Source organism: Phalacrocorax aristotelis, chromosome 3 (assembly GCF_949628215.1).
Source record: "Phalacrocorax aristotelis chromosome 3, bGulAri2.1, whole genome shotgun sequence".
NCBI lineage: Eukaryota > Metazoa > Chordata > Aves > Suliformes > Phalacrocoracidae > Phalacrocorax > Phalacrocorax aristotelis.
In genome coordinates, this window is record NC_134278.1 from 103,120,163 (window position 1) to 103,192,251 (window position 72,089).

General features: G+C 38.9%; 1 protein-coding gene across 1 annotated transcript in view; it reads left to right on the forward strand.

The window, feature by feature from the left end:
• Positions 1-120, forward strand: part of LOC142055677 (T-cell activation Rho GTPase-activating protein-like) — a 2,701-nt gene extending 2,581 nt beyond the window's left edge. Inside the window, exon 7 of the mRNA XM_075089797.1 lies at positions 25-120. Within this exon, the coding sequence (XP_074945898.1) occupies positions 25-120 (96 nt within the window). The remainder of the gene's footprint in view (positions 1-24) is intronic.
• The last annotated feature ends 71,969 nt before the right edge of the window (positions 121-72,089 follow it).

A 72,089-nucleotide genomic window follows, 5' to 3' on the forward strand; every position in this document is an offset into this window, starting at 1 on the left:
CCAACTCCAACGTTTCCGTTCTAGGCACCTCCAGCTTTGCCTCCCTCCAGCCTCGAGAGCATGGCGGGCTCCCTGGGGCACCCAGGAGAACGGGCGAGCCTTTTGGAAGAGAGAAGATAAAATGGGCGTGCTTTGGTAAAAAGGAGAAGCGAGTGCAGTGGGTCATGGCTTTCCCTTACAAATTGCACTCTGGGACGGAAAGGTTTGCAGGCTCTCCCCGGGACGAGGGAAACAGAAGAAAGCGAAAGAGAAAAGAGGCCTGGGGAGAGGAGAGGGAAAGCTGCACGGCAAAGAAGAGGAGCAAGAGAGGAAAAGTTCCGGGGGAGGGAGCAGTGAAAAGACGCCGGAGGGTGCAGCAGGTCCGGAAGCCCAGGTGTGTAGCAGGCCCTGCTGCCCATCTTTGCCAACTCTCCACACCGCTCTAAGTCAGCGCAACTTGCTGGCAAGGGACGGCGAGGGACGGTGCTGCGCAGGGTTTGGAGAGGCCTCCATGGCAGCTCCCCAGGGGCTCCCGATGGAGCCCTGCTGCGTGGCCCAGGGGCAGCGTGCGTCTCTGCACACGCAGGGGTCTCTGAGGGCATCACCCCTAAGGGTAAGGAGAAGGCGGCAGAGCCACCGCGTAGGCGATGCCAGCGCTAGCTCTCTCTTCTGGGCTAGGAAGAATTCCTGGCAAACGGTGTACCCCAAAGAGAGGGGAACACAACTCTACCTCTTGCTGCCGTGGTGGGTTTCTCAGAGCTTTCTGACTTTGTCATTGCAGGTGCCGATTTGTTTTCCGTGGCTGACCCGCTGTGCCTCGTGGGCCCCCGCACCTGGTGTCCCCAATAAAATAAAATGATCTTTCCTCTCTTCTGACTGTGTCTGCCATGGGATCTTGTGGAGTGGGGAGAGGCTGTTTTCTGATGGATCCTCGGGGAGGAGTTTGGGATCGTCCCTTGTGCCAGCATGCTTTCCGCTGGGCATGAGGGCTGAGCTGAGGTGCTTTAGGAGTGAAAGCAGAGTGTTGCACAGGAGGCTGGGTGGTCACATCTCTGTAGTGGGATGAAGGGAGAGAATCACAAGAATTTATCTGTGAATCTATAATAAAAGTGTGTTGAAGACAGCATTGCAAACATCATCAGTGATGAATTCCATGCCTGTCTAAATCTAAGTGAAACAGGCACTGCTCTTTTCCCTTAGGTGCCACATCTTTTTTTTTTTCTGTTGTTACATTGAGGGTTTACCCAGCTTCAGCAGGGGTTTGCAAGCACATATTTGTGAAACATCCCTAATGTCACAAAAAGTAAGGGATAAAGATGGTGAAGATTTTTGTAATAGCACATTTATCTTTCTTTTACATTTTTACTGCAATAAAAATAAACTGGAGAATGGAACTACAGTTTCAAGCCCAAAGCAGCAGAACCAAGAACCCCATCTCACCTTCAATCTAAGGGCATATTTAGCTTTGCAGAGCCCATGTGCAGTGGCTCAAAAGGTAAATTTAGCTGCTTAAATCAAGGGATAAGATGTAATCTCTCTCCAACATTAATAAGGCCACACTGATCTCAGTTACAACACACTTGTATACAATAACTATGCTGATGTCCATGGAGTTGCTCTAGATTTACAAGCAATGTAAGGAGCATCTGAACACAGGGCACAAAGTCCATTGTCCTTTTTAAAAAAAAGTTAACATATCTAATAATCTGTGCATAAAATGCATTAAAAGTGAATAAAATCTGCAGTGCTCTATTGTTACAGAAAACTCTACCTTGCTTGTAAGGGAGCTGGCAATACTGCCCGTGGCTGTCTGTATGGAGGGACTCTATACTTCCTTATGTAATGATTTTGTAGTTGTTTATGCTAACTTAAAAATTTGGCAAATACATCTTTATGTAGGCCTGGGAAATGCTGATTTGCCAGTTCTTAAAATCTTCACTGGTCACAGCAGTTACCTTAGTGGAATTTTGTGCTTTAGAGAGACTGTTTAAAATACTTCTGGAAAGGAAGGGTCACTCCAGGAAAAGCAGTATGTTAGCAGACTTTTCTGCCATGGCAAGACTGAAAATTTCAAACCAAGACATTCTTTGTCCTGTGTACAGGTACCATGACATGGACAGAAATAGCATCTGAAAGACAATGCTTTTTGTGAGTATATGTGTAACACGTAAAAACAGTAAGTCTCTTGTATTTCGTAACTGATTAAATTCTAGAAAGACCAAAAGTTGTGTTCATGTTATGATAAACACAAGTTATGAAAAAATGGCTAAAAGCAGTGTTTGTCATTTTTTCATCTGTCTTGTTGATGCTTGTCAATGCACTTTAACTATGTGTCACAGTCAAGTCTACTGAATGGCATACTTTGTGAGTTTCAAAATGAGGAAAAATGCACCATAAAATTTTTACATATGCCAACTGACTCTAAATGCGATTCAATATGTGGGACTTCCTCCAGCTTTGTTCTTTCGTGGATTGCTATTAGCTTACATTTGAAATCTCTGTTGGCCACACATTTCACATTGTTCTTCCAAATGTAATCATTTCTTTCTTTTATCTGATCTCCGACAGTCTCTCTGTTTTCATCAATACTTGACAGCAATTCCCAAAGATACAATATAGTCCACTCCAATATCCTTGTGCATACTCTCTTCTCCCTTTGAAATCCAATACCTAAGCAGTGAAATAATTTATTGTGCCTTATTTAGAATTTTATTTTTTGCATGTATTTTGATACTGTCCCTTTGAAACAAAAGTTATTTGGAAATTTAAACCAACTGTTCTCAAAAAATAGCTATGAAATATTGTTCAGTCTCTCCCCTTTTCAAAGATGCAGCATTTATCTTGTTTATTTTTCATACATTGCTTAAATATTCTTCATATATTTCATCCCAAACCATAATTTTATCAGAACACACAAAACCTAATATACAACAGCCACCTGAAAACAAAGTATAAAAAAAATCAGTCCTGCACAGACTGCTGCCATCCAGAAATCAATGGACCTTTTGGAGTGAAGGACCAAATACAGTACTGAATTTGGTTTATGTGGCATTTTCTGACAACAAGAGAACACACGGTATGTAAAAAGGAGAAATGAGTCTTCTGAATAAGCATGAATAACATAATTATCCCTGAATGCACAAATTTAACAGTGATGATAACTTTTCAAACAACTTACAGAGAAGCGGTGGATTTTCCATGCCAGTCTGGAAGAGAGACATTAGTTAAATGCAAGTTAACAGGTCTGTACAAGGATAAAATGGTGAAAATACCTGATTAAAAAGTAGAATAAGTAATTTAGAAATGTATGGATACTTCTTGATCTCAGAATTAAAATACGGGATTCTGGATCATATTCTGTTGTAATGAATGTGAAGAGGCACTTATATTTATGATAATGCAAGTTGTAAATGCATTGTGTTTTAACTCCTAACAACAGGCTTATAAATTTACAGAAGTGCAGATTGTGTCTCTAATTACACCATAGTAAGAAAATGAGCAAAATGATTGAGTAGATGCTATAACTGATAATGATTAAAAAAATACAATTTTCAATTGTGAGGGAAGTCCAAGAATGAAATACTGCTAATATGCTAGTCAGCTCCATCTAAATTAAAATAGCATTACTTAATTAATATCTGGCACATAAAACAAGCCAAAGTACTTTATTGTAGTCCAGAATTACAGAAACTAATCCCAGCAGGGCTGAATGCATCAACTTTTTGCTCAAGGAAAAACAGGCACAACTCTTGGAAATTAACATCAATAGGATTTTTTAACAAAATAAGTTTTCAAAGAGGAATGCAGTTTTCATTTAAAGTTAAATACGTTAAGACATGTGTTCTAACAAATGTCTATTTTGAAAAAAGAGTCAAAACAAAGCCTTTCAATAATGTCCAAGACATCTCTTGGTGAAAAAGTTGACCATTTTTTGTATTAAAACCCAAAAAGTTGAAAGTTAACAACTTTTAACTGAAATACATCCCTTTTATCTAGAAAAGATGTCACCGCTGACTTGTAACATTTTTAAAAATTTATATTTCATGGGAGTTTTGAAGCCTTGTTCTTTTCAAAATAGCAGCATTTCCTCTCAAATGACAAGCTAGTTCCTGCCTACTTAATTATGTTGTTATATTTTCCCTAGGCTTAATATTAGACCTTCTGTTCAGAAAAGAGCTTCACCCTTAGACAACAAATGAAAATTGCCTTTAATTTTTGTGAAAACGTTGAGGTAAGGGTGAAAAATATCTTGCTGCTTCGAAAAAGTGTTTAATTGTCCTTTTTTTTTTGCCAGTTCTGTGAAGTTTTTCACAGAGCTCCAACCCTGGGTGATTCCTTTGGTCACGGGCACCTGAATGCACAACTGCTCTGCAGTTGTGGGTGTGCTGGCTGCTTGGGATAGGATGGATGACTTTGATTTTCTACAAAGAAACTTATATTTCCCGGGTAATGCATTCAAGCTCCATCCTGACTGTAAGTACAGTTCTTCCCCATGTGCCCCCTCGCCAAACTTGACTAACTGTAAGTGTTGTACTTTGAAGCAGGTTAACCTGTTTCATCTCTCCACATGTGGTATAACTTCTGTGTTGTCCCTTTGGGGCCCACTGATCAACAGAGCTGGAACTGGAAGAAGAGAGTTCTTCCAGGAAGGGAAAAAACTACTGCCTCTGCGGTTCTGCACATTTAAGAAGAAATGAGATGGTGTCCATGGAGTTACCCATCACCTATTGGAGCTGCAAGGGGTACCAGAAGCCTGAGGTGTGGCATTCTCCATGCATTCTCTTTCCATGAATGCTGAATATTCCATGGCATTCCTTAGGCTGCTTGACCACTACCTCAATGTTTGTCTGGGTTTGCTACTGAATTGTTTCCTTCACTGTCACTCTTTGCAAGCAGAGAAGATTAAATATCCTTGGACCAGTTTTTCCCATTCAGGTTCTGAAGCAGCTCCCTCAAAGCAGAGGGAAGGTTTTGGTTCTAGGTATTCAAAAGATTTCACAAAGTTTTGACTTCTGTAATAATTCCTGTTATGGAGTTTACTGGTTCAAGCAAGAGCTGTGAAAAAAAAAACTACTTAAGAATTGAGCGATCAATTCATGTGTCTAAGTGCTGTTTAATTTGACTAAAATTCCTAGTATCAGGGCAAAGGGAAGCAAGAGTTTGTCTGCAAAATTTAAAACTGGATATAGTCCAGGAGACACCTGTCTTCCCTCTACTCAAACTGCAGCTCCTGGGATGAAGGGAAGGGGTGAGAGGGGTTGGTTTATTTGTTTCCTATATTCTTTCCACTCTTTGCTTCCCTTTTTCTTGTGTCCTTTTACCTAGCATACATTTTACTGGTCCTCTTAAACATTTCAGAGTTTGGGGCAGTCCTTGTTTGCTCATTTGTATCAACATTTATTAAAGTTACTATTTGGGATTTGTGCTTAGGGTTGTGCAGAAGTGTTCAGAATTTTGCAATGAAGCAAAGGAATATGTGTAATTCCTAAATCGATGAGTCTCAAGATGATGTAAATTAACACAGTTTGGGGACTGAATGTGTGAAATAGGAGATAATTGAAAAGCAAGTGCTGAATGGGAGAAGAAATGAATGCTGGACTGAGACTGGCACTGCTGGCGGGAACAATGGTGTTGGTCACAAAAACAGACAAGTAGAAAGAGTCATTTAAGAAAGCATGTGTTACAATATTTATTTATGTGTACTTGTTAGCCTGTTCACAATGAAGAAATACAAAAGTGATTGAAAATGAAAGAATAAACATTCCAAATCTGAAAGCACGTTTTGAGCACCTTGGAGTAAATTCTCATTTGAGGTTCAAGTTTGTTCATCCTGTCTGTATCTGAATGGGTTTGCCCACCCTTAATTTGCATCACATGTTACTGGTTGTGTACAGTGGAAATTCTGATCTGAATTATGCATTGCATAACCTGATTGCCATAAACAAAGTCTGGAAGAAATGTAGAATCTCTAAAAAAAAATTGTTTTCATTGAATCAGGATTTCAATGTTAACCGTTCAATATTCAAGAAATTACCATTAGCACTGCATAGTTCAGTTTGGTGTTTGATATACACATTCAGTTGGTGATGCATTTCTTCCTGGAATGGAAGGCTTCTATAGCACTAAATAAATTTGAGACCTTGAGTGTATATTTTGGCATCTTTTTAATGAATTCACTACCCAGCAAGTTTCAAAGGTCATGATAAGATCAAAAACTTCAAAAACATATTCTTTTGTTATTTTTTTAAGCTCTGCTCTGACACTAAACTATTTACGACATCTTTTTGGAACTGAAATGTTGCATGTCTCTATAAAAGTATTGAATTTTTTTTCATTCAGTTCCAGAAGATAGAAGAGGACCGTATGTGAGGAGATACAAACACACAAAGAAAAGTTGTTCCAAAGATACTAAAACGATTTTTGAGCATGGTGATGGTGTCAATCAGTAAAGCACTGGGTATGCCCTTTCTATTTTGTTTACATAAAAGTGAATTAAAGAAATGCAAAGTATTCTGTAATTTCAGCAAGCTTAGCTTTGCGTGTGCTTGGCTACGTATACATGAATTTATAGGATTATAATCCTTCACTTGCCTGGTTTATGGTACTGAACATGGAGTAGATTCAGTTTCACACTACACTGTGAATGAATTATTTGTTGCATGGGCTTTTGTTGTGCTATAGAGGAAGCTCCCTCATTTTCTTGTGGAGGCTGAAATAACGCCAAGACAAAGCCATGCTGTGGAATCCTTCTAGACCTCTCATTTTTGCTCTACATTGGAATATAAAGTCATGCTAGATATCTGTTCCTAAGGACTATCACAAATCTTTAGTGCATAAGAAAAATTTTCACTCACTTAGTAAAAGCAAGATTTTGGTTCTTCTGTATTTTCCCCCCCTCTATTCTATGGTAAACAAAACCATAACTGTTTCAAGTTCTATGCAGACCTGACAAATGCTTAAAATACATAAGTAGGGAAACAAAATTTTATTAATAGTTGAGAATTTAAAAAAAAATCAGAGGAACTTATAGGACTGCTCTATGTATATCATGGCAAGTAAAGACATAAAAAAGATAATACGGGCATCTGCAGAAAACTTCCATGCAAGAAGAACGTGTCTTACAGACAAGACTTTCATTCAGCTTTAGTTAGTTACGAAGGACTGGTTCTCTGCCAAAGCAGTTTACATATGTTTCCCAGACCTTACAAAAGGCACACTTTTATGCTATATCAGTTTCTCAGGAAATAAAGCATTCAAGGTCTGCTTCTAGAAATTATCAGTGCTCTCTAACTGAGGTGGTGAAGATAAATGTGTTCAAGCCAACTGCAAACACCTCGAAAGACTTCACATAGTCCAGCACAAACCCTGAGCCCAGATAGCTGGTGTAAACTGGCACAGCTCCCCTGACTTTGTGGACTTCAGTGGGGTACTGTTGATTTACACCAGATGGGCATTTGACCTCTTGCTGTTCACTGAACAGACTTGTTAGACAAAACCTTTGACAAAAACTAACAATGGACACCATGATCTGAGTACTTAGGGAATTGATGGAATAAAAGCATCCAAACGTGTTAAATGTCTCAATGTATTGAACCTACTCATTGTGAAGGCAAGTCAAATACTGTGCAAACCTTTCCCCCAGACTCAGCAAAATGTGAAAGAGCGAATCAAAACAAAATCAAATCCACAGCCAGGTCTGCTCCAGCACAGTCTTTACTTACAGGATCTCACGAATAAAAGGACAAAAGCATACAGTCACCATTTCTTGAAACATGATGTGTTTCATTTAAATGGATTGAGAAATTAAACTTTTAATATTTCTGTCTAACATATGAAGTGGAGCTTCCTGACCTGTCCATTGCAAAGTACCTGTCTTGCACACATCATCCATCTTTACACAGACAAACTGACTCTGGTTTCTGAGCAGTTTGGATAACATTTTGTGGAGTGAAATCTTGGCTTTTTATCCACAACAGGAACAAACATTACTATAAAACATCATAGCGACAAAATTTTGGTCATATAACTGTATGGGTCACCAGCCCTGGAAACATGGTGTGCGAGCACTGCTGTCCCAACCTGAGGACCTGAGCAAGTATCTCTACCTGGACACACACTGCATGACAGCTCAATCCAAGGTAGCTTGGTGATTCTGCATCACTTTGTCCTCTGCAGTGTGGACAATCATTTTGGGTGCGTAGAGTTGTGCCCATGACTGCCAGCTTAATGAGTGTGCTAAAGATACACCTCAGCTCCATATCTCAATGAAAAACTTAAAAATCATAAGGGAGGGAATGACAGCTGTCTGCCCAGCTCTCCAAAATCCTGCCAGAAGCAGCTCAGCAAAAGCCTGGTCCTACTTATTGCAGGCTGTGGTGATCCAGGAGCATATTGGTATGAAGCAGGCTTTGATCCTGGGAAAGGAAAGCAGAAAGGAAAGTGGAAAAGTAAATGTCTGAACTGCAGGGCTCCTCAACATCTTGCTCAGCTTTTGCCCTGAATGATCAGGACTATAACATTGCCTCAGGAAACCAAGAATTGGACTGACTTTTTTTAAAGGAAATAGCAAGGGACAACTTAGTGATATATAACCTTTCCTAGCTGCTCACAGAGGAAATGATTCCTAAGGATCCCTTATCTTAAAATTAAATAGGTGACAATGGGGGAGAAACAGAACAGCTGTTTAGAAGCTGTCTTGAAAGAAAACAGAAAAGATTGTGTTCTTCGATGTGGTCCTGCTGCTTTAAAAAACTTTTATAGGCAATTAAAAAGTGAAGTAATGATAATAGTCTGACAAAATCCTTCCTTATCTTTGCTCCCTGACTTTACCTATCACTGCAGGAAGACCAGTTCACAGCTTGACTATATCTTTGGTTACAGCATATGAATCACTATCCTCCAAAGAGGTATTATTTACTTAAAAGTGATTAACAGGGATAAGAAGGGTCAGGGTGTTCCACTTTGTGCTGTTAGATGAACTAACTTGATGATAGGCATAATGCAATGGGTCTGGGAGAGCTGTACTATGTGCCAAAATGATCCCATGCATTATCAGATCTTACCTACCCTTGTTTAAACTAAACAAAATTGTCAGCTACTCAGTTACATTTTCCATATGGTGCAGTATCTTCTGAGCAGCAACTTGAATCAATCTTTGTGAACTAATATTTTGAGTTATTTGCCTTTTATACACATTGCTCTCAACAGTGAATGTTGAAAGCAGTAATAAAAAAACTTAAGGAGACCGTGTGCTTTAATTAGTCTGTTCCTGTAGCTATTGTTATTATTAATGGAAGATCCATGTGATATCCAGTGGAAAAAAAAGAATTGAAAGACCATTTCATTTTAAGAAGGCAAACAAATTACATCATTTCATTTGGAAAGAAGAAAATGGATGGACCTGATTCTCCACTCACCCATGTCATTTTTCTACCAGTGTAACATAGCTGATGTTAGTAGAACTTTCCCTAATTCACACCAGGATGAAGAACAGAACAGGAGAACTGACACAGGGTGTGTATTTATGCAAGTCTTTCAACATCAGCTCTGAGCTGGGAGGGTGATCAGAGTTTGGAAGCCAACTCTGGAAGCCTTTCTAAGGACACTCAGTGTGAATGCATTTACTCAGCCTGTGTAGTGTGGCTAGTTGCTGGAAGAAAGACAGGGTAGAAAGAAATAGAAGAAGGGTGAAAAAAAAGTTTAGAACTGGAAGGGATGGGATGTGAAACACATGTCACAGGATGACACAGTGGGATGATAGACTGGATGAACAATGAAGGAAGGAACATAGGAAATAATGAGTTGGGGGCCCACATTTTTGGTTGGCGGGAGCTTACCCTGTATTCTCTTCCTTCCAGCCTCCTTCCCAAACTCTGCAGGACAATATCCTGATTTTAGTACAACTCCTCAAAAACCTGGAAACATCACTGGAAAACCAGATCATTTTATCCACTCACATGGGAACTGGCTGAAATAAAATGTACAGCAAGCCATTCTCCAATGACTTGTGATGTGAGAACAGGGAGTATGGGGAATGGGCAATAGTGATGGATTCATTCCTTGGCAGATCTTCTTGGCCATTTCCTTTCACACTCTACAACCCTCGGGAACTTGACAGCTCAGCTACTCCAGGCCTCTGGAAGTTTTGTTGGAGCAGAAAAACTTACTCCAGTTTCTGTCTTTGCTACACCAACAACTCTGTGTGTTTTCATCTAGAGCTAATTTTGACCCTGAGAGTCTTCTTCCTTTAAATGATCCCCTCAAAATGCTTTTATTCTTCCTGGGGATTTTAAAGATGTTGCATGCTAATTCCATGATGATTCCCATTCACAATCTTGTTTTAATATATTTTTCCTCTCTATCCCTATTTTAATGTCAGAACCCATTCATTATTTCTGCAGGTTCCTCCCAGTCTCTGCCAGGTCACCAAGGAAATCCTGCTCATTAGGCTTGGTTGACCATAGTGTGAGAACTCCACCTCAGAACTATCTCTACAGCCCATTTCCCTGTCCCTTGGAGGCACAGGGACTTCATTTCCTGATCCCACTCAGTCATTTTATCAATTAGGCCAGAAATGTTAATGCTCTTTGAATAGATCATTTCCTTTGACTGGAAAGAGTTTCTCTTGTGCAATTAGCTGTACAGGAAACAGTTTTGCGTTGATATGGTTATTTATTATTTCCTATTAGTGAGCAGCATATCCTGCGATAACTTTTGTAATTAGTAGGTCAAGTGTAAATTTCATCAGAATGCACGTCATAGCCTTCAGTTTTGGATTGAAATGCTAAGTACAAAAATAGTTTGAAGCTGTATGTCCTTGCTTCCAAAGCACCTTTGGCACTGTGTTTGTCTGTGCCTTAACAGTCTTTATGTAAGTATAAAATAATAGCAAAAATGCATTTATCTTGTGTTTCTGTTAGAGTTCTCCTAAGCTGAGCTATACACTAATAGAAATAGCCCTGTGCCACTCTTCATTGCCAGAGGGGCAGACACAAGGAAAGAGCCCAGGGCATATAATCCTTCATTCAAACACGAGACTAATTACCACCCATATTATGCTAATACTGGATTATATTTAAATATCTACACCAATTAAACCTTTAGGTCAAGTGAGGACAGGATGCATGACAAAGTAGAGTTGGGAATTTTGGACTTCATGCAGCAGAGCACTATGTTCCTGTGAATTACCCATTTCTTTGAGAGAAAGAAATGTCTACAACAGGCGCAGGAAAAAAGGTGCAGTGACGTGATATTGTGGTGGCAAACACAGAAAGAAATTGAGGTATGGGTTATGTTTAAAAGTGATAAAAGAGAAAAGAATAGATTATTTTCCTGGAATTTGCAGGCACTCCTTTTTATTTTGGAAAGTTGTAATTAAAGTTGCACACATCAAATGTTTGTGGTCAATGAATTCAGCACTCTATCTTCAGAGCAAATCTCTGGATTCCTGTACTATATAAGGAGGCTGGAATACAGTTTCTTGGAAACACTTTAAAAAATAGCTCTATTTTCTCAATATTTTCTGCTGAAAAGCCTCCATTTTACAACCAACTCTACTCCTGCTCAGTTTTGTAGAGGGGGAGTCCCCACATTTGGATTCATTTCACTTTGGGATTGGAAATGCATCCATTTTGGTGGGCCCAGTTCACATAAGCTTAAAGCAGCCTGGGTTATGCTGCACCCTCTCTGGGCTCTGCTCTGGGGCCGGTGCATGAATTAACTGGGTCCTTCTCCAGCACGTACACAGTCACTTAAGACTTTTTATAGACCTCTTCTTCCAGCCTTTGTTCATTTCTGTTAATTTCCTCTGAACTCTTTGAACACAATAATGTCAAGAGCTGACTGTAGCATTCTAGGTATTATGCCATTGTTGGTACTTTGCCATTAAAAAAAGAAAGTTTCCCTTTTTTTTTGGCCTGTGACATGAATTGTCTGTAAATGCATCCCATATTTACATGAGGCTTTTTGCCATTTTAGCAGATGGAAATTTCATATCTAATTTAATGTCCATTAGGTCTCTTTCAGTACCACTGCTTTCCAAGTATGTCCCTCTTATGAAATTAGTATTAACCCGCCCCTGCACACACACCCCACTATATAATTATCCAGCCCTTCCTCCACTTAAAGACCCTCAGACAAAACCTGGAATTAAATGTGTGAAACCCAAATGTGCACACTTAGTGCTACGCACTCCTGATGCTTGTATTGGATCCACTGACTGCTTGTGAGAGCAGGCTCTGCTGGGATCAACAGCAGATAAACAAGAGGTCTGCTGCAATCAGTGATTTCCTACTGGCAAAAACCGGAGGAAGGTTCATGCCAGGACTGACACTAACATTTTTCAGGGTGAAGAGCAGCAGGGATGCAATTTTGCTTCTTTCAGGGGCTAACAGCAATGAAAAAACATGTAAAGCTGCTCTGGGCTTTACTGCTCTGGCCAAGGTGGAAGTGAATTTTTTCCACTTCCTTGCATAGCACAACCATTCCATTAAATTAATAATCCAACCCTTAATGCTGCAGATGACAGAAGAGGCCTTTGAAACTTGACTGAACAAATTATTTCAGCACACAGTGAACTCTCGGCACACACAGACTCCTCTTTCCATCGGTGAAATCATTAGTTAGCCTCCGCTTAAATATCCTGCTGAATTGGAGGCCAGTGTACAGTCTGCCAGCAGGAGCTTGCCGGGGACTGGTTTGTTTTGTGCAGATGCATTTTTAATTCCCTCCTGCCTGCTCCTTCATTAAGCTGTTCTTTCTCAGACAGGGGTTCAGACCTTCCCAGGAGTGGCCGAGGCTGACTCACCTCACTGCCCCCCAGGGTGTAGCAGGAGGCAGGAAACATGTTCACCCTGGGCTGAGGTTTTGAACATGGAATAGGAGAGGAAATTTGTTTTGTACAAATGATGGTGAACAAGGAAGGGAAGAAATTCACATTAGTCAGGCACAGGAGGTGTGAACAATCCTATTAAATAAATGACTGCAAGCCACGCTCAAACAAGAGAGATATTTACACAGCAGGAGGACTGTGTGGAGGATGAATAATAAAAAATTATTTATTTTTTGTATATTTAGAAATCCAGGTAGGGACACATTAAATACTGAGAGGTTGTTTAAATTTCCACTTTCCAAGTAAATCATACATTCTGATACCACAGTATTACCAAAACATATATTTTTTCTAGGATCCAATCCTGAAAGATCTGAACCATCACCCCAAGGTAGCATCCCACCTTAGAGGGGCCTAATGACAAACCTGGGTGAAAAGAGGTCCTAAGGGCCCCAGAGTGCCTGTCTCTGGAGGAGAAAGCTGCAGCACAGGTACCGTGTGGGATGGCCGTGGGGCTGCACCCCGAACACCCCCAGCACATGGTCCTGGTGCTGGAGCTCTGCAGCCTGCACAGGGCACCAGTAATGACTAACTAACCACAGGGGGTCTCCTGGGTTTTACAGGATAAGTGAAAAAAAGAGGTTAATTTAAAGATGCCTAAATGCATTGCTGGGGTACAAGCAGTACATGACAGAATTTCAAGCCTGGAGTTTAAGCATATAATTCTTATTGAACTTATCCCCCTAATTTATCATTAGGGAAGGTCTTGATTCGTCATTACCAGGGCATACATGCTTTAAGAAGACACAGTTTAACAGAAGGACAGGGAATCTGACAAACAAAGCTTACTTGCACATTTCTAATCCAGCCTGGATGTAAACTTCTCCAGCATCCAGGGACTGTTTGGATCCAGAGTTTTTCTCCAGGCCCATCTCTCCTTTTTTCAAATGACTGTTATTTTTTGAAACATAACACTGTGCAAATAAAAGTGAAGCCATACTTGAATGTCAAGAAATACATGGAGAACATCAGCAATATAGAGAATATATACTCAGGGAATAAGCTTCAGCAGGAATGCTAATTTAGTTATAGTTTTTAAAGCTGACTGCAAACAGCTGGGTAGCATTAACTGTATTAGGGAAACAAGAAAGGTGGAGCAAAATCTAGGGGACTAAGGTATGACAGTGCCAAATGTATGGAAAAGATTTGGAACATGTGAAATGTACTGCTGTTGGACCCACACTATATAATAATGGTGATGTGGTGTGCAGCTATCTCTGGGACTACCCAGCACACTAAAAGATTTGTAGAGAAAGGTCTGTGGCTTGTGGCAGGCCACTCCTTTGATAACAGGGCAGGGAGACAGAAGCACAAGTTAAAATAGCATGTGCTGTGTTCTTTTATACAGGCTTTGGTCTTACAAGAGAGGAGATCCTGACAGTCCTTTATTCTCTTTTCACACACACGCTGCTCTACTCTGCAGCTACTCAAAAAGTCTGCAAAGTCAAAGCTGGGAGATTAGGTTTAAACCACATCTGCTCCAGCTGCATAACCCTTACTTTGCACTTCGCATTTTCCAAGAGCTGTGCAAACGTTAACTAATTAGACTGAATCCCAGCAACACCATTCTCATGGCAGTAAGAGCTTTTATCTGGTTTTTATGGATAGATGGAGGCAAAGAGAGCTCCAGGAACAGATTGCAAAACTTGTCCTCACATAAGTAGACCCATGTTCAGGCTGTTTCCATAGTTCAAGTGCCGGTTTCATGGACTGCAATGTTAAGCAAAACTGCTTTGTAAGGAGCTGGTTACTAGTGTGAGTAAGATGTTCAAAATATGGCCCTTTGTGGCTTGCCCAAGACCACACAGTGAGTTAGAAGCAGAGCTGGGATTTATCTTCCTTTAACTCTGATTTTTCTCACAGTTGTGGTTTCATTGCAACCCTCTTGTGTTGTTTTAGTATTTTTTGTATTGCTTGATGTCTCTATACCTTATGGTATATTAATTTTTAACCTTATTAGAGTTGGGCCTGAAGTGGAGCAGAAGATATGTTGCTTCTTGACCCTCTGGGGACAGTAAGGTGTGTGTAGATTTTCACTGGTTGGCCATTTATCTACTTTTGGAAGTGGAGAACAGTTGATGCAGCAACCCATGAGAGGTGATTGAACCAACTTTTCTTTAGATCTAGACAACTAATTGATAGCAATTTTTCTGCTGGCATTGATGCTTGAAGTTCATGTTTACTCTTGTCATATTTTATATTCTTCATGTGTTTCTTTGCAAAAACAACTTTCTGGGTTGCACTTTTTGGGTGCATTTGGAAAGCAGCCCGTTAGGGAAAACTAATTTTGGACAGTACTGCACGGTTTGTTTGATGATTTTAGCTGTGCTGCCCAATGAAACGGCTTACACAACTTTGTATTTCTAAGCATGCAATCAGACAAAGTGCTGCTGACCTGTGCTAAGTATTACCACTCCCAGGCCATTCCTGACTGCTTGTCCCTTCCCTTCTGCCAGAAGTTACTGTCCTGTCAGATCTGCTAGGTTAAATAATTAATTAGGAATTTCTTTAGTCTCTGGCCTGGTCCTCTGCATTTGAGTTTTAAAAAAATGGCAAACTATAATAAGTTTCACATTATTCTTTAAAGCATGATCGTTTCACAGAACTGAGCTAGAGAGCAAAGGGAGGCAGAGCTGCACCTCCAGGACTTGGAGCTCAGGAGAGTTTCCTTTAGTGGTGGCAGTGGCAAGGAGTAGGGATGGGGAGGAGGCTGGGGATGGCACTTGCTGTAGCTGGGTCAACAGAATGGTCTTAGGTGGGCCAAGTGTGTCCGAATTGTATCGCCAAGTGTAAAATCCATATTAAAGTTTGGTTTGGAATTTGATTTTGGAAAACAGTTGAAAACTTAGTTTCTAAAATTAGCTTTTAGCAAGTAGTCCTGTTTATAAAGTTCATTCACTAACATGTTTATGGAAAACGAGCCCAGAAGGAAAGGAATGCAGTAAAAGTACATTCATTTGAAAATTCAAATAAAAATATTTGCTTTGAATCAGAGACTTTTTTTTAATCCTTCTGTGCTCTTTGCCCAGTTTGTTAGTGCTTTTGTTGTCCAGCAAACAGTGTCACTGTCCTGAACTTTTCTTTTCTCATTACCATGCAGTATGTGTGAGTGAAGACTCATGCCTGTTGTGTGGGGCAGCTGTTGGTCTTGTTTGTGAGCATGGGAAATCATTGTTAGTTAAAAAAAAGCAACAACAAAATTCACTCTCTCCCAAAGTCACCTTCCATTTTGGGAAGCTGCGTGGCAAGAACAGCTGGGAGCTGTTACTCTTGCGTTGACAGCATTGGTAATACCAAATGTGAAAAATTAATCAAGCCTTCACAAGACTGGCTTAAAATAATTAGGTTTATAAACTGACACATTTCATTCATCTTCTGGATACTGAAATACCTTTTTATTTTCCTTTAAAGTTTCTGTCCTCTGCTGCTGGCCGCTTGTTCCCGCATCCTGCACCTCGGACAGAGCTCAGCCACATAGCCATTCCCCATTTGGTGCCAGAAGAAGGGTGTGGAAAGGAAAGGCTTGGGAAAGGGGGGGACGGAAATTACCTGAAACAATAAGAAAGCAGTTCAGGAGGCAGATGAGCAGAGTAGCGGAAGTGAAAATTGCTGTTGTTACTGTCTCAGTCCCTTACCCATCTGCTAATGCTAATCAGATACCAAATCCTGTGAACACTCACTTCACATGTTTATACACATAGGGCTTGATGATAATGAACTTGGATAATGAGGAAGGTTGATGAGACACAACACCACCATGATGTGGGATCCTCTCACTCTTATCTCCTTGTCAAGTGATCCCAGGTTCACTAGGAGGGCATGGTGTGATAAAGGAACCCAAAACTGCACATAGGTTACCTCCCTCAGAGAAAATGCTATTCTGCTGCCCTAATATTCACATTTTTTTGATTGAAAAATGCTTTGATCACACCATACTTGAAGAGCTGCAAAACTGCAAATGCAAAGTCGTTCCTCTGACTTCAGTGTATCAACTCAGCATGAAGCCAGACACCATGCAGTAAGAGTTAACTTGTTATATCTATTAATTACTTCTATTTGGCTACTTCCATTTAAATATATTGTCTATCTTACTTCTTATCTCTATTAGTTATAGAGGGAAACCGATGAAATCCCTTCACAATGATATTAGAAACAAATGTTTTCCACAGCTTTGATCATTTTACATTGGCAAGCTCTTTGTTTTCATCCTTTTAAGCAAGTAAGATCACTGTGTAAAGAGGTGAACATGAACCAGAGCTGCTGATCTGAACACGTAGATTTTTGAAGAACTTTGGATCCAGAAATTAACATCTAAGAAAAAAGAAACGCACCAGGAGGCAAGGACACCCTTTGATTTGAGCCCGTTTCAAACCCTGCAGAGACTGAGATACGAAGGTGAACATGAGTTGCCTGATTCCTTTCTAAATGTTTTTATGAAATGAATTTGGCTTACTTCTGCTAGCTAGATGGACCTGCAAACTACCCAGGAGACAACATGGGAAAATTGGCCTGGCAGGGTCCTTGCCATCTCCAGAGATTTCTTAATCCAGTACCTTTTACAAACACTAGAGTCATGTCATTAAAAATTTTAAAAAGTCAATCAAATTCTTTCCCACATTCATGTGTCTTTAGCTGTGTGTGGTAGGAAAAGGATCCAAAGTTTTCCCTCATGTGTTTGCTTTCATGGCAATGAACTGAACTGTTCCCCAGAGCCTTCGCTTTAGGGTTTCATGGTACTGAAAATTTAGTGGGCTTTAATTTGGCCTTGCCTTCTCTTGTGTTATAAAATGTGCAACAGTTACTGTTCAAAGACTTATTTAAAGTTCTCCTTGTTTAATGTAGGAGCTGGTGAAAAACATAATTCCTGGTGGAAATAGTTTTAAACTCCAATTCTTCTTCATTCGGCTCCTTGTTCATCTACTAGTTTGCCTTCAGAAATTAAGCTACTTCAGATGTTTGATTTGTGGATTGTTCATTGTTCACATACTTTTTTAAAAAACCTAAACCACTGTTCTCACATGACTATCAAGTAGGACAAAAAACATTTGCCTGTAAGTTTCTCTTCCTTCTCTTATCCAAAAAAAGAAGACCATCTAAGTATTTACCTTAGCAAGTGTGAACTGTGTATTTCAGGGTTTTACTGTTTTATATTATATGTTATCTTTGTACTCTGCTTTGCATCATGCAACCGATTTTGTAGAATGAGAAAGTGAGACCAAAGGGAGTTAATTTCTAGCAGAGTCAAGACTTCTGGACTACCAGTTTAGAGGCCTCCAACTGGACAAAACCAACCCCTTGTTTATGTACCTTCAGTAATTCTGTGCAAGCCCACAATCATATCGTTACAGATTTATGGCCACCAGTGACTCCTACTTTTAGGACACTGAGTGCTCAGCACCTCACAGGGCCAGCAAAAAACTTTATTCCTTCTGTTTCTCTACCACAATTGACAGCTTATAGTTCTCTCTCATGATGGTAGTACGTACTTCTGGACGTTCAGACCCTTGTCTGTCTTATATCCAGCAGATAACAGAAGGACATATGTCCTTGACTGATACACATGGAGTTTCTTCATGCATAAGACGTGTCAGCTATTTATGTTCCTCTGCTGTGTCTTCCTTCAGCACACTCTCCAAAAACATGTGTGCAGTCATACCATATGATTCACAGTCTAAGGGCATAAATGCCTTGATTGCTTCGCTTAAAAAAAAGAAAATTCTGTGATTTCTCCTTGGTCATATCAGAAAGATTTTTTTCAGCTGGATGACTTTTGGGTTCTATCCTTTGATTTCAGTTTCAAGTTTCAAGTCCAAATGAACCCCAAATAACAAAAAACTCTGACTCCCACCTGGTTTCAATACAAAATCATGTTTTGTGTTCGTTTCAAAATAGGCCCAGGTTGGTTCAAAAGATTCATGAACCTTGGCAAACTTTTCAATGAGCATGATTTAAGTTTCTGTGTTTGGACTGTGTGGTTTTATTGTGAATGTTTCTCATGGTCTTAGTTAGGAACATAATATGGATTCACTACAACATCAGCTACATGATATCTTGCCTGCGTTTGATGGTTGATGCTCATGTTTTGATACATATCTACAAATATTCTTATATGCACAGTTGAGAACTTTGTTAACCTAAAAGATTGCCTTTCCCTAGATCAGTTAAGATTTTTGTTTCACTTGTAAAATAAACACATTCAGAATTACAGATGGAGAAAAAGAAGTCTCAGGGAAAGGAGCTTAGGAAGTTGGCAGATCTTCAGAGGAGTTATATTAAAGAAACAAGCATAAACTCTCTAAATATGGAAGGAAGGCTAGTAATTTTAGTTAGAGACAAATTTGGTTAGATTATAAGGTTTTCTGAGCCTCTGAAACAAGGAGGAATGGCACAGGAACACCTCTTTCACCCCTTTTCCTTGTCTCCTTAATTTCTAGGGATGAGATGGTATGGTGGGGGAGTACACAAGATAAATAATATTTTTCTGTTTTTAATATTGGCAGGATAAAGTTTATCCAGTTTCCTAGTGCATGATCTTGAATGGCAGGAGTTTGACACATTTTTATTCATCCCACAGAATGCATTTCTATTGTATATTAATGCATCACTGGAGGGACCTATGTCCTGAAATTTAGACTCTGATTCAAATTTCCTCCAGATTTGGGGAGGCTTTATATTTTGCTTCATAATTAAGATTATTAGGACAGATGTACTGCTAATTATTAGCATTGCAATAGTCCAGGTCGTTTCTAAATTGAACCAGAACTCAACATAAAGAAGCACAAGATTGCTTTTTGATTTCTATACTTCTGTTCTTTGATATCACATTTCCTCGTAATCAAAGTTTTGCCATTAAGGTACTACTTCAGTAAGAAAACATGAGAAATAGAATCACAGTGAAATAAATCTATCTTCATCTAATTTCTGTCTGCCATTCACAGATGCCAGCTTAATACAATAGCTCTTTGAGATGATGGACCCATGTGGGGCAGCAGTTCCAGTGACCCGAATGCTATGGTGTACAATTCAGCAGAGACTGCATAGCAACTGCACTAAGGTACACTTTCAAAAGGACCCCTTTATTTATACAAGCGTGTGTGTACATTCCTTGAGATAGCTCGAAAGCAGGAGATTTTGAGATTTTACTGAACAGCATGCCGGTCATTACAACGTGGTGATGCCTTTGCCGCATTGCCTGTAACAAAAATGTGCACATGGAAGGACAGGGTGTCACAGGCCTCATCTAAATGGTGCAGCTAAAACCACCTCCTCCCGGCTCAGCTGGAAGCAGTGTTCCTCTCTGCCTGGCTCAGATTGCTGCTTATGGTTTCAGTTAGAGCCAGTTGAAAAAGATCTATTTTGTACTTTTTGCATCGTGAAAATAGGGCTTCATCAGCAATTACATTTGTCAGAAGGAAATCTGGAAGTAGAGCTCCTCAGAAGAGGAACCTTCATCTTAAGCAATTTGCACACAAAAGCTTTGAGCTCTGTTTTGGAAATTTCATAGGAGTTTCTGGGTCTTATACTATATGGTTGTTAATATAAAAAGGCATTTCAACCCTAAGGATGTAAAGGACATGACCATAGAGCTCTGATGAAAAATGAAAGGGAAAGGTCTCTGAATCAAAACCTGCATGATCTGGAGGACTTCTGGTGGCTGATGAAACCGGCAAGAAATTGCATGGTATCAACAGTTCAGCTCCTTTTCCCAAAGACGAACTCAGGGCCACCTTGCTGTTTGGAAACAGAAAAGTCTGGATGCGCGCTTTGCTGGATGATCTTTGAAAATCCCAAATGTATAATCTTAAAAAACTTTTTCCAGTGGAAGCCATGGTCGCTCCAAAGAGTGTCACACCCTTTGGCAGAGGGGCTCAGAGGCTCAGCAACGAGCAGACCACCCCATTTCCTGGAAACCCATTTACTGGTGTAAGTCACAAAAGACATAAAATATTTCTAGAGTGCCTGGAAAAATGTAGACCTAACCTTTGTTTGTCACCCTTTGGTTGGTTTTGGTGGGAATTTACTTGGCTGAACCAGCAAAATTGCAGCACTTTTTTCTTCCAAGAATAAAACACCCAGGGGAAAAAGAGATGGTAGGTTCACATAAAAGTGGATAAGAAGTGCAAATCTGTATTTTCACCAGTGTAAGTAAAAGCAAAATGTAGCCTGATATTTTATTACTTTTCCATTTTATTTCAAGCTGCTTAATATTTTCTGTTCAAAGGTAGTTTCAAGTCAGTAAAGATTCATTAAAATATTTTAGTGGTGGTTTAAGAATACTTTATGAATTAAATTATTATTTATTATTAACTGTGTTGGTGAACTGGGAATTTAAGAGGTCAAATACAGTTGGTATTTTATAGCTGTTTCTCACTAAAAAAAATCTTCTTCTAAGCAGAATCAGTTTGTAATGAAAATTAATTATCTGGGTGAGCCATTATCAGTTTGGGAACATTTGACTCCAACATTTTTCAAAGCTGAGGAGGGAACGTGGAGGGAACACTGAAAACCAGCCGAAATTCTTTATTGCCTTACTATGTAACGTACATTTGCTCTCCCTAGGATAACTAGTGTCACGCTTGTCAGCAGTACATAAAACAGACAAACCCTTTTTTCACTTCCTCTACGTGACCAGAGCCCCACCAGTTCCTACCATCTCAGGATCCAACCCAGAGCTAGTAGCCTTTGTCACGGCTGTGTTTTGCACTTCTATTGTCCATGTCCTCTGGGGATCTCAAAGCGTTTTATGCTCATGATTAATTGCACTTTATAGTATTCCCAGGAAGTAAAATAAAAAGTCTTTTCTACTGATTTAGAGAAGTATGTGTCAGAGGAGTCTGTTGGTTGTCCTTGTTAAAACAATCAAAACAAACTCAGAGATTCCAGAGCGAGCGACGTGCAGTTCTTTCTCTCCATCTCCCGTGAGAGCTTTTAGTCTTCACAAATGCCTACGTGGCCACCATGCCCGTCCTCTGCACTAAATTACCTTCTTTATTGGCTATAGGATACCAGAGTGGATTTCCTCATGTAATTGTGGGTTTACATCTTTCAGCAGAGGTTGCTTTTCTTCATGTCTTGGCTTTCTCTCCTTATCTGCTTCTTAGAGCAGTTTCTGAGCTAACACTTTAATAAATTCACATTTTGGTACACCAGAGTCCTTCTAAAAGCAAAGATGTATGTAGAGATAAAATGCAAAAGGTGAACATCTCAAAGACAACAGAGAAACATAAGAAAAAAGATGACGTCTGTTTTAGTGACATCTCCTAAAGGCTTTAAAAAAAGTTTCTGGAACCATTACTTCTTACTAAATTGATTCTGTCTGCGTGTTTGCAAACATTTTTTTTTTTTTCAGAGTAACATCTAAAGTCACAGGTGCTTCAGGTTGTTAACAAGGTCATTTTTATAAGTGCAGATGGACCTGGATCTAACCCTGTATTTCAGGTTAGCCAAGCTCTCAAATCTCCAGGTGCAGAGCAGAAAGAAAGATAGCTCTGTGCTGGACTGAGAGCAGACTGTGTTGTGTACAAGGGGCACCCGTGCATTCGGCTTCCGGTCACCAGCGTGAACAATTTTTAAGTGATGCCTTTGAGATGCATTCAGTTATTGGGCTGTATGCCATTTGATAAAGCGGATTTAGTGGTGAAGGTAAGGGTCCTAAGGTGAAGGTACGGCCTCATTATTGCAGTGGTATTGTGCAGCAGTGCTCCTACATGCCAGACTGCATTAGACTCATGCGGGGTGTTTGCTAGCACAGCACGTTAAGCTGCAGGTGTTCTGCAGCGTACAAAGCCTTCAAAGATCAGTCTCAAATGTTTCTGTTACTATAAAGAGGATTAAAAGGATTTTAAAACATAGTGGGTCGGCCCGGCTGCTGGTGAAATTGCCAACATTTAGCAAAGAAGGGGGGAGGCTAGAGCAGCAGGGTGGAGTGGGGGCTTGGGGGAAGCCATACGGTACCTTTCAGGGGGGTTTTATGATCCAAATGTGGATCTGTAGCACTTTCAACTGGAACTCATTAAGAATTCATGGAGCAGAAAATGCGAGAGGTTCTGGAAATGAGGACTTTGAAAGGCCAAATGTGAGCTGTAAATAAAATAAAGTGCATATTCAATTTTGGCTATTAAACATCTCAGAACATTTTCTCAGATCAGCAGATCAGGCTTTCAACTAAAAACCTGCCACTAAAAGAAAAGGACAAATAGAAGGAGTTTTACAGACTCTTAAGGCAAACAGCAGATAAAGACCATAATCAGATATTACATGTCTCAAAAACATGAGAGATTATTGATTAGAAATGCTGAACCGCACCATTCATTCTGGCTCTGACTGAGCAATGTACCAAAGCATGTGTTTATCTTTAAGCATATTTTGAAATCCCATTGACTTCAATCATCATTGACCCCTGTTACTGAAATTGGACCCTTGGGAAGAGACAGCTTTCCTAAATATTATGTGTATAAACAAGAGAATCAGGAACACCCACACTTGCGAAAGCCAGCAGCTTAAGCGGCCCGTACCAGGATCACTAAGAAACTGTCTTCTAAATTCATCTAGCATAGGTGGTGCTGGAGTTGGCAGTTCTTCATCACTGTATTTTCTAAAGGCCAAGATCTTTGCAAGAGAATATTTGTCTGCTGCTATATTCATTTAAGGTCTTCTTTAGAGAAAAGTTTCCTTCATTCCTCATTGGTGTCTTAGGATGTGGGCACCAAGTCATCTCAGGAGTTTGGGGATAAGTGTATTTATGTAAGTAAAACACTGTTTTGGACTAGCTTTATAGTGAAGCTGCTCCAGGAACACCCTCATCGTGTCAGCAGCTGAATGCCAGCTGAAGTAACATCACCCAGTTTGCAGCCTCATTCTCTCTTTTTGCAGCCACAACATTTACACTAGCTACAGTAATTTTCTTTTGAAAACCTTGACTTCCCTACCAGAGGCGATTCGTGTATAGTGGGCTTTTCTTCTTTGCCTGCTCTTTTGAATTTGATGACTATTGGTGTTACTTGCATTTTTAAGTTACTTAGAACTCTTCAAGGATAACTTTCCAATGCATTATTTCTACAGTGTAACAATAAAAAATAAATAATTCATAGCAAGCTATTGATCAAAGGTGGAGATCAACTAATAAGGAACAATTGCACCAGATCTAGAGGAAGCAAGACCTTTTTGTGCACTAGGTCTGTCAGTGCACAACACAATTTAGTCTGAAGAAATGCAGAGTATTAAATCTGGGAATAATAAATCAAAACAGGGAATAAAGTCTCTCCTGCTTATGGGAACACCTGTTAAAAGTAAACTCAAGTTAAACAAACAGCTCTCAGAGGAGTTGATTACTGCCTGTAATTTTCGATGGTGGTTTTTCCACTTTAAAAGAACACTTACCAGCTTGCTAGAACATGTTAAAAATTTCAGTTGCAGTTTTAATACAAATGTTATCCTCTCTGGCCAGTCTCTTCAGTTCCTGCAAGAGATGCAGGTTATTAAATATATGAGAAAACCTGCCAAACCCTGAGGACTGGCCAGATACAATGGAAACTGGCTGGAGTTTTACTGAGATCACATGAGCACTTGGGTGGCTCTTACTCAACACTGTCTGAAATGAATAATCTTTTCTGAAGAATGGAGGCAGCTAATGCCTCAGTGAGCTAATGATTCCTTGAAACATTATAAAATTTGATTAATATGTGCAAAATACTCTGAAGTTATTAGAAGGAGGTGAAAAACATAAGAAGGATTCAAATGTTACAAGCAGTATTATGAATAGCAGCAACTTTACAGCACACACCAAACATGAAAATTGTTTTCAAGTTCAGGCAATTTAGCATAGCATCTATTGACACATTTAGGATGTGCTTTATTTTTAGCTTGTCTAGAAGAAATTTTGTCTTAAGCCTAAGGAGTTTCAAATTTAGGTAGCCACAACTACCAAAAGTTCACAATCACTACAATTGTCAGAAGTGCCAGAAGTTCACTTACATCGCATACATCAATTTTGCAGTGATTACCTTGCTATGCTATAGCTAAATGTTAACATTTTACATTGTTGGGAGATTATGACTGCACTGAGTGAGAAAAGACTATAGCTCAAGGTTTTAAGCCTGTGTAAGGTCACTGAAAAGCATGTGTCAGAGGTAGAGTTTGTAAAAATAACTGGAAATCCCTTTCCAATTCACAGAAATCCAATAGGGTAATGTTATACTCCAAAAAACCCATACTAAAAGAATTCTTTTCTGGATACTGGGATACTCTTGTAACTACAATCATCTTTGATAAGTACCCGTAATGGGCATTCTGTAAATCTGTCTTAAATATTATAAGACACTGTTTTACCCTTCATTTTAGCAGAAGCTTCCTTTTTATCCCAACACAGAACCTGATTGCATCCTGGAATATGTGAACAGATAAGTTTCTGGATTAATAGTAACGCGCTTTAAACATTTCAACTTTGTATTTTATCTTGCTCTTTTAATAGAATTGCCCTTCTCAGGTGAGCTCCTTCATTGGCTTAACATTACATCACAACAGTCAGACACCCTACTTTTATCTTCTTGAGGCTGTGTTTGTTATCTCACACCTGCCTATATCTTTTATTTCCTTCTCACATATTCTGCTCTGCATTCTTACAGATAGGGTAATTTCATCCTTTATACTCTTTTCTGCATCTTGAATTTGCTCTTTTTTGTTCTGTCCCTTACTCTTACAACAGATGCTTGTGGTAACTCTTCCTAGCTCTTAAGCTCTGTCATTTAAAATGAAATGCAGATATACTTCTCACCTTGGGTTGCTTGCTGGTAATACCATCAAAACTGCAGTAGCTCAGCTGAAATCTTATCTCTCTTAACCAACTCTTTGGGACATGAGACGTGTCGCATCAAACAGCTCACAAAGCACATAGACTAGGTTTCCTTTACCTCTCAATTCCTAGCAGAAGAAAAAATGCAATTAAAAGATTTCTAATTAAAACATAAATGTGTTTATATTTCTACTTTGGATAATTATTTAAAGTGGTGAATTTTAGCATTCTGCCTGTCTAACATAAGGTCTTATTTTGCCACACTTGCTGAATCTGAACGTTGTAAGAAAAGCTAACGGGCTTCTCAGAATAAAATGTTTGATTTCCAGATGATCAGCTGCTGGGTTCCTGCTGCGTATTTTCCTGAGCCAAAAACATTTTTAGCTCAGAATAAATAACCTTATTGTCCATTTACCAAAACCATTTACTCATTTTAAAATTTATCTTTAGAAGTCCTCACAGTTTTCCTGTGTTTATTCCTGAAACAGATTGTACATGCCACCAGAAAATGCTTCTCTCTCTTTTGGATTCCCGTACCTGGAATGGCACTACATATGCTGAACTAATTGATCATGATATTGATCCTTTAAGCATTTTACTATCATCCTTTCTTCATACTTATATTTTCACAAACTTGCTCTTAGCTTTCTGCTAGAAGTCAAGGGTGGTATTTTTTCAGTCAAAAAGGACATAATAGAAGAATACTGCTTGAAATTCTGCTCACTTAGAGAATTTGTTTTCTGATATTTTTTCATACACAATAGAAAAAGAGAAAAGGTTACTTTTTCAAAATTTCTTCCTTTTAAGCCACAAAAATATGAAACCGGAGAGAAAGAAGTTGAGATCATTGTCTCTGTGGTTGGCCAAAAGGTTTTTCACTGTCTTCAACTTTTGAAGAGAAACATGGAAAAGCCCTAGGAATCTTTCATTTTTACTTTTAGCAACCTCATTCACCCCAATGCCCTCTCCCCCTTCCGATACAGTCTCAAAAGCTGTTCAGAAGCCACAATAGTTTAAAGAACTGATTGCTGCTGAAATTCCGCCTTGCATCCTCAGGTTGCTTACATTGTTAAAAGCAGGCTGCATGTGCATAAGCCACAGCCTTGATATTCACCATAGCACCATTGCAGGGAATAGCTATTGGTGCTGAATGTGGATTACTCTCCCGTTTTAATATGCATTAATTGCATTCATCACAGCCACTGTAACTTACATCTGTACTCAATGGTAAGGACAGGCTTATGCAATTTTCTTAGTGAGGTCCTGAATTTCTTCTGCTTTCTCACTTAAACACAACTTTACCTCCTTATGTCTTTTTCTGCATTCTGTGGTGATAAATAATTACTTTTTTTGTGCCCTGAATGCTTCAGCTGTTGGTCAACAAGTTTTAGCCTCACTAAAACTGTGCACAGCACCTTGGATCAACCCAGACGGGAGCAACTGTGCTAATTTCACATGGCCACACCACAGCTGGCAGAGTCCACAGCGCACTCAGCAAATTCACCTCTGAGGCTGGACGGGCGGCTGAGCAAACACGGCAGAATTATGTCCCTTCTGAAAAGTGAGTCAGAAGCATAACCATGGTGACAGCAGTAAGGTGTCTGTATATTCTTCCTTCTGCTCGGTTTTGAAAGAAAATTAAGATGAAGTGAAAGCATAAATACGGTCTTATGTTTTCCAAATAGACCAGAAACTTAGCTGGTGCAATGTTGTTGGAAAGGCTGCTAAAGTTGTAATAAGGTTTTGTATGACCAGGGTGCTGTGCATCGTGTTCTTCATCATTCAGAGCCGAAGATAAATTTCTTATTTCCATGTGGAGCATCTGTAGAAATACAGATCTCCATCTACTGACAGTAAATTATGTCTTAGAAGTGTCCCATCACTTGCAGCTTAAGTTGTGTTCAGTTTGCATTGCATGAGTCGTAAGATTTTTGAAAATTTTTATATTATATTATTGATAATGAAATGGCTGTTTACTTTGAGACGGGTCTTGGCTTATCACAGTGTGACTGGGACAAATTAGTTACTGTTATTTCACTGTACAGACTTATTGGACCATGGGCTTGATTTGAGGGTCTTCATAGAAAGACCTTCATGCAAAAGCAGGTGAGCAAGGGAAGATGAAGACATGGATGGGTCTGACCTGACTCTCAGGATTTTGGCCTTGGAAAATAGTGGTGCCCAATTAGGAAAAAAGGACACAAAAGAGGTGGAATTATGAGATAACACTTCCGTATTTCTGAGCCTTTATTTTTGTGGTAGCTTCTTATTAAAATGTAGAACATCCTAAACATAATATAATTTTACCTGCATTATCTGTTTTCTCTTTAAAACTGTATTACAACACCTGTGAAGAAATAGCATGCTACAATACTTCAGTACATTGAAAGTAAAGACTTAGTAGGGGTGAACCAAGATGAGTAAAAGCAAAGGTAGAGGATTGAAAGACGTATTTTATAATAAAGATGACTTATGTATCTTTAAATATTTCAGTTTCATCAGGAAACTACATACAGGTATGATTGACGCAACATTCAGGTAAATATGAGTAGATATATGTCCACTTCTTCTGAGATCTTTAAGAACAGTTTCTGAGAAGGGAATAGCTACTTACTTTCACCAGCTCCTGCCTTAATGTAATGCGAAAAGTAAGGAAAATATTGGTGAGTTAGTACCTTTAATTTTTTTTTAAATAAAATTAACAGCATCTTAATGGCAACTGCATCCCATGAAATATATATTGATGTGAGTTAGGCACATGATTTTTTTTTTAATCTGGCCATGCAGCCTGCACGAAACATGAAGAATTTCTGAATACTAGGGCTGATGTATCTCTTATTTTCCAGGAAGGATATCAGGGCAATTAGCATATTTTTGGGGACTGTATTTAGACCAAAGAGAGAAAGAATGAGAAAGGGAATTCTACCTGTCTGACTATGGAAAGGTACAACACATACAGAGCCTTCTGTTCCCAATTGCACCAGCAAACACATGTGCTGTGCTGGAGGTACACTTATTTCCATGCGGACCTGAGGCTAACTGCATAAACAGTAAACAGGGAGCCTCTTCTGAAATCCCATATGCTAATGGAAGAGGTTCCCTCCAAGCTCCTTGACAATAAACATGCCCTGCCATTTCCTTTGGCCTCTTTCCTCAGTGAATGAGGGGTCTCTCATACAAACTGCTCCACAGGAAGATTGCTGGGAAGGAAACATAACAAGTGCAAAAGCAACCCGCAGATTGTTTCAACTAATACCAGTTTGCAGGATCCTCAAGTCACAGTTGTCAGAGAAGCGGCAGTTCTGGCTTTGCACCTTAGCTGATCTCTGAAGACCAAACGCTACAAAGGAGAGTGGGATGTATCATACGGAGTCAGATGCAGACATACCTGGTGATGTGGAGCGACCCTTTACCACAAAGGCTTTCCTGAGTAGAGCTTCTTGCTACTCCATTTACACATCTAAAAAATGGCCTAAGTGTTGGAATCACAGCCAGTATTTTGTTAATAATTTTTCATTTTAAAATATGTTTGTGAAAACATCTCATTAAAAACACCTGGGGAAGAGCTAGCAAGGTGGCAGGAATCCTTGCAGCACCAAATTTTTAAGCAGCACCCTCAGATTTTATTCCTGATCTCAACAGATTGCCTGAGAGTGCACACATTCAAGGATACATACGAATATCTGGGAGTTTTGCTATGATAACCCCAAAATGTCTGGGGTCCCATTGCTCAGCTACTTGCTGAATAGGGAGAGTAGAAGCCATTGTAGTTGATAACCCGCTGGGAGCTGTGACACTGTGCGAGGAGGACCATCCAGGAGTGCCGGTGGCTTTGCTGGTTTCCCACCGCCAAGCCTGCCTGATGCCCTGGCCCCTACCCACCACCACCGGATTTGAGGCACTGGCCTGGGGGACGGACCCAACCCTTTCCCCTTCTGAGCCGGTTGGCACAGAGGCAGTCATTGCAGGGTGTGCTGCTGGGCGCTGGCGTGGGACACTCAGGGCTGCCTGGGCCCCTTCCCTGTTGCCAGCAAAACGTGTTTTTGAGTTCTTTCTTGAAAGCAATCAGCGCCCTTAGCAACTGGGTGCCTTAAAATGTATTTATTACAGCTCCAGAGAAAACAGTAGTTTGCTTTTATATATGGACACCATAGTGACATAACAGTAAACTTAGAGCAATTCTCTGTGTTACTGCCATTTACAGTGGTTGCCTCAGGAACTGCAAATAAAGTTAAATGTTTTATTTGAGTGTTTGAAAAGGGTCACTGTCAAGTAACTTAGACCAAAAATTTAAGCTTTGGTAGGAAAGGAAAGAAAGTCTACAAAAGGCTCCATTAGTAAGAGTATTTTCAAGATTTTAAACAGACAAAGGTAAATTAGAGCTATTTAAAATTATTTTTTGCTACTTTGCCCTGCAGCATTTGCAGCCTGTCACCAAGGGTGCTGTGTTAGTAAGCCTGCCGGCAAGGGAAGGAGATGGGAAGAAGAAGCAAAAGTGATTATGCCTTTTGGTTTCCTTGATTGTCCAAAAAATTTAAACAGCATTGCTGTACAAAAGTGAGTATGATTTGTTTAATGCTTTACTTTTTCAAAACGTGAATGTTATTCACTCAATGGGAAAAAGAAAAGACCATGGAGCTTGGAGTTTAACCAAAACATTTTTCTCCCAGTTTTCACAAATATTTTATATTTGTGACATTTTTTCTCATTTATATACTTCAATGATTTTATTAAAAGAGAGAAAGAAACCTATGACCTACACTGAAGAACACTTAATATTTCTGTAATACAGACACTGTCTGTCTGATTTTGGGATAGACTCCAGATCAAATTCCACTTGATTTGCTAGTCTAAATCCACAGCAAGTGTCCTAAGTAGCAAGTGTATGGACATTAATTTGATCTGAAAGCAGACCTTGACCAGCAGATTTCAGGGAAGTTTTTAGTTGGCAGACTCATTGTACTTTCTTAGTCTCCTGTCAAGCTAATAAAGTGACATTAGGTCCAAAGACTGAAAAGGAGAAGTCTGAGGGAACAAGGCCTTCATTGGCAACTCACATGAAGTACAAGTCTTAAATAAAAAAATTGGGGTTTTGAAGCTCACCTGTATTTTAGATGGGATACATTCTACAGATAAAGATTTACCTTTGAAAAATCCAGGCTGAAGGATGAATCACTTTGTAATCTTTATGTGCAGAGATGTATCATGTGTTTGTGAACACTGCACTATGCTACACTGCTACATTAAAAATAGCAACTACTGAACAACAGATTTCATACATTCCAAGAAAAAAAAAACCCAAACAAACCAAAAAACCCTCTCTGCTGTTGTCTTTTGCAGGCATGGCTTTTGCAGTTGATCTTTTAATGTAGGTCTAAATGAAGGAAAATCTGTCCATTGCAGAGATAGGAGCTGCCTTTGCATCCTATATTATGAGCATAAATATCCTAATGCTTTACAATATCCATAGCATATCATTAAATTGATTGTGAAAAGATGCATAAAAGACTAACTGGCCACCCACTTCTTCAAACCCCAGATTGCTGATTAAAAATTGTTAAGCATGTGAACCTAAGAAAAGCAAAGTTTAATGACCTTATCAGTGTAAACTATCCCATAATTATCTGATTTTCTAGCCACACATTACTCTCTTCTGCACGGACTTGATACTTGGGTTTCCTTTCTGCTCTCAGAAGGAAAGATAGGAGTTTCAGACCACCCATTGAGCTGTCTCACTGTGATGTTTAAGGCTGTTTCCGAATTTGATGATAAAACTGTAAGGTATGTATGTTCCACCATGAGGACATGTGGCACTATTTTAGAAAATGCTTGCATTACTTTGACCACTGAAATACATAGAGTTGAAAATAGGCCAGCATTCCAGAAATGCCTTTTCCTTCTTATCCACTATGGTTTTATTGTGCAAAATTCAGACAAATTCTGGCAAGGAAATAAATTTCTTGATTTCTTTTGAATAGGGAAGGAGTAGGGATTGCTTGGGAGGCAGTAGACATTCAGAGATGCAGAATTAGATCATCGGATATTGCACCTCCTTACCCAGCTGTAAATATCCTTCTCACAGAGTAAACATAGAACACAGGGAAGGTCAGTTATTGGACAATTCGCAAGAGATCAAGGGAAAAAATTAAAAATAACCACACAAAAAATATAAAACAAAAATATGATCAAATAAGTACAGATGCTTCAATTGATGTGCTTCTTAGAATTAAGTGAAACTTTTAGGAGATCTGCTTGAGTTTTGTTTACTTCAAGGCTTTTTATTATCTCCACGGGAAAAAGACAGAGATGAAGAAGGATGTTACAGAAAAGATTCAAAAGGCTTAAGCTGGCCTTTCAACACTTGCATTATTTTTAATAATGGAATAATGAAGTAAGAGGGTTTTTAGAAGAATGTAGACGATTGTTTGTTCCTTTTAAAATAAAACTGGTTTTGAAGTTGTGCTTTCCTTCTCCTCTCTGCATTCATTGTATAAATTGGGTTTTTTTCTCTGCTTTTTCTGTTTTCCTGTGTGCCATTTAGTGGTGGAAGATGCATAGCCTTTTTCTGGTCTTGAGTCTCCAGGTCACAGAGTTAATCCTCAGCTTTCTAGACATGAACAGCACTAGTTTCACTAACTGCCAGTATCTCCACTGGAAGCAATGCCATGGTGTGCCAGTTGTTTACCCGTTTTGTTTATACTCCTGTTTATTTTGTTTGCTGATGTGGGGGGAGCATAATCTACATTGCACAAAGCACATGGTCAGGATTCAAGCCTGACTACCCAAACAAGCCTGACTCTGAGGAACAATCTATGTCCTTTCCATACCTATATCCCTAAAAAGAGGGATCTTTAAGAGCATTATTACAGTGCCAATCAAGCAGCTTTTGTGGTAGGTAGTGCATAAAGAATTAAAAAAGAAAGAGATGCTGCCTAAAGCACTCATATTTAATATATTTGTTAGGATGTGATTCGGAAAAATTGTAGGTTTTGAAATTAAGATAGGAACTCAGCAGAAAAATCAAATAAGAAAAAATGCAGACAGAAATTACAGCATGTCAAATGATGAGCAGGAACAATTTCTGGAAACATGACACCCTTAATTCAAAGACAATAAGGTGGTGGCTTTCAGGGTACAGATGGAGTGACAGGAAGGTGCTTGTGCTTGGAATAGACTAAGAAAAGGGGGTCAAATCAAGCATTGTGGGCTTGAAGGAAGATGGAAGCAAATCACTGTGTGCTAAAAGATCAAATAGGATGGAGATCACACTGTAGGATTTTACAAGCAAAGATAAGATTACTTTTGATACAGTAATGGGGAAAGAATTAATACAAGAATGCAAAGGAAGAGCGCAGTCAGACTGCCAAGTCACAAATCTGATCCTACCAGCAGTGTTTTGAGTGGATGGAAGCAGGGTGCAGCGATATGACAATGTTTAACCCCCCCAAAAGATGAAGTTGTATTGTAAATGGAAATGCAAGAAATGAGAACTTTCTGCTTTCTGGGCAGACAGAAAAAAACTGAATATTTGGTACAGAAACAGAAGTGGCAAGACAGGGAGATGGCCTACTGTGGAGGCATCTGGTTTTCTGGCTCTAACAGCTTGTTGGAAATGCTGACTGTAGCCTCCTCACAACCAAGAAGGAGTCCATTGCGCTCCATTGGGATCTTTCATTGGATTCACTGGCAGAGAACTAACTATTGGTTTGTAGAATGAGGAAAGTAATACAGACTGTTATGCTAAGCCAGTCCAACACAAGATCATTATTTCAACATAAATACATACGGTTTTTTACAGGAAACAGAAAAGGCTGACACCCTTTTAATGAATAAATCCAGCAAAATCAGGATGAATAATAATTCTGGTCAGTCTGCTTTTGGCTGCTCCTCAATTCAGCAGAAACCAGGTCTATCACAAAAATATTTCATTGTGTAATACATTCTATTTGACTGCTTTTATCTGTTTATGTCACACACAGACCAGTAATGAACGGTTAAAGGAAAATATGTGTTCCAGTAATACAGGTATATGAAAAATATCAGCCGAATTCTCCCATAGTATGCTTTAGAAAAGAGGCGAGTATGATCTTTCAAGCTGTTTGCTGGAACTATGTTAGTGCTGTAGTGTTAGCATATATAAGTATCCATATCGCGTGATTTCAAATATATAGAACATACACAATATGTAAATGTCCTAAAAAACTTTGGTGATTTTCCCAAGATTTTTAATCTATTGAGAATATTGGTTAATGGAAATAAAAACCTTTCCTGAAAAGGCATCACTTTTTTTAAATCTTTTACTGTTCTTAAAAATGTACATTCTTATCTGAAACTCAACTCAATTTCAATGAACTGTTTATTAAAAAATGGAAGGCGTTATACCAAAAGAAAGATTGTCACAGCAGTCCCAATGTTTGCAGGATGTATTCTGCTATAGATAGTCTCTGAACCAATAAACCCAGATCTTACACAGTATATGGTCTGCAGAATGTGACCATGTTCACTTATGAACACAGCTCATTTTACAGCCTGCAGGGAAAGGCAAGGAGACAGGAGAACTAACAAGCTGTGGCCTGATCCACACATCAGAGTTGTGCTGTCAGATGGCCTGAGTGAACCTTTACCATTCTTTCCTATGCCAAGTAGCTACAGACGATGCCTCAGAATGAGGTGCCCTAAATTCACAAAGAAAAGGTTACCTGATAAATGCTTTGAAATTTCTTTTATCTGAGAAGCTAACAGATGCCCAGGTGTAAAGAAGAATAAGAAAGTGAAGTATGGGACCCCATTCTAAAAGGAAGTCTTTGAGAGACTGAGAGAAAATTACCATGGGAGAAACTGAGCATGAGATTCATATTGTATATATTTTACATCTGTATTTTATTGATCATGTGTATTTCTTTTATAAAAGTACGAATTCTATAATAACCAAAAGTTTTGCTTCATGAAGATAAAATTTCTTTTTGCTTTAAGTACGTCTCATGCTACTCAGATGATGGCAAGTGCAGGCACTTAATTTTTGTGGAAAGGCAAAATCTCTATAAATCAATACAGCAGACAAGTCTTAAGGAGCATCTGCAACCACTAAGCCAATCCAGGAGTAGGGGCATTTTATTCAATCTCTGTGGGGACTGATTCAATGGTAGGAGTGAAGATTTTCCCAGGTGGACATAGTTCAGTCCTTCACTGGCAAGGAGCTGAGAAGGAATGCAGAATTTTTTGAAATATTCGTAATACAGAAAATCTGTGATACTTCATGATTTTCCATAAAAAAAGAAAAAACTTTAAAAATCTCAAGTGGAAGTTGTAATGTAGGACAAGAACATCTTACAAGAGATATCACAATCTTACATCATCATTTCCCAACACATAACTGCATGGAGAGTGTAATCCTCTGGGTTTACAGCTCTGCCACTGCCCAACCTTGTTTTGTTTTCACATGACACGGTGTCAGTGCTAAGACAAGGGAAAAAGGGGAAAAAGCAAAATTGTATTTCTCACTGTTAAAAGAAGAAAGAAAATAAAAGTACAAGATGCATTGCCTCTGATAATGTATAGAGTCCATTTATTTCACCAAACAGTCTCATAGGTGACAGGACTGCAGTCACTCAGCTCACCGTTGGGAGATGGAGGCAGTGGTCAACTGTGACATCTCAAATGAAGCAACAGGCAATTCATTGATTTGGATTATTGAAACGGACAGTTCAGGGATTGATTATTACAGCTGATGAACATTCTCAGGCCACAGGTTTGCAACTCTAAAAAGGGCACATGGGCAGATAAAGGTGACACTCAGGGTTTTAAACACCAAATGTGGGGGTCCTAGTTAGGCTCACTGGGTAATGCCAAGCACAGTTCTCTTACAATTGTATGATCAGGGTGTTCCTAGTGAAGGGCTCTTTGCTCCTACGGCACTTCCTAGCCTTAGTCCCCACTTTCAGTGTGTACTTATACTCCCCCACTATGTGTTCTAAGTAAAGTTAAAAGAATAAATGGGAAGAACAAATTAAAAGGAATGGACAACACTACAAAACTGGAAAATCTGTGTAAAAGCTGTCCTTGTAATAATTTTGGCTGCACTAATTACCTGTCCCAATGAGAAATACTAGTGTGTGTGTGTGTGTGTGTGTGTAGAAAGCAGTGATTTCCGGAATATGGGCAAAGAAACTCAAGGCTCGGGAAGTAAAGTGAGGGCATTGAATTATAAGCTGTTGAAGCAAGGAATCACCATAGTAAACCCAGATTTCAGCAGATGGTCTTGGAATACAGCACGGGAAGTTAGCACTCTTCACTGCACTCATACCACACCAGACAAGAAGAGAGAAAATATTCAGCTGCAAAACAGAACTGCAGTCAGACATCTTAGTAGAGGTAAATTGAAGCCTACTACTTTTGTTAAATGAGTAAGAGAAAACACCTTATTAAAGAACAAGGAAATATTAAGAAGTCCCCTTTGTTTACCCTCCACAAATGAAAGGTTGACTAAAGTTAATTTTAGTTAAATCTCCAGCAGTGTCCAAATACACAAATGAGAAAGTTAACACAGGGAAAAGTGCTCATGAGATCGAGGAATCGGAAAAATCTCCCTATGAGTACCCCCCTAATGAAACATGCTCTTTTTCATCTTTCACCTCCTGGCATTTGGAAATGTTTGGGCAACAAACATTCTGCCTAAATGCCAGCCACTGAATAAAAATGAACCCTTAGGAAGCTGAAATGGGGAAGAAATTAAGGTAACTGATGACAGAAAAGCTAAAAGCCTTCTTTTTCTTTTTTTTTTTCCAAGGCTTTGGTTCACATTCAGAATAACGGTACCAGAGACATAATTTTTCAAGATGATTTTTTTGTTTCAGAGTAAACTCTTCCAGCTGTCCGTGGTGACTGTCCAGGGGGATTAAAAATTATTTTCCACATGATAATGACTGGCCAACTTTCCACTGTTCTCAGTGCAAGGAAATGTCATTTAATTATTGCACACAAAATGGCTTCTGCTGTGGACCTCCCAGTCATGGCACTGTTGATATCTCAAGTATTTTGTAAACCACTTCAGACTAATATCTTGATAGAGAAAAGACTCTGGGTATGAAATAAGGTTATATTGTATCCTATATAGCCAAAATTATCATGGTTATGAAGCAATAGTTGTATTGTTTTACAAGTCTTTGCCTGACCATGAGGGGGATCATTTGTAAAGAAGCCCAAGAGGTACCAGCAAAGGGGCCAAGCTGCAACAGGAAATCGTTGCATTTGGTGTAGCCATATACATGCAGGCCAATGCCAAGACTAGGAACAAACCACAAGATACTGCAGAAAAATAAAAGGTACTGTTCTTCAGGAAATGAGTGGGTCCTTTTCTGAGGTAGTATTATCAGAAACCAGAAAGACACTATTGCAATGCTGATGATTTCAGTGAGTGAGAACTGTCATGAAAAGTGCCACAGCCTTACCATGGAGAGGCCTGGGAAAGGTACACAGCAGAGTGCTGCAGGCCAGTGGAGCTCCCACAGAGATGCTGAATAGCTCATCCACTCTGGCCAAAACCATTACCCCAATGTTTGGGCTCAGAGGGACGGCACAGAGGGAATTATTCTACCTCTTCCCTGGAATGAGTTTCTTGCATGGATGGGTTCATCTTGCAGACTATAGCATTTCTTGAATCATATTGCTTTTTATCAGAATAAAAAAGTTCCTTACAGACGTTGCATTGTACATGTCACTAAACTTTCATATATTTTTATCTGTGGATTAACTGGGCTACATCCAGTATCTTTGTCACCTTCAGACAGCTCTTTCTTTTAATTCACATTTCCATCGACATTTCTGGCGGGCCTACAGTGAAATATTCCGTAGCTTTTATGAATGTAAGGAATGTGGTGGTGAACCACAGGATTCCCCCACCTACAGCTCCCCCTTTCAGCTGCCAGCTGCTTGTCAGATTTTAATTAACGAGAAAGTTGCTAGCAGTTATTCATGCTGGTTCTCTCTGTTCCTCTCTGGAGAGTTCCTAAATAGCATTCAGAGCATTGAGCCGACACTTTCTCTTTTTTTAATGCTCTTCTTCACAGCAACCAGTAAAAAACATCAACAGTGATGGGTTTCTGCACCCAGACCTCAGTTAATAGAGAATGGTGTTCACTACCTATGGATGTGGCACGCAGGACTTCCCTTCCTTCCACTCCCTCCTCCTGTTTCCTACACAAAATGAACAGACAGGTCTTCTAGAAAATTGTGTCTGCTCAGCTGTAGGTATATTGTTAAACTTTTTTTTTATGATATCAGGAATATAATTTAGGTGAAAACACTGAAGGATTGCCTGCACAGGGAAAGTCAATATGGGCATGGGCAAGTAACATTATCACTGGAAGAAGGGCTCCTGAAGGCATTGTGAGTTGATTTCTCCTCCCTTTGAACATCCTCCTAAAATACCTATTTTTTTCTGTAACCTCCTGGAATTCAGAAGTGTTTCGGCAGCAAACTTTCTGTCTAAATGCAACCAAATGTCTAGTATCCTATCAAAAAGTCTGAAGAGCAACACAGCAATACAAGGAGGTGAAAAGTTATTTCAAAATATGTGCATCCAGTGAATATCCTCAGCTTTAGCCTAGCCCTGAAATCTAACTGAAGACAGTGCTTATGGTGTTGCTAAATGGGAAGGTTGTACTTTTCACTGTTGGCTACCAGCCTTTGAAAATTATTAAAATTCAGCAATATGCAGCAGTCATTCTAAGTGATCCAACAGAAACTCAGAAAGCATTTCTGTACTTAGTCTTAAAAGGCAATAGCAAATGATAAACAGTTACAACAAACAGCAATTTGACAGACATAGACTATGATAAACTGCAGATAAAATCTGCTGGACTGTGGAACCCCAAGTAGCTGTCCCATACTCTGAGTGTAAGAGTTTCCATTATAAACCCTGTTTTGATGCCCTCAACCAACCCTCCATTCTAAGTTTCTGCAAAGAGCTCCTTCTTGTGTAACATTTCTGCTATGTGGACTCCAGCCAGAGAAAATCTGGAAAGGGGGGAGGAAGGAGAAAGAAGCTGGAGGTTATTCTCACAGCTATGGTTAAAAGAAAGGACTTTGTGAAGGGTGGTATTAACTTTAGACATATTTTCTATCTTTTCTAAGGCAGTTTTTCCTCAGTCTTTCTGATGTGTACTTCACAATTGGGTCTCTTTTTTATTATTATTTTTTTCCTGTTCATTTTGCATTAAGAACTAGAGGGGGAACATGGCATTGGTTCAGCATTTGTGAATGACAGCATGGGCCCAACTGCCCAGGTGCCTCTGTAGAGCTGGTGTTGTAAGCATTTCTACTCATGTGAGACAGTGATGGTCCGATATATGCATCCTCTCCCTTCCACATAAAAATTGTGTCCGTGTAGGGTGGAACTTGTCCTATATTAAAAGAAAATTAAACCTCTTAGTGATTATTCAGTTCCTGGGAGCTATTATAGACCTCCATTATGTATTATATGGACGGAATAATTTATCTTCTGTTATTATTGAGATCCATGGTACTTCCTCTACAAGCACTGTGGGTAGGCATTGAATGTACATGGATATACATCACAGACCTGTCCTACAAATCTTAAAAGGGTTGATACATGAATGCTAATTAGTCTATGAGAACCATCCACATTTTTATGAAGTCTACAGATATTACACTACTGAGTTACAGTCACCTCCTCCAGTCTTAACCCATTTATAAGCTGTCTTCACCTTATTTAATGTTCTGTCTGTGCTTGAGATGATACTGCAGTAAGCCTTTAGGAGAAAGTATCTTCAAACCAGCCCTCTCTTACCTCTTCACTAGTAAAAAATGGTGTTTTGATTGATGGGTTTCATGTGAAAACTGGGTGATGGCCATTTTTCTTGTTCAGGAATTGTGGAGTTCATTTTCACAAGCAACATTTGCAGTAATATCCACATCTCTCTGATCTCCTACAAAGTTCTTGTAAAGAGGCTATTGACAGCACTCTAGCAGAACAATTGTAAGCCTAACACAATGAAAAAGTAAAGCATCTCAAGTGTGATACAGATAACAGGGCCAGCTCCTAGGCGAGATATACAAGTCTAAAAATGAGAAATGGCCTCCAGTTCTGTGAACTCAGAGTTGCAGCCATCTACAGCTGCACAGCTCCCTACATGTACAGATAATGACAGAAGTTTCCAGAAGTACTCAGGGGATTTAGGCACACAGTTCCCAAAGCTCGCCAGAGGATTTATTCAGATGGCCCTCACTGGAAATCTGACTGGAGTTTTGCATGGCTGAATCTCCTGCTTAGGTCTGAAATTTTCAATCTATGTAACTACGTGCCTACATTTGTTTAAAGGACAGCAACTAAGCAAGCTTCAGTCTATGCCCAACAAAATTCATGCACATGAGAGGATTTCAAATATTCAAAATAAATTACTATTGGCCTGACTTTACTTTGAGACTACAAGCTTCCATTCATCAGCAGACTCTTTTCACTCTTTGTTTCTTCCTTTGGAATGTTTCTGTAAATCAGCTTATAAACTTTTGGCTTTAAATAAAAAGATGCTAGGGCTTTTTGTTGTTGTTTGGGTGGGTTTTTTTAAAACCTATTGCAACAACAACTGCAAGGTCTCTCCTTCCACCAGAGCTCCCCAAGAGAGTTAAAACCATAGCCAACAAAAGAGAACAGAGAACAGAGAGGACAGAGAAATCCCCTACAAGCCTTTGTGGAAACCGACTCATCTCTTTATCAGCCTTTGGCTTCTATATATCCCAGAGATGATTCAGAAATGTTCTCAGGTTGTCCCATGCAGAAGGTGGTGGTTATAGTGCTACAAAGGCTCTTCTGTGAACTTCACAGCTGCCTGAAAACTGGTTTTTATTTCATCAGCCACTTCAGTTCTGAAGAGGGGCTTCATTTTTTATTGCTACATTGCATGTATCCAGTCCAGCTGATTCATACTATTCTGGCATTCCTTTTGTGCACTAATTAAGGGCTTTAGTTACCAAAAAAAAAAAAAAAAGGTTAACATTATGTATTCAAGATTCCTCACGTGCTACTCTAATGTACATTTTAATGATTTAAGACAAATCCTAGCCATGCAATGTAAGTAGGAGCATAGGACTTGCCTTATCAAATCAGATCCTTGGTCCATAAAGTCTTGCATCGTGAATCCAACACCTGATTTGTGAGAGGAAGGTAAAAACAAGCAAAGCATTATCCCTCTTAGCTGAGTCTGCAATGCTACCCTCCAGGAAAAAATTCCTTCCTTGCTCCTGTGGTGATCAGATCACTACCGTCTAATTAAAAAGGGCTTCTCAGCTCAAACTGTGCAAAGAAAGAATGTATGAAAATTGATAGAAAAAGGATAAAAAAGGAAGATGCCAAGAAGCTTGGAAGGAACTTCCATTTACCAAACTTGTTTACAGACAGTTGCAGGGTTAAAGGCAACAAGAAAAAGTTCGAACACTACAGGTACAATATGAGACACTGTTCACAGTAACTGCTAGCACAGCACCAGCATAGAAACTTAAAATACTATGTATGCAACAGGTCAGGTGTCTCTGACATTTACTTGTCATACAGTTTCAGTGCAGACATTAACACAGTCTCTAAAGGCCTGACTCTGACACAGATGTGGTCATTCTGCTCCCATTTTAATGACAGTAGATTAATACTTACTAGTAGATAGTAAATTAATCTGTAATTTAGTGGCCTCTGTACGATGTCATCATAAGGGGCCATTGCATAGCTGTAAGGTCACTGTAAGGACATGTCTTTTGGGGGGAGGAAAATATATACAAAATAGAGTTTTCATGGGGATCATGATCACTTGGGATGTTTAAAAATCAGTTCATCTTAGTTCTCCTTCAATCATCATGGAATCTGGCATTTGTGTGCAAAAATGTAAACCTTTAGGACTGTATCATGAGCTGAGTCCTTCAACATATGTACTAATCACTTGAATAAGAGAATGTCATTCTGTAAAATAATAAATGAAGTCATCTTTTACTTATGAGAACTACCAGCAGGATTTGCTCTGCAATGCCCTTATTTGTTAAACTTCTGGAACAGAGTACTCTGTACAGAATTGTGTGGTCTCCCTTATCATTGTTTTTTTGCATCCCCTAAGTTCAGAGACATTAGCAGGGTGTGGCTTTTTTTCCATTAAAGGCTGTTTTGGGTAACGTTGATCCAAGATCTGTTTTGTTATGCTAACAGCTAAAGGCCTTGTAATAATAATTTCTGTTTGGCAGCATCACAGTCAATTTCTCTGATGTTACAGTTGTTTTAATTCTCTTTTTCAGGGGTGAGAAAAGCTCCAGTAGTTCTTCTGAAATGATTTCTCCATACTTGTCATCTTTTACTGCAAAAGGGATTACCAGGGAACTATCCAAGAAAGAAATGTAGATAAGCAATACCACCATCAGGAGGAAGAGAAGAGAAGGGAGAGGAAGGAAAGGGAAAGACCGGCAGAAAATATTTGCTTTTTTGTCGAACTCGAACAAAAGCAAGGGCAGCTGTTAACTTTCAGAGACGAACCACTATGTAAATTTGTAACATTTCTAACACTTGTATGGATGCAGAAGTATTGATACACCAGTTATCTGATGATCAGATGAGTGGTTATAAGTTTAAAAGTTTGTGAAAACCTTAACGAAAACAAGGGGTCTGGCAATAGTGAACTGAGCCATAAACACACACACACAATGCATGAGTTAGTGATTACAGCTATGGTGATATGACCTCTCCCTTACATTCTTCAACTCTTGTTTTCACCCTGAGCAGTCAGTGTGTCAGAGGGCCGAGCTGAAGGTGAGTTTTTCAAACTATTGTTAAGCACAAACCAGAATTTGGAAGAAATTTGCTGGGGCACCTTGGAAAAAACTGTCAAAGCCCATGTGAAAATCTGGTCTCTGCCTTTCGTGTCATGAAGGAGTGGTCACCAGCTCTGCCTTGCAACTCCTGGTGTCCTGCTGTCCATCCAGATACCTAATGGACAGCTTCCAGGCTGCTTCCTGCCTGCTTCACTAGCAATGCTCAATGCCCAGCACTCGCAGGTGTGTGGGACAGTGTACTCCGCCTGCATCTGAGCCTCTTCTTGATGTAAAGAAAGTGGGAGAGGCTAGCAATCAGGAAAGCTTCCCAGGATGCTTTTAAGAAAAATATAACCTATGCAGTCTGGGTTCATAAATCCTTTACTCGTACGATTTGTGCTCCTAAATCTTCAAGGTACTTCTGAAAATATTTCTTTTAATATGAATTTATTCATTTTGGAAAACTTACCAAAATGTTAATAAATCCTAAGTCAGTAGACTTACACCAAAGTCGACCTTCTCTATTACTGTTAGGAAGGAGAGTCATTGGCATCAGTTGAATTGAAGGGGATTTCCTTTTGTTTTGCAATGTAAGTGCAGACAAGCAGGCACCAAGCTACAACTGAGTAACTTTCCCACTAATCCTCCAAGGCGTGTGACAATATGACCCTGAGCTTTTACAACTAAGAACACTATGGTATGTAAATATTATGAACATATATGGTAAGTGCTCTACTTGCTGAAAAACACAGAAAATGATTCCCGAGAATGCCTAGCTGACCCTAAAGCTACACGGATTATTCTTTTTTTTGTCTGCAGCATTCATCTTTGTTCAAAACCACAATGATACATTAGACACGAGTTCACTGGAGCAAGAATTGTGGCTTGTTTTCTTTATTTCTCAATTAAGCATATGTTTTATTTTGGATATAAATAATAAAAATGAGAAATAGAAAATTATTGTGCTGTATTTGCCACTACATTCTTTCCAAAAAGAGAAATAATCAGTTGTTGAACTGAGAACATTTTAACTGCTAGCTGGAAATCAGGATGTTGCTAATTGTGCAGCACACATTAAACGATGCCAAAGAACATGACTTGTTCTCTGCAGTCATGCACTTAAAAAACTGAAGAAAACCTGTTATTATTTCTTTGAAAATGTTGTGGCATTCTTTAAAGTCACTTATCTATGGAAAAAGGGGGGAAAAGAATATTGTTTTAAGTCTGTGAATAGAAATTTCACAACACAATAGAACATCACCTTTTTTATGATTAATATGTATGCTGCTATAAACTTAGCAGTGGCATTAAAACAATGTGCAAAACCTAGATTTATTTATACACAAGCAACTAGGATAAAGTAGATGAGGAAAAATATGCAGTGCAGACTTACTGATTTTTCAATGGAAAAGAAAAGTTATGAATACACTCTCAGTAATACACCCAACTCTTGTAATGGCCATGTGTCATCTACCCATTTAATAATGAATATGTTTTGTGTTGTGGCTTTGAAAGCCTCCATCTCTTCACCTGTATATGTATCAGCAGATTCTTCCAGTTCTCACTGTGTATTTTGTTGATTTGCAATTCAGCTATCACCATTGATGGAGACTTGGAACCTCCATCCAATAGAGAAGCCCCAAGAGTGCAGATTTATCCAAGGAATTATACCAAGAATAAATTAAATCATAGACATCAGAGGCACCACTCGGAAGGGTATGAACTACTGGCTAGGGTCCATAGTTTCTGTACTTTCATTATTTCCATTTACTTTAGTTCAACTTGATTAGATTCCAGCACTTGGTAAACCTGATAATTTATTTATTTATATTTTTTTAAGAATATGTTTGCATATCAAGTACATTTTTCACATCCTTGCTCAACATCAGCAAAAGGCTCTTAATAAAAAGGAAACTTGCAGCTTTGCCTATAATATAGCAAGAACCAAAATTCCATTATGTCTTGGGAACAAGCATTGGGTGATGGAAGAATACGATGCAGTTAACCAGGTGAGCTATTAACTGAAATGTAAGACTATTGACTGAGGTAAGATTACTTCCTGCAGCGTCACTGAACACACTATTCCTGCATTCTTCCAGCATGACACAATGCTAGTGATTGATAGTGGCTGTTAGGTCCAGACCAGGAACAGCAGCATCCTGCCCTCAAATCCTTCGTTTGCCTAATGCTCCTTTCTTTTCCTGTTAATATTCCGTTAACTCCCAGTAACCCTACCATTCCTCTGGGGGCCTTAAAAACCCTCCACTTTCTTCATCATGCCATCATTACTTAATGATCACTTTGTTCTTACGAAAATGTCTGTACTGAACTTTGGAGGAGAAAAAAAAAAAGGAAAGAAAAAGACAGCAGCTGTGCAATAAAATGGGACAAAAATGGCTTTGTAGCAAGGAGTGGCTCCTGTCACCATTTACTAAGAATGCAGAGTTAATTTTTAAAACTGGAAATAAACCTGTATTTCACACAGACTGGAATTTTCAGTATGGCTGAGCTGTCACAGAAAATAAATAATAAACAAAATGTGCTGTATCTCTTGGTCTCGGATTGCTGGCAGTGTTTTAGAGCATTTGAGGATTTCTTAGGATTTTGCCCTTGTGAGGAACTATGTCCTTAGGGGAAAGTCCTATAGGAATCAGAAGGGTTTTCCTTTTAAGGTCTGATTCAAACCCCATTGAAGGCAAGGGAAAAAACTTGTTGACTCTGTAGGCTGAGTTCAGGCCCATGCAGAAGTCCATTCGGTGACACCTAATTTTTCACCTCTGACAGAGAATTGTAATTGATCAATTGATAAAAATAATGTGCAAGTGCTTCTGCAAAATTTTTTCAGGATATATTTCACTGTTTGTTGTTCTTAAGCTCATGCCATCTGTAGTCCACAGATATTTAGGCTAGCTTACAGATTAGTCATGAAAATGTTTGAAAATATCAGAAGTTCAAAAGTTTTTGGATGAATGATCAATCATCTGGAAATTCATCACAGAAGCCCATTATACAGTAGCTGTCATCATTTCAGTCCTTTGTTTAAAGAGTATCAGCCACTCAACTAGAAGCATGAACTGTATCCAAGATTTGTGTTAAAGCTAAGGTTATAAATCACCTTCTACAGAGAAGAAATATTTCTGGACACCAAATAATCAATTACATAGATTTCAAAAGCCCCAGAGGTTAAAATTTGAGCATCAGTACTATTTTTTTTTCACTAAAGCATTAACATATATACATGTATATACAGCTATACAAACCACACAGAAAGTTAAGTATTATGTTAACAAGATGGCAAGAGCTAAAATAAACCTCTACCCTCAGCGTAGCAAAATTCATTTGAAAGCAGCTGATTCAGACAAGATGTTTGTACACAGAAGTTTATAAAATCATGATATGGCTGACCCAGAAGCCAAGCTGGTTGTGGCTGTGCAAAGTTAGGACCATGCTGATCTACAGTCTGCTGCAGGACACTGACACTACAGCAGGAACAGCAGGATGGGCAACATGTCCATTCCTCTGCTGCCAGCCAAAAATTAATATAAGTGGTATGAATTGTAGATTTTGTTAGTATAATGACCAGGAAATGTGACTAATGAAGAACAGAAACTACTTTCTCTGCTCTCCCTGAGATGGTTTTGGTAATTCCCAACTTGTGGGTACACAGGACAGCTGTGGGCAGTAACATCTTCAGTAGTCACATCCAAATCTGGCACAGCTCGTGAATCAGAAGCCTAAGCCTGCACACCATTTTTGTGAGATATAAGCAGTTTTAAAATGCAGAACTCATGCCAGATAAAAACACCTTCCTACTGAATGACCGTGGGAGAAGCAGGAACAGTAGTGGGCAAAGAGAATCTTAGGTAAGGATAGGATTTGGGCTGGGTGGTTTTATAACCATACTTGGCGATACAGAACAAGTGGAGTTAAACTGCATTCTTCAGTCAGAGATCAGGAGGGAGTTTCACCTTCAGCTCACTCCCTTCTTCAGAGCTGCATAATAGGGTGGGTTCATTGTTGTGGTTTTTCGCATTGTCCAGATGCAACACACATTGAAGATGGCTGGCAGGAGAATACTCAGTTCAGTGCAAAGCTCTCCTGACCTAACAGAACAAATCCCATGTTCCAGCCTCCCACACACTGCGGCCCTGCACATGCTTGTCTGTTAAACAATAATCATACTAATAGTCGTTTACCAGAGATACCTCTCCCCATCCCTATTAATTAGTTCACATTCTGTATTCATTGCTCAGTAATCCAAAACTGTGATTTCCACCCTAACTGTGGGCTAAAGGAATCTTCTGGTAGAGCACATTTTTCTGTCTCTGTGCCTTACAGGGTATGGAAGGAATCAGAGAAGTAAGAACAAACAACAGAAGGGATGCTCTCAAGTAATAAAGAATTCCCCACTCTTTCTTCAGCCCTGCGCAATAGGTGTACATATGTAAGCAAAGACGATTCCTGGTGAAAATGAATATTCCTTTGTGGGAGTCAGAACTGAATCAGGATTGACACTGATTTCAAATGCAGATGCTGGCATAGAGTAAAATTATTTTTCAAACACCGAAGCTTTCCCTGGTAAAGTATTTAAGGTTGCATTTTCAGGCTAGAAGGAAAAAGTGATGAAAAGTTCTTAAAACTGAAGAAACAAAATCCTTGATTCTGATCCAAAGCCCTGCAAAACAAGATCCCATATGGTAACGGGTAATCTTAGGAGAATGGAGGGGGATAAAATGGGTACATTTTCCTTCCTCTCTCTCCCCCTTTTTCCCCTTTGGTTTTTAAAGCTGTATGTAATATGTCACAGGAGGGTCTCTGCCAAAGATGTGTTTTCACCATCATTCACAAACAACACACGTCCCATACTTTATTCATTGTGGCTCTGTAAGGAAATAGCTACCTGGTAGTTAGCAGAAGGCACTACATAACACCAAGCAGTGCAGTGCAGAGGTGTTAGTCCAGGTACCAAAAGTGGCATAGTCCTGTTCTCAGCTAGGCTTCATTAGCCCAGTGCAAGCTTTTTACTGCTGAGATGGGTCTCTCTACTTCAGACAGTTCTTCTACCCTGTTGAGCATTGCAAAGAATTGAACAATGCGTCATAGGCAAAATGTGAATGCTTCTGTCTGGTTTTAAAATGCCTTTCCATGTTATCTTGGGGAAATGCCTGTCCTTGGTTAGACCATGTTCTGTACTGTGTATAAAGCAGTTATGATCCTAACTAGTTCTTCTTTAGCCAGTGAAAATTAAGCAGTCAAGGAGTAATCATGTAGACGCAATTGGGTATTATTTTTGATTGATTGTGCTGTTAAAGGATCTATAGGCATTAAACCAGAAAAGGTCCCTGGTGTTCTAAGTAGGCTCCAAAAACTAAATAAGGCGTCTCAAGAAGACTGTTGTCTGAACATGCCCTTCAGAAAGATATCCTGTGTTTCCAATCTACTGCCATAGATGGTCCTTCCCCATGTTTTACAAGAAAACAGTTCCTTTGGCAGCAAGTCCAGTCCTTTCTCCTTCACACCCAAGTAGCTTTGCACTTGCAGAGAGCCACTGGTTACTCATCTGTGGAGGGGTTTTCACAGTGGGGCTCGACAGACCTGTTAACTTTCGTTTTGAAAATTCAGGCCTTGGAAGAAAATGGGACCATAAAACACAGTGTCAGCATACATGATGCATAAAGGCAACATTTCAAAGATGCCTTGCAAATTCAAGTTACATGCAAAAACTGCAGACGGTTGTTGGGTGTTATTTATCTTATATTAGCTGGCAATTTGTCTTTTCTCAAGTTGTTGTTGACATAATACAAGGTGATATAATTCAGTCATAATATAATTCAGCTATAATGTAATTCAGTCATAATTCAGTTTGTAATGTAAAGCGATATAATACATTTTATTGCTGCAGGTTTCTCTAAGAACTGTATGGATCCAGACCAATGGAAGAGAAATAATTTAGTGAAGTATCTTGTTATGAAACATCAAATAATAAAGGAAATCATATCCACCACCTGCTATAGGGTGCTAATTGTTCACACAGAGAGTTTTGGGAGAAATTTACTCTCCATTTATATTTTATTAATTTGGTAGTAACTGGTACTACTCAAAAACCAGTTACTACTTCAGTTTACTAATCCTTTCTATCCCAGACCAGGAGAAAAAGACATTGTGTGGTGATACAAGACAGCAAATGCCAGGTTAGTCTGAATGTTGAAGAGTCAAAAATGCTTAACAGTGTTTTGCCTGTGTTCATTTTAGTGTTTGTAAAGACTCATATAAAATTAATTACAAGTAGAACTGGAAAAAGCAAACAAGCAAAGAGAACCATTCAAAAATTATTGTATTGCAAAAGCCAAACATTCAGAAAAAATATGAAATCTATAGACTTTGGTTCAGAACTCAGAAATAATGCAAAAATCCTTGAAATATTTTGGATTCAGAAAGCTCTTGAGTTGCTGTCTTGACTTAGGCCAGTGCTTCTGTTCTGAATGGACTTCAACAGACTAGAGATGTCTGCCAGGGTTGGGGTTCAGACAAATCACCTAGTCTGTCCCATGGGCTGCCTCATTTCATGGACTTGAAGTCCATGAGCTTGCTGAGTCATGGGAAGTGAGAAAGGGAATCTGAACCAACATGACACTTCTGAAAGATGAGGGTGGCAGTTATTTCCACAATATTTCATCTTTGACTGTTTTTTAAACTAAAAACAGAGTTTTCTGGGCAATTTTTTAGGAAAAATTCTATTTACCTGACAACCTAATTTTCTGCTGTAAAATAGCTCTCCTGGGTTGTGCTCTGCTGTCTATTTTCTTCTGGGAAGAACACAATACTGTTACTGCTTTAAAACCTCTGCACTTCCCTAGTGAGTTACTTGAATCCATTAATCTCACGCCCATGCCATGTTTAAGTATGTTGGCTCAAAGAGGAAGAAATTTTTCTGAAGTGATAATTTACATGAGTGAAATGTTAAGCCATGTTCAGCTGATGAAGGAAAGGAGCAGAGTGTTTCTGTAGTATAAGAGCAGTTTCATGGTTTTGGAGTAGTTTTTTCTACAGCCTGTACAAGGAGCATTCTTCTGTGTAGCTCCTATATTAGAATGCTCTTTTTTCATTCATTTTGTATATTACACAGCGAACCATGGAAATGCAATATTATTTTACTAAAAAAGAATTAAATGTAAATTAACACTTCATATTTTTATTTAATTTTGATTAGCATGTAAAACATAATTTAATTACACCAGAATAAAAACTGGAACTTGAGAAATTATTTAAATATACCCCTAGAGTATAATACCATTTAGGACCGGACTCCCTTCTAATGTTGTATGGGGGCTTTTTACAGTGAAACACTTAAAATAGCAGCTGATTTGTAACATACACACATACATATGAAACACATTATTTTTTTGAACATTATTTTTACTGTGTATCTTGAAATGGAGAAAGCGTATGTGTGTGTGTATTTATTCATCTAAAACAACTTGAGCTCTTGGAAAACTCGGCTCAAATTCCAATTAATATACATTGCTTCTAAAACAAAATACAGAAGAGAAGGGTTGTTGTTGTGGTAAGCATTTTAATCAGCATCAGTGTTGCAAATGGCAAGAGCTATGGAGGTCTTAGAAAGAGTTCTTCATGCCAAGGATAAAAGTTTGCATTAATTTGGCCTGCCCTAGTCTCAGCCACCTGGTATTTCTGTTGACCTACTCTGTAGTCTAGCTTTGGCTGTGGTATTAAACATACAGGAGGAGGTGCCAGGCTGAGGTTTTTTCCCCCACTGCTTGCCTCCTGCAGTCACAGCACCACACAGCCTCCAGTCATGCTTTGTCCCTTGAAGCGTCACTGTATACCATCCCATGCTCCTGTTCTCTCCTGAAAAAATACTCATAAAGAAGACCTATTTTTTCAGAGTGCCAAGTATCTCCTGCAGACTTCTGCAAACTATCATCCAGTATTTTTGCATAGAAAGGTGAAAAAAGAGGCTTAGAGCTGTGTAGACTCAGATGTAATAGCTCTGTTTGCTGAGGTGTCTAGCAATTTCATCTCTGTCAATTAGTTCAGTGGTGGGATTTCAACAGTTCTGGAAGCTGGCTCTTCAGATTTCAAAAGATTAATGGGAAAAAAATGGAAAAGAAAGCAGCCAATCAAAATAACCAATTAACACCCCCAAAAATAACATATGTTAATTTTTTCACTTTTTAGTAATGTCAATCAAATGAATGTTACAAGATAAAATCAGAGTGCTTTCTGAAGTAATAACTTATAAGGCAAGCAGTCAGAATTAGATCTGTCAAAATGAAAAGAGATAGGATATTGTACGTGGGAAACTGGTTTACCAGAGCCATAGGAAAGTCTGGTTTTCCTGAAAAAAAAAAATCTGCTGACTGAAAAAAAAAACCTAGATTTTTTTTTCTTCTATCAGACAGCATAGCAACAGCATTGACTTCAGTGCCATAACATGATTATAACTGCAAGAAGCACACATCAGGTCACAGAACATGTCATTCAAAAATAAGAGTAACTCTTTTAGCTGATGTCGGCAATTTTCACAAATAGACTAAAATAGCCCATTACTTAAGTGTTCAGCTGCTCAATTGATTTGGGTTTTCACTCCTTTTTTTTCTTATTTTTCCCTTTTTTTCAATTGAAGGAAGGGACTTTAGGAAAATTGTGTTGGCTATTATAGGTACAGCCTGTACTCTGTTTTGATGCTTGACCCTACATTCTTTTATATGAGATGAAATTAATTTTCCTTCGGCTAGCATAAAATGAGAACACCATGGAAGTTTGTATCATTGGCAGAGGTGAAGGGTGGGCTGGAGTGGATGATCTAATTGGGCTTCTCCATCTCAAAGTTCTCGCACACTGTGGAGCTCTGTGATGAGCTGTTGGTTTAATTTTACAAGACCTCGGTGGCCAGCTTGTTAAATCTGGCTAGCAAGAACATAATGAAGCTTACTGCATTATTATGGTTGTGTTTGCTATGTTATTTGTTTTCTTAGAAAAGAGTTTTTTCAGTACATAAATCATAAAAATAAAGGTGGTCTTCATTAACACCATAAAAGTGAACCCACACAAATACATCTTTGTAGCTTCAGTGGGTCTTTTGACGTGTCTATACATTCTGACATGTTGATGGCCTTCACAAACAATTTACATTAGGGAAGCTTGGCTGTATAGTTTGCGTATCACCAGGAAGCTGATTTTGAAGAATAAACTCAGGAAAAACCTATTCATCTGTGGTTTCAATTTTATTTGGGCCTTATCAAATATCTGAAATGATTCATTGTTCCTCTATGCCCAAGGGAACTTGTCTGAAAGAGCTAGAACAGGTAAGGGAAAGACATATTCTATTTGTCTGTCTTTGTTGTAAATTACTAAACTTTGAGTTATGACTGTTACTCTAAGGAAATTACTGCACTCTACCACCATTTAAAAAGAAACGTTCTGGAAAAGTGAGGAAATTACTGGGGAAATATACATAAATAATTTAAAATTCTCTCGTCCTCCTGACCCTTCAAACTGCATCTGCCAGATGATGGCCTTATTTGTATCCTGGTACACAGAGTCTGATAAATTGCTCAGATGATCAAACTAATTAAGTAGCTATTATTGTTAAGAATGTTTTTTAAAAATGAAAAATTAAGTTGTATTTAGCACTCAACACCTACACACCGAAGTACATAACCCAGATGAGCTAATCTTTATAACTGGTGTAGAAATGAGCTAATGTTTTTAGGGAATTGTATGCACAATATGGCAAAAGATCAATAACAATTGAAAAAAAAACCACCTAAACTACTCAGCTGCTAGCAATAAAGAAGTACCAAGTTGCAAAATGCATTAACTGTTTTTTGGCTTGTTTGTATTGTCTGTTTTGCACAGTTTCATATGACAGGCTCGTATCTTGGCACTGGCACTGAAGTAGTATTCAGTGTGACAACATGTACCTTTACAATTATGGAGCTATGCAAAAAAAGAAGTAAAGATTTTATCTCTGCAGAATGATAAAAAGTCATTGATAATACTGAATTGACTGGAAGCAAAACCATGTGTATGCTGTATATGTGCATAGATGTATGGTGTACTCACATCTATCCAAGAACACACATGCATATGTGAATCTCAGTAACAAAATTGGGGGTTTAAAAGCATGAAGTTGGCCTCAGGAGCTAAGAAACTGAATTTGTGAGCTGTTAAATGTCAGAGCTGACCTCTGGGAGTTTGAGGAGGGATGATGTGGTGAAGGGCAGGCTTCAGGTCATGTTTTATACAAGAAGTTTAATTGTTCTGGCTAGGAAGCAAAAGTGACTCATTTACTTGAAGTGGGTCCCTATCTCCCAATGCAGATTTCGAATGGGGGAGGATGCTGCTAGCAATAATATCTTTAAAAGAATTGGACTGGTTTACTTCAGTATTTTAACTACTTCCATTCAGATTCATTTGTTTTGGACACATAATTTGATAGTGTTCCAATGATAGCAAAAAACAGTGCTTTTGTCACCCTTCTTGAACCCATGCAAGTCTCTTCGTTGTGTTTAAATCAGAGGTTTTTTGCCAAAGAAAATTGTAAGCTAGTGGGCTTTTTCTGAGTCTTTTATTGAAAAATGTAATAAACTATTTAACTGTATAGATTGTAAAGACAACATGACACTGGGTTTGTGGTGCTGCTATTTTCAGTTTCACTCCTGCCTCAGAAGGCTCCCTCTGCTGATAAGCATGTGCATTTTGACTTATGACAAAAGATAAGCAACACATATGTATAAATAAAGAACATATTTCACTTTTTTTTAGTAACATCTAATTTATTAATGAAAGGCTGTCATTCATTTCACTTCAACTTGTCTGTTGAACTGGGAACTCCTATTTTTTGGTGACATATTTTCTGTAAAATGTGAACTTCTATAAAGAATTTTGCCATAGAAAATGTAAATATATTTCCTATTTCTGATCAGTTTATAATTAAAAGAATGTAAATAATTTAATGGTTAGAAACTCTTGTTGTTTCAAGATGCCTTTATCAATCGTACATACATTATCACTGAAATGTGTCAACCACTGCCACTGAGACCCTGGCCATACACTACTGAAATAAAAGTGAGGTTTGTCTACAGAGAAAGGGAAAAGCCCAAAGATCATGATATCATGCAAAGCACCCCCTTTGTGCTGTATTTCAAGCTGCCTAGAAAGTCTTTCCTCCCTCACAGAAAATGTAACTTTCCAGAGAAATTAGTGAAGCCAAAGCTAAAAATACTTAACTATAAACTGGTTATTTTTAATCACAGTATATAATAGAAATGATGTGTGGAAGGGACTTCCAAAAAGCCCTACCTTCTGCCTGAAGCAGGATTACTAGCTCTCCGCTGAGCAGAAGCACTCCTGCCCTTTCCAGAAGGTAAAATAATGCTCATATGGTTTCATCATTTAATGATACAAGCCTCAGAATTAGTTGCTGGTATTCCTTTAATGAGGATGATTTGCAGGCTGCCTTCAAGCATAAGTCCCATGACTTCTGCTGGCACAAGGGGAAATTCCTACTTCAGTAATGATACTGTGCCTAGTAAACATAATGTTGACTTAGTTAAAAATTGAGAGACTTCTCTGAAAATGAGATTTACTGATGAGTAAGATGAATAAGAAAATATAAATAGAAGATATATGAAAGTATACTAAAAATTGGGCCAAGCTGCAAAAGCTGGACCCACAGCCAAGCCGCCCTGAAGTTTGCAAAGCTGACAATCAGCGCTTTTTTCAGTTCATTAAAGGTATAATTGGAGGCCAATCACAAATATTTTATCTGCTTTCTCTGAAGTTCAGGTATTGAAAAACATCTGAAAACTCTTTTCTCTCTGAGTCCAGGTGTAGTATCAGTGTTTTTTTCATACACCAGGAGCCCCAACTGAAGGAAACCAAATATGCTATTGATTAGAATAACATCTGTTAAAAAAATTGTATGGAGATGAAGATATGCCTCATATTAGCTCTTCTTGCCTTATGACCCTATACCTGTTGAGTTCTGTTTGTGCCTGAGAACCCAAAGCATTTCACTTTGCTGCAGTTCTTTCTTACAAATATTTTCTTTGGTTTCAGTTAAGACCACGCTAGCCAAAAATCTGGACTGAAAATCTGGATCAGGGTTAACAGCTCAGTGAACTAAACCCAAGTACTGTATCCGGAGACAGGAACACAAAACCTCATGAGAATGGTAGGTAGGTGCTATTGCAAGCAACCATGGTATACAATCTGAATAGGAAACTAATCAAGTCCTTTCTGTTCCTACTAGTCCTGCTGGAAGGCTGGATCAGCACCTCACTATTCAGAGAGCTAATAACCTCTTCTCACTTTCAGCTTATGTTTATTCATTCCCACTTTAAAGCCAATAGCTTCTTTGTCAACAGTGCCATATAGAATCAGCTGCTTTACTCCCTCTAAAAAGTTTATGGAGTACAATAGTATCTCCTTCCCGCTTTTGTTCTCCTAAGCTAAATTATCAAGTTATTCTTATCTTCCCTCATCCTTCTAATGAGTCCAAAAGCCTTTCTTTCTAAAGCTATGCCTGTTTAAATTAAGCCCTTTTAAACATGTGTGAACAAAACAATACCAAATGAACTTTCTTCTGAGTCAGTGGTGATGCTTCTGCTCTCTATATATTTACCTTCTGCTGGATTTTCTTTTTCTGGGGCAGGAATGTTGTCACATCCATTTCACAGATCACAGAAATTCTGTGATAGGTTTGCTACAGTGTAATGTAGGAAATTCAAACAAAACAGAATATAGCATCGTGTCTGAGGTCCCAGTTTATAGGACAGGTTCAGTTTTGGCTATCACCAGGTTCAATTCTTTGCAATTTACAACCTAAAAATTATGCTGTAAATCAGACCCAAGTCTCAAAGTAAAACTTAGCACACTTAGTTAGCTTACTTCATATCAAACCATACGAAATCATAAATCTTCTCTTTTTCATTCAACAGATCTCTGAACTTAAGCCAAGCACTTGAAATACACAGTCTAAGATTTTATTTTGTAAATGAAAAATTAAAATAGGTGAATTTAACATTATTGTCATTTTACTGTAAAAACTTTGCATATACTGGTCAGAGTGAGGCACCTTCTCTAGACCTCCAGATTGAACTCTTCTGGTATGCAGCGTTTCAAAATGTAATCCAAACTTAAACTTTGCAAATTGCACTTATCTTCATCATACACTGGAGATAAACAGATGACTCAATATCAAGCCCAGTATAGCTTTTTTTCTTTTCTTTATACAACCAACCAAACTTTTTGACTGTTTCTGCTAAAGGATTTTTCACAAGATGTTTTCAACCTTTCCTGTAGCAATGTATCATTATTTCTCATGAATAGCTGAATTCTACATAGTTCTTTCCTGACAGCTTTTATGAACATTTCCTGATGTGTGAAAAAGCACAGCACTAATAGGCCTGATAAGATAAGCAAATATGAATGTGCCCTTAAAATTAGGGGAGAATGTCACATCATTTTTATTGCATTTATTCCAAAAATGCAACATGTCTTCCTGATCTCCTGATGCCAACTAGAATCAACACGTGAAAATGAGTCCAAGCAAAGTCAAATGCTATATTTAGAACAGTATCATCAAAGGGATACGATTAGTTCATACACAAAGGAGGTAATGTTTTTGCATAGCGTATATTTAAATTCTGGTACTCATTACCACCTAACATCGTGAATGACAAAAGTTTAAAGGGATTCTCTGAGTGATAGACTAACTCATTAGGGATAGTTCTAGTGCTGTTAAGAGCAACACGGTCTCCAAGTCAGGTGGTCCCCTAAGCCGCATGCTACTAGAGCATGAGAAGCTACGTAAGAGAAAAAGTCGTTGTTTATGTCTGCTACTACAACCACCAAAGATAGGCTAGTGAATTTGAGAAACCTTTGACTTGCCCCAGGATGGCTGTTCATAAATTTTTATATGGATTTAGGTGATCAAACGCAACAACAGAGTGATATGTGGTAAGAGAAAGTTCTAACGTACTTATGAAAAACTTATCTGCAGATATAGCTTTTGAGTCTCAAATGGGAAAAGAAATGCAAGGAGGTATTTTTGGGCTTAATTCGTACAGATATCATACAGTGCTTTTGCTTCTGTGGATGTCTGCCAGCATTCTGAGAAAAGCATAGCACACACATTTATCCCCCTGGTGCATGGATTTGTCTGCCCAAGAGTTGTTAGAAATTCTCAGAAAGATGCACCCTGTAAATGTTGCTCCACAAGACAAAACAGTGGGCAATGATGAAAGATGGACTTGCACTGGATAGTAATGAAGTCACAGAAGTTTAACAGTGCTCCTTAGTAGCAAAGGGAAATCAAAGCTGCTAGAGTGTTTTGACCAGATGAATACTTTGAAATTTCATTTAGACCTGTTGCATCTATGAAATGGAGGTAAAAATCTTCAGTGAACAACCTCTCTAGTGAGACTTACAAGACATGGTTATGCCAAAACCAGAAGAGTAACACTTTTTCATGTGTTATTTGAGCACTGTCATCTACTAACATGAACAAAAGTGTACAAATGGCTAAAGAAATGAAAAATAAAGGTTTAGGTTAATTTCTGGTTTCTTGGGATTCTACTGTAAGTAACAGAGCTGTAGGTCCCTGACTGAAGGGCAATCTAAGAGGTAAAGGTTGTGCTGCAAAAGGCAACAACTTCAACATTTACTGGAAAATCTCTTGGCAGCCAGCGTGGCCAAAGCAGAGTGTGGAGTAGTGGCCAGAGAGTATCCAGGAGTGACTGGATGAGACACTGTTTCAGCAAGTCTTTCCTTTACTCTTCATTAAAAGTATTTCTATGTAGCTGCAAATAGAAGCTAGAGCTGCCTTGGAGTCAGTCTTCAAGGACAGGACTAGGAGCATAAAGGGGCATTACACTGTATTGCTCTTGGACCACAATGGAAAGGTGGTTTGAGTTTTGGGAGGGTTCAGGTTAGTTTTTATTTGCCACAAATAGTTTAATGAAGCTTTAGATTTCAAATAGGTCAAACTGGCATGCTAGTAGCCCTTCTATAAGGCTGCCCATTTCAATTTGATTTTACAGTCTATCAAAAGATATGCAGTAACTAGGAACCAAATTTGGGTATGCAGAATTAGGGCAGCCTTTACAAAGTCCTTAACAGAATTTAATACACTAACACAGGAAACATGGTTTCACAGGAATTCAAGGTTACGTGTATAAAACAACTTATTCTTGTCAGTTGATTATTCTCTTTGTGTTGCTGGGGAGTGGGTGCTGAGGATTTGTTTTAAATGACTGTTCCCCGGCATTGCTTCACAATGTTGCTTTTCATAAGAATGTGGTGAGCTATCTGAAGCCTGCTTTATATGAAGTGTTTGGAAATGCATTTGCAATAATGAATGGGTAGTGGAAATTTATCAAGTCATACAGAGGCAGATACTGTGAGGCAATGAATTAACAATAATAACAGCATCCGATGCCGTGGGTTATTTTCATTCTAAAACAAACTAACTCATGTACAATACATGCCACTTGCATTTTTTAACCCTTTCCCCTCTTGGGTGCAGGTAAACAAAAAATGAGGTACTCTTAAGGGGCAATATTTTTAGGAAAAAGTTTTACAAATGCAATTATAGCAAGACGTTGTAGCTTAGATTGCACGTGGGTAAACACGTGCTTTCACACCAAGGGAAAAGTTTAGCTTGGCAGCTGAGGCTGAAAAGCATGACTCTGATCTCACTTAAAGCCAAAACTGCAGAAACCCAAGCCATTTCCAAAAATAACATCAAAATTAAAGCCTTGAACCTCCTCAGACTGGTCATGCTGAGAATGATGATCCTGGGGACCAACAAAGCTACTGAGTCCCCCATGGAAACATTTTTGTGTGCTGATTTTGTGCTTCAGCCATGGAGAAAGAAATATATTTCAGCAACTGAATACAAGTATAAATCAAACTAGTTCAGTTTCTAGGATTATTTTGCTATTTAAAAATTATTATGACTTTTTAGGGCTTTTTAAAAATCATTCTAGCTAATATACAAGGCTAAATCCTCTTAACTGACATTCATTAACAGGGAAAGTAAATTAGAGGAGATTCACCAGTAACTTTCTGCAAGCTCAGAATAGGCTTTTGAGATACTTATGAAGCCTCAGTTAATAAAGTATCTTGATGTCCCACCCTATTTCAGTGATTTTTCTTTGCAAAACCCCTCCAGTGTTAGAAAGGTAGAGAATCATTGTCATCTCCATTTGCAAGATGGAAAGCCTGCAGCCTGCTGAGAGATCTCTTAAGCAAGAGTGAGGAATCTAAATTTTGGAAGGATCCTAGGCTCTGGTCCCTTCTCAAGGGATTAAACACACAGGGAGAACTGGGATATGGGTCTGGACTTTGCATTCCTTTCAGTCAAGCTTAGCATAAGACATGGTGGGAGTCATTCTCCTGGGTGATGGAAAATACCCACAAGTCAGTCCTATCTCCTCAATGTCAAGAGACCTACCTGGTGAATCGCAACAATGCTTAGGGGGGAGAGAGGTGCTGAGATGCCCACTTCTGCGAGGAAGGCTTTGCAGAGATAAATCTTCGGGTGCTTAAGGAACATAACTTGTGTAAACATAAGGATTTTGGTGATGATGCTCTTGAACTGCCTACACGAATTTTCAGCCATTTACATGAGATGTGCCAGCTTATGTATGAAATGCGTGGTGAAAGAGAGAACTGCACACCAGTCTGGATCCAAAGGAAAGCATTATTTTTCCTGTAACTGCCTTGGAAACCAGGAATGACATGGAGATATGCAGTATTGTTGTCAGGGTCCCAGTGACAGGAAACAAACTCCCTGTTAACTACCTAACTAGGTAAGTTCAGCTAGGACATGAGGCAGTGGGTCCGAGGCAAAAAGTACAGGAGGAGTAGAGGTCCCAAGTAAAAGAGATTCCTCTGCAATACAGGTAGGCTGGTATGAAAAGTAAGAAGTTTTGTCTTTATAGCCCTTTTTCCTGCATAGACTGCAGATAGGATCTCTAAGCACTTGCAAAAGACAAAGTAGTTTTAATCTTTTAGAGCTATGAAAGGGCAGAGGAAGGATCTCTTCCTATTGCAGACCCATGTTAATCGCCCACTATCTCGGCAACTCTAACACACGCAGGAGCAAAAGACCCTTTCTCTTAGTGCAAAAGGGGCAGGAAGGAGCTCTGAGGGATGTGAAGTTGGTTCAGTCATAGCTTGTAGTCAGTTTCACAGTAGGAAGCAAGGATGCAACGCCATTTTAAAGAGGCATTTCAAATCAACCCCCACCCAAGCATAACTAGAGAGTCTCAGGGGGCAATCTCCATTCAGCAGTTCTTAGTGTGGGCTCTGTGCAAATAGCACCAGGTAGCACAACATTATTTAACCTTTAGTGTGTTTATTTGACAGTGGAATAAGTTTTGATTTTCCCATTTATAGAGATTCTGCTGGGAGAAACAACATATTTCACGCTAGCCATTGCAGTTCCTGAGCAGAGTAATAAAGCAGAGTGATGGCTAATGCACCCCCACACTCCCTGTGCTTTATTATGCATTTCTACATAAAACTATTTTCAGTATTTTGAGAAGGAAGTCCTGACAATCAACACTGGTGTTTATGAAACTCCAGACCCTATCCAAGAGTCCCCCGACACAAATGTTCTTCCTCACAGAAGGAACTGTTTCCTTAGCTCTTTCACCTCTTTAGAGCCATTCCCTACAACTCTTTTGTAGGCATTCTCCATCTGAATAGACTTTATTTAGGTTTTGTGCTTTTAGGTAGCTATTTAGTTACTCCACCAGAAAATCAGAAAAAGCCCCCCAGAAACTCAGAAGGATGCCTGAAGACCTTAGACAGGAGGTTTTTGTACAGGCAAAATCAAGGAAAGAGTTAGGGCTCTTTTCGAAGCTTGTCCAGTGTTGCATACTTATCAATATTCCTCTGTGTGCGGGGAACTGTTCGGTTACCCTGTGCATTCTGTTGTTGTTTTTCAAAGCTCCGGCACACAGCATGAGGAATAACAGTTGTTTATTCATCATTAACAAAAATTGTTTACAACACTCCATAGCTGTATAGTGCTGTTAAATGCACTACTGGATTTAATAAGGCCACTCATGTACTTGAAGTTACTCACATGCTTACATACTTTGCTGAATCAGGGCTTAAGTGAACTGCCTAAAATCACTCTAGATGTCTGAGAAGCCAGAACTCCTGACTCCTAGCTCTGTGCATTAACCGCAAGATTATCTTTCCCCTCCTGAGAGACTGAAACTCGGTGCATTTCAAAATGACCACTACTGAATGACGGATGAATGAAATGGTACACATAAAAATAACTATGATCAGAAGTTTTCCCTCAAACTAAACATTAACACAGACCCATCTGAAGTTTCCATTTGAACATTTCCATTGCTTTAAAATTTATTTTCCATGTTCATGTACATCTCAATTCTGGCCCAAAGCAGAAGGTGAAGTGCCAAAATACTGTACGAAAGGATATTTTTGTGGTCCAAGTGCAAGCATTCAATGCTGAAAGTCTTGCAACAAAGCTTGTTCTCACAAGGTCTGCAGCCAAGTCTTGAAGATTTCAAGTGCTTAGATAGTATAAGGCCAGATCCTTGACTTCAATGGAAATATACCTCTTCATGCCAGCTGAAACTCTGGCTCTAGCACATATTCAGTGTCTTTCTAATCCACTATTAATCTACTACCTAAGTGTAGAAACACCTGGTGAAGTATTCCTAAGCCTGTGTGCCTCCCTGGACATCTGTCTCAGAAAATATAAGAAGAGGGAAATCTGAAAGCACATGGTAGTGTCCTGCAATGTCTAATACAGAACTGAGCAATTTCTTCATCTTAGAAAACCCTTTTATCTTGTATGGCACTGCTTAATAGTCATAGGGCAAACTGTGGATTACATTATGCAGTCCTGATGGTAAATATTTTGCATGAGCAAATATCCAACCTCTACAGCAAGGGACACTGCATCACAAGAGCAACCTGCTCTACCTTTTTCCCCTGCAATACACACACAAAAAACTCCCAAAATCCCAACTCTGAAGAGCTGCCGGCTTCCCTTGTAAACTGGTATGCAAGATCAGTGAGCTATTCATGGCTAGACCAGCAATGAACTTGGCCTGCTTTGGTGGTGGTATGGCCAGTCATGGAGAAAAGAGTTGGATGCATACAAGAAGGCAGCAGGCAGAATGCCTCTGCTTGTGGTATCTGCAGTAGTTTCTTTTTACCTGTACTCTGCCCAGATGCATGACTGCTCCCGACAGTAATACATGCAGTGTTGCTTGCATAATTGTTGAATAATATTTGCTGCTGGACCTATAACAATCTGGTGGGTAGGGTGGAGCACATATGCTAAGGAAAAATGGATGCTGACGTACACATTCACGTGTGGAGTGTCCCAGGGTTAATACAAAACTAATGACCTCCCATGCCATTTGCATCATAAGCAACTCTTTGTAAGTGAATCCAGGGCCATTTTACTTTTTCCTGTTTCAGATGAAGTTAAAGTATACAAGAATACATGGAATCTTCTGCTACAAACATGAATTTTGTTACCTAATATTGCTAGGCATAAGAGGTGAAAGACAGACTGGGTTTCTAAAGCCACCCAAAGCGGGTTCTGGCTACACCCTCAGGTTTACAGAAGCAGCTTGGCACCCACCAAGCAGAAATCACAGGCATGCAGAAGGGAGCTGGTCTTAATGCTGCAAATGTGTTTATACTGGAACTCAAAATAAATAGAGAATAATGTGTCTTGTGTGTGCTGAGCAAGCCTATGACACCAACAAATTGAGCTGTTTTGGAAAATGCTGCCTGGGGAAACTTTAGCACTAAGCTTTAAGAGGAGTGGAGCCAGAAGTGGAAAAAAAAAACCCAATCCCACAACAACAAAAAACCCAGAACATATTTCAAATCTGTGCACATGCTATAGGAAAACCCTAAATTAAGCAGCTTGGCTTTGGGCAACACACAAATCTTCACCACTTCGTAGCTCATTAAAATGGTCAAGGTTCCCAAGAAATGTAAAATATCATCAAGCACTTAACAAACACACATCTTATTCAACACGAGTTGAAAAGTTTTGTACTTTTATAGAGGTTGAGCCTGAGCTATTTAAGGAGGTATAATAACCTGGAACTATAATGGTAGTCAGAAAGATTTTCTGAAACAAACACCTACAACTGATTGCCTCATTAATTCCTAGTCATGATTGCAGATTTAAGAAAGCATTGAAAGGGATTTTGTTTGTAGTTTCTGTAAATCCATGAATTTTGATGCCAAGAAAGTAAGATATCGATTGGGAACACTACCAAAGTAAAACTGAGCAAAATAAAGGCAGATTCTGCACAAAGGTCCTTTGTCCTTTTCTAGCAATGCCTCTATATTGCAATTCTATAGTCCCAGAAAGCCACAGTGAGCACAAATAACAATGAAACCAAAATATGTTCATTTTTTGACAAATATACAACAGATACAATGAAGGAACTCTTAAAACCATTTTTACTAAGGGTCTGAGAAATATTTGTTTGCTTGATGCTATGAATCATGAGCACGTGCATATAATAAACATCAAAGAGCTAGAAAAAGAGTTTTGATAAGCCCAAGGAATGTTTGGATGATTTGTTGGAGTCTCCACACTTCCTAAACCTATAAAATTGATATGGTTTGTCCACCTTTTCATAACATTTCTACTAGTGCTAAAATGCATTAGTAAGAATATCCTACTATATTGCCCTAAACAGTGCATTTCTTCTGGCATAGTTCTCTTGAAACCACCATTTGAACTTGTGCTGCTCTCCTGGTGCATCTTTTACAGCTACTCATAACCATAGCCCTCGAATCCGAGGGGGAAGAGCATCTGGTAAATCCCACTGGTCAATAACATTAGAAAGGTCATGGGGAAACACGCTTTTCCCACATAGTCTTTTAGTTGAGCTATGAAAACCTGCTATGTACTGTGAGCCCGCTGTATCATTTCAAGGTACAGGGTTAAAGACACAGCATTTCTCCTGCACCACCACAAATTCTAGCTGGGATTGTGCAGCTGGGTAGTGACCCCTTTACATGTTTAGTCTGAACGCTGAAGTTAGCCATAATTTTACGGTTCATGCCTAGGATCAGGTAGTTAGTGACTGAGACTGCTAACATACAGTGGCATTTTCCTAATCTACAGGAAACATGTTTCTACTTGCAGCCCAAATCAAGTTCTGTCACACCTCAGAAAGTGAGAGTTTGATTTGTAATTGCTGTCACCATTGGCACATAAATAAATTAGCATCTAGTAACACACAAAATCAAGAGTTTTGCTATTCTGTGTCATAACCTTCCATTACATTCAAAATATCATTATCCTTACTAAATATTACATTTTATAGGTGCTAACACATAGAGAGTTACTGTATGTTAATATAGAATATGTTTCCTATTTATGTTGTGGTTTTATGCCCTTATGTTTATTACATTACTGTTATTTCAAAACACTTATGGCAGCATACTGGTTAAGATTTTCCTCTCTATTGAATTTTTGTGGATGAAGAAATCACAGAAGCTCCCATTCTTGTGACAAAGGCATATTCATGACAATGAAGTTTTTAAATATACATGCAGATGTTCACACATGTGCTGGCAAAGACAATATATCACCTCATGAACAGGTTTTATATAGCTGGTGGAAAGAAAATTTAGCTGGCATCTTTAGTCACAGCTCAGTTTGGTTATACCTACACCTATATTCTATGTTCTATGGCTATAACTGTATTCTAGATGCATGACAGATTATCATATACTTTTTAACATGAACATTTTTGGAATCCAAGATATTTCTTTTCTTTTATGCTACCTACTGCATACATACTCATGCCATATTGCCACCTTCTTCATAGTTTTTGCTTCTTTCCAATGCTTAGTTCTGTTTTTTCTGGCTCTGACATTCAAGATCTTTCAGCTGCCTGTTTTTGCTTCCTATATCTGCCTTACTATTTTCTCTCACTGCTTTCTGGTTTTGTCTCTACAGCTGAAGTTCAGTTTGGTCTGGATCTTAGCCTTAGTACAGCTTAGTAACCCTTAGTATGAACTATTTAACATACAAGATTCTTTACTATGCATACTTCTTATGCACAAAGGACACAGGGTTCGGGGAAATGTCTTTCTACAGTTTTTGTATTTAACTATAGTTTCTAACTGCAATTTCACATTATATGCTTTCCTGTTCTCCTTTAAGGTGCAACACACATAATTTCTATTAAAGATGAAAGACAGAGAGTCCTGCAGTAAAGATAGCAAAGAACAACTCTAGTGATTGTTATTAATTGTTTATTCTGCTCTAGACTTCTGAGTGACTTAGGTTTCTGTGCCTGATATGTAAAATAAGAGCAATCCTTCCTATTTGCTATTTTCCTTCCTGTGTAGTTATTATGTGCTTTGGAGTATGCACAATCCGTGTATCTGCATACCCTGCACCTGCTACAAGTATTAGTATTGCCCAGGACTGTCGTCCTCACCCAACTGAGTAGGAAGCCTATGTTACTTCACAGAAGCAAATAATTATACACTCTAATATGGGATAGCTTCTTTGTCAGACATTGCCTCCAGAATTTCTGGAAATGCCATACCTAATTAACAATTCTTATTGGTTTTCTCCAAACTAATAGATGCTTCAATCCCCTGAAGCAGGTATGAGAAGGCAAACCAAACTAAACCGAAACAATTATATTGCCTATAGTTTTCCCCCACAGCCCCATTATACAATTTGGTTTTCAACAGACTCTCCCTTGCCCGCCTAAAACTGCCTGCATTTGAATTCCTGTTGATGGTGCTGGTAGAAGACATTGTTCATTGGTTAGTGTCTATGTAGGGCCCCTGGCAGCATGCTTGTTTCTCATTAAGTTAGACATTTCACAATCCCCAACAAAACATAATTTTCTGGAAGAACTTTGTTTAACAAGGAACTACTGTAACAAAACCACAAGGCCTGCCATTTACTCTTAGGCTATATTTTACTTTTTGCCAGTTTTCTTTCTTTCTCTAAACATCATTAGGATACAATCTCTTTCCTGGAAAATACAACTTTTTTCCTTCTGAGTGGAGCAAACTTTCACACGACAAAGCAGTTGGCCACTTCAAGCAGGGTTTTTTTTTTTTTTTTTTTTGTAATAAGAGCAACAGAGCTTTTGATATTCTTTCTAAACATCAACAATAACTTTTGTAAATCACATTCCATTTTCTGTTTTCCAAATTAAAGATACACTGCAAATTACAAAAGAAAATAAGGTAGGGAACATAAAAATAAAGAGTATGCCCTAAAATGCACGTTGAAGAGCAGCCTTCCCCTTCTTGGCAAGGCACAGGCCTCCTCCCAGCTACCCTGTGTTGCCTTCTCACATCTCCTTCATTTAAACTCCTGGCTTCCACAAGTTTGTTACTTCGTTATCCTAGTGTGTTTCACCTGCTTTGAGCACAGCTAAATTAAGGATTAACCTCTTGACTTCAAATGCTTGGACCCTTCATATTGTCAGGAGAAAAATATTATTCAGCTCTTCAGTTTTATAGAGATACAGCAAATGCTGTGGGTGGAAAACTGTTGTATCATGTGCCATGAAACGCCTTTAGATAAATAACTGAAAAAAATATTTTTGAAGTTACTAAGAAGCTGAAAAGGAAAATAACAGTTTTGTTCTAATTTGTCTGTTCATTTCCAGTGGGCTTGAATATTGTCAGGCTGATAGCTATCATTTGGGATATAATTCCTCTTTATTATCCAGAGCACAATCATTACAGAGACAGGCTTCCCCTGCTTGTCTCACCAAGGCCCTGCCTCTTTTTAGGAAGATTATCTATGTTGATAAAAAACTGCAGTCCCGGCTGAGCCTACAAAAATGAATAAGAAGTGGATATCTGAGTTCTAAAGAAAAAAAAAAAAAAACAAACACAAATCTCAAAGGATACCATGGAAAATATGACTCCACCACTTCCACTCAAATCTAGTGAAACTTTAGAAGACAAAGAGAATGACCTAAAATGCATAAGCCAAACTTCACGCTCTTCCAACCTCTGTAAGCATTATATATTGCTGTGACACTGTACATCGCAATTTCTTACGGTGGTGCATCAAGTATTATGATCAGGGTCTAGTATGCAAGATCCTTTCTCTGCTCATCACATACAGAGAAAGCACGAGTGTGTTTTGAGAGCTCTACAAAGACGTGACCCCTTTGGAAAGTTGAAACACTGAATGACATGGGGCAAGCTGGGCAAGCACTCACCCACAGCAAACAAGGAGTGGGAGAGTTTTAAGGTAGGCCATAGAAACTGTAAGTTAAGAGCACACCTAGAGCCAAGTTTTAGAGGGCTGAGGAGCAGACAGAACACTGCACCTCATACCCCTGTTTACCTCCTGTGTAACAGCAGTTGCAGTTGCAGTGTGCAATTGGTACTGTAACTCACTGCATCCACCCTGAGTGTCTTTTCTGCCAGTCGGTTACATCTGGGCAACCCAACGTTGTCCACTAGGCTCTGCAGGTGTACTTCAGTCTTTTAGCTGCTGCAGGTTTTTATGGCAGGAAAAAACTCAGCTAGACCTTCACATCTCAAACTGAATGGGTGAAGTTGACTGGGGGGGGAAGCGAACAAGCTACAAGTTTTGCCTAATTGACTACATATGATATGAAAGTAATGGATGGACATTAAACAAGCCATTCCCCTCCCTCCTGTTGTTATTAAAGATACTTTGCACAGTATAACAGTCTTCAAGTAAGGGCTGTAGGGTCAGGCCTTAAATGTAATCATAAAAACCACCTGGTGCCTGAAATGGTTAATTCCTCAATGAACCATGAGAAACAGACGCTTCTTTGAAAAGGGATGTGGGGACTGCAAAGATTTATAATGTTTAAGTCAACAGGTGAAGTAAAAATCTCCAGGATCTTGAGTGCAGTCTGCTAAAACTGTAAACTTTCCATTTAGAGCATCTGCATTCTCTGTTTAATACTTAGTTCACAAGATGACCTTAATTCCAGGTTGAGCTTGGTAATGGGATGGCTTTCCAGGCAATGTTGTAAGCACATACTGCCTGCCCAGGGCTTAACTAAGTGCTTGACCTTATGCAAATGTTGCCCCACATTTTATTAACAACAAGTAGTCTGTGATTTCCCCCATATAAAGACAAAAAGTTCAAAGCTTGATACTTAACATTTAGGTTTACAAATTCGTTTTACAAAGTAAGTGGCCTGCACTGCTCAGCACCCATGGAGTAAGTGGAATCTCGTAGCCTTCAACAGCTGTGAAAGTTAAAAAAATATTGCTAAATTTGGGTAGATGGGCCTCAGGAAGAACTCTGTTGGGAGAAAGATTTGGCAGTAATTGTTTGTCAACTAAGACACATTCCCCCACATGCTCCTCCTCAGGAACGTGGTTACAATACGTGCTCTCACACTTGCCATACTTAAAAGGATATTTAAGAGTAACAATCCTAAAAATTTGTTGTACCAAAACAACAGACTGCTTAAAGATACTCAAAATCAAGGGAGACTGTTGTCAGTTCTTTTTACGAGCAACACTTTGCTTTTGTAGACTGCTTAGTAGCAAATTAGAAGTAGACAAATATAATTAGCTGTATTCAGTGAGTGTGAAACTAGTATAGCACATAGAAAAGTAAAAGTGTCCTTTGCCAAGTTTCCTGTAAAACCTTCATTAATCAGTGACCAGTTCCCAAAGCAGACCAATGTATTGAATAAGTTGCCAAGCAAATATTTGATAAAAATAATGTTTGAATTCATGATTCAGAAAGGAAGATACAGAGGGAGGAAGGGAGGAGGGGAGGGAGGGAGGAAGGAAGGGAGGAAGGGAAGAAGGGAGGAAGGAAGGGAGGAAGGGAGGAAGGGAGGGAGGGAGGAAGGGAGGGAGGGAGGAAGGGAGGGAGGAAGGGAGGAAGGGAGGAAGGGAGGAAGGAAGGAAGGAAGGAAGGAAGGAAGGAAGGAAGGAAGGAAGGAAGGAAGGAAGGAAGGAAGGAAGGAAGGAAGGAAGGAAGGGAGGAAGGGAGGGAGGGAGGGAGGGAGGGAAGACTAGCAGACTGAGCACACAGGCCCTACTGCTTTTTTTTTTTTGTAACATCGTGTACATAATTTAATCCTTCATTTTTTGAAAGCTCACCACTGACTGCATCCTTAGATGTTTAGTTTATATCTAACCACTCTCAAGACTAAGTCAGCCTCCCCTTCACTATAGGATACCAACCATTTTGTCTCATACTTCATGAAAAAGTACAGGAATAGTTTACCAACTCCAGAGGAAGCATCAAATGAAAGACAAGCCTTCTCACAAAGTGGAGATGGAGACTTAGATGTCTGAAAGGGTTGGGGAACATAAAAAATATATAATACAAACTATACATGAAGAAACAATCTATTGGTCTGCCATAGATTAAATTTGAAGCAGTACTGAATGTCAGATACCTACATGAGTAGGATACAGGCACTCAGGAAGGAATCAGGAATCTTTGGTGTCTTGATTTCTTTATTAAGATGTTAAATTTAACAGAAAGATGGTGAAACTTGTGCTTTTAAATCTAAAAGCACTTCAGGAAACTTACACTAGCCATTAAATGTGGATATTGGGATCAGAGAGACAACTTAGAAACATGCTGAAGCCCAAAGGAACAGTTCAGTGTCCAGAGTTTGCAACCAGATGAAACACAGGAAATTACAGAGATGTAAACAAGTCTTTCAGCCAGGTTTACCATTACTTTTCCTTTTTCCTTTCTATGTTTCAGTCAACACTTTAATCCAATTATATAAAAAAAAAAAAAAACCCAACACAGAAAAACCAAACCAAAACTTGTTTCTTGGACTTTCTATGGTAATCGTTTCACTTACAAATACTGCATTAAATTACCATTGGCTTTATCATTTAGATTAATAGGCAGAAATGAGAACTGAAAGGCTGTGATGTTCTGGATTTGGTATAACAACAAGCATTGATATCACAAACTGTTGTATCTTGGCAGTTGTTTTACCACCATCTTGATGGATTTGTTTTCCTCTGTCTAGGGTACAAATTGGATTTCATCATGTGCTGGCCAGTGATATGGTAATGGAACAGGGAATTTTTTAACCTTGAGGCTTCGTTATCTGCTTCTTTGTGTATTCTAAAGAGCCAGAGTTCTTAAAAACTGCACTGCAAATGTTCAGCTAGAAAATGCCCTTTTGTAGCCTTTGCAGATTATAGCCCTTCCATACAATGTATTCAGTCAACTTTCTTCCTGTTTCCCAACTGGTTAAATTTAGAACTATTGTCTTGATCTATTAATGAGATAAAACATCTAGGAAAGTCAACGAGCATTTACAAAACTGGCATCTACCATGTCTCTGAAATTCTCAGCCAAACTGGTATGCCCATCTGAAAACAGATAAGTTCCTTCCTTAATTTTGGAGACTGCTGCCTGATAAACAGCCTTCCCTTTTCCATGTTATTTTGCACTGTATGATGCAAATAATGAAATGACTACATGAAAAATTAGTATAGTGTTACCAGAGTAGACGGTGAAAAAGATACTTTCCTGAGTTGCCCGAAAAAGTCACTTTGATAGACTTCTGCTATTTCTGCTGTTTTCCACCATGACTGCCTTCTTAAGTTGTCTATTATACAGCTAGTAAAATATGGAAGGTTATGGACTTAATTCAGAAAAATCAAAAATATCTCCATACTCTTCAAGGTTTTTGTACTTCGTGAGCCCTTCCATTATTTTTGTTATGGTATATTATATGTTAGCTCTTTTGGCCCTTGGCATGCTTGCAAATGCAGAAACACAGACTTCACAAGAAACGGTCATGACTTTGAAGAGTTTGCTATCTAAATAGATAAGAAAGGCTAGAAGAAAGGAACGTTCCACTGAATAAAATGAGTTTGGCTTGTATAGGGTGAGGTATGCTACGTAGACATCACCTGCTTTCTTCTCCCAGCCCCCACAAAAATATACAATCAGACCAGCAAACAGAACTCAGGCTCTTTCCAGAAAGGAGCTCCTTGAAATTAAAATTTATTTTCTTAAGTTATTTTAGCTTACTGATTTTCAAGCTTGGGCACCTCTTTTGCTTTTTCTATTCAGCACTATTAATGCAGATTTTTGCCTGAGCCTCCAGCAAGTTGTGGCCTTGTCCATCAGCAGCTACACAAACATGGATTTTGACATTAGGGTTGGCTGAGAGGAGTCAGCTCCTAAAAAACAAGTAACTTCTGGTATTTGTCCTTTTATAAATCTTAGAGACTTACGTAATTTCTCTCTGAAGTTGTTGTCTCCTTATCTGAAACATATATATTTTGGTCTCCATGGTTTTTTTTCAGGGTGCTGTCACAGTGGGAATTTAGGATGGGGTGTTCAGATACTGATCCCTATGTTGTTCTCCTTACAGGCATTCAATGTACTGTAAGTCTTAGGCTAGATTACCACATTTGTATCTCTAATTGCCCCCACCATGAGGAACCCATCCTTCAGCCACAGGTTTTTTCAACACAGAACAATGTTCTGGAACATGCATACTGCCTGGTGGTTATTTCTTAAGCTACTAGGTCACTTTTTATATGAAAAATAAGAGACTATAGGGCCAAGAGAAAACCACTCACTTGGCTTCTTTTCACTGGGCTTCTTATCACAAATAGTTGACAAAAAGAGTGAAACACCACAATGTATCCATCTGAAAGTATTAGTGACAGTATTATTATGACTTCTCTTTTTACCTGTGAAAAGGTAAAACACAAGCAGCTCAGAATCCCCATGTTATTTTGCTGTCCTATCTTAAACGCCGTTGACTAAATCTTCATCACTAATTAAAACTTGGTCTCTCTATTATAATAGCAAATAACTGTGCTTACTAAAGCAATATGGTTTTTTTATTGTGCTTAAGATCTGGAAAATTTAGTGAAAGCACCAAACTCATCTCTCAGGGCTCCTGAACAGTGAGTCACCACACCTAAACAAATACCGGTTGCTGAAAACCTGGGATTCATTGAAACTGACTGCATATATAGGTACTCCACTTTTAGAATGAAGCATTTAAAATGAAATATTTTCAAAAAATACCTGAAAATCTACTGTAGACTATGATATCTGCTTGGGTGTGTAATAATCCTGTTTCTGAAGATGGTCAACACATAGTGTTGGAACGAGACACTTAGAGACTATTAAAAAAACTATGAAGAAACTATTGTTTTTGAGAAAGGTGTTTTTTGTTTTTTTTTTTCTAGTACAGTGGACATAATTTTCAATACAAGATGCTAATTTTGTTTGCTTCCACAATGTTTTCACACTTTCCATTTTGTTTTCTGGAGCAATATAATTTTACTGACAAAAATCTCTGTAGAAGGAAAATGTATAAGTCACAAACATGAATATTTGTCAAAAACAAAACTTAACTGTGCACATACAGACTCCAGCAAATAATGGTTTGTTGCTTGTCCATGCAGGGAGCAAAAAAATTCTCAGGAGATTTAATCTGTCTGGCAAAAGCTACCCAATCCATCTCATATTTCTAATATTTGTCACTTGTCCAGAAGTTAAAAATATTGAAAATATTCAAAATAAGTTAGAGTACTAAAAAAGTGAAAAGCAACTCCAATCTGTGCTGTGAGAAA